Raw genomic sequence first — 72,089 nt, 5'->3', positions numbered from 1 at the left:
TTGAATCACCAGTTCCATCTGGTGGTTATTCACGTGTGAGAAGAACTCAGCAGTGGCAGATGTTTTCTCAGTTATAAAAGTCTCTATACAAATTTTTTCGCTGGCATGAAGTGAGTGTGCTGTACAAAGGCCAGCATCTGCAAACACTCAGAGAAACAAGATAAACTGGTCACCTGAAAACCTAGGAAATAATCCTCAATAATTTGGAAGAGATTCAGAGTTATCTGCCAAACTTTGTGACTGAATATGGCAATCTGTTCAAAGAATCAAGAGGGCTGTTGGAAGTTGCAAAATCATCTGACTTCTTGTTCTGAGCTGAGATTATAAGAAAGATTTTAAAAGTTTTGCTCTTCTAAAAAAAACTATCTTCAAAAGGAAATAATGCACCTTGCTAAAGGAGTTGAATTGATTGCTATGGCCTCTGAAGAACATCAACAAAAGACAGGCTTTTGAAGGTTTTTTCTCAGAGATTTTGTCCAGGCACCCTGTTTTGAAAGATGCATGTAATGTAGCATCAACATTAAATTGTGCCACCAAAAGAGCCAAGGTATTTTCCCAAAAGTTTCAAGATTCTAGGTTTCAACTTTCAAGAGTCACAGAGCACTTAGCGGGAATCCAAAGTGCAAATGAGCATAAGCAGTCCCAGATTTATCATGAACAGATTGATGAAACCAGTGGTGAATTGCAAAGGAGATTTTCTGAGAATAACTCCAAGTTATATAAAAGCTTGTCAGCAATCTATTCTACCAACTCTTCAGACTTCTTGAAAATGGAATCACTGCAGATTTTGACAAATGCTGCCAAGGAATTAAAGGAGGCTTTTTCCCATATATTTTTCCCATATAGTGGTCTTATTATTCAGAGCATCAACTACAGGTGGTAAGAATTCCTTTTCTTGTTTGAAAAGAATATTATCACACTTAAGGATGAGCATGATCCATACAAAAAGAGAGAGAGAGAGATGGGGGGAAACCTCTATCTCCTGTCAGATGAAAGTGATTTGACCTTAAAACAGAAACTGGATGTCTTTGAGGAAAAATTCAGACACTATTATCAGACTTCAGCTTTAGTTGCATGAACAGTCTATACTTTACACAGCACTTTCATGTGAAGAGCTATACTTTTATATATGTGAATCTTTGAATGTTTTGAATGCTTGAATATTTGTTATACTGAACAATCACATACATAGGAATGTTATTTTTTCTTATTTCACAAGAACAAAGTTTTTAAAAAGGCTTCTGACTGAGACTGCATGTTTCACTCAGTCTATGAACTTCTGAAGACAACTGCCCCTCTCATCACGCAGGCTGCTCCCCGTGTTGATATCCCGGCTATGGAACTGGATTTAGCTCTATGCATTCAGGCAGGCCACAATACCATATTGAACAGAGACACTGACTCACACATAATAGTCTTAAAAATAATATACATTTTTCCCAGTTTATCATAGCATGTACATAATGCTGGCTCAAGCTTTACTGGGGGCTTCGCGTCATGAAAAATATGACCTCCTAATTCACAGTATCCTAAATATAAACAGAACTGTATAAAGGAGGGTTCAAAACAGTTCCAGTCGAATCAGGCCTTGGCCTATCAGGGGCCCTTAAAGGATAAGGGCTTTGGGAGGGGGGTGATTGATTGGTTGGGGAGGTATACTTCTCATTTTTTTTCTTCTGTCACAAGACCCTAGCCTTCTCTGTTTAGTGCATCCTGAATGGTGTGTTCAGGGTTCTGTTTAGTGCTGTGTAGATTTCATTGGCATCCACACCAAAACAGGGAAGGGTATTATGGAGGTTGTTTTAGAGAAGTGAAAAAAGATGGTTTATATATGGTTGATTGCAGAGGACAATGCTATGAGAACAGAACTAACATGGCTGCAGCATACAGTGATGTTCAAAATTGAATTCAGCAGGTAAATCAGTATGCACCCTTCATCCCAGATGCTATCTACTCACTGAATCTTGTTGGAGAAGCTGCTGCAATGGCTGTTCTACTTTTTAAAATTGTTTTAACACTGTATACCCTGTTGTTTTCTGTTTCTACTAGTGTTTGGGATGTGTTGAAAAAACATATTAGCATGACATTAAAATGCTGAAGTACAACAAGATGGTCAGCAAAGGTAGAGGCAATTCATCCACTACAAAATCAGATTGAGGGCATTCTTGAGGCTTTAGATGAGATCAAGGTTTCACATTATTTTATGCCAGAAATTAAGTCGAAAGTCAGTAGCCTACAAACAAACATTTCAGTTTTCATTTCTTGTTTTGGCCAAGGTGTGGTATATTTTCTTATAAAAAATTAACACAGTGAACAAAAAATTGCAGAGTTCAGATCCTGACATTCAAATGGCTCATGGTTTAATTGGTGGCCTTCAAGACACTTTGTCAGAATTAGTGTGCAAGGTTCATTGCACATAAGAGGGCTGCTTCTTCACAGGCTGAAATGTTAGGAATATCCACACCATTCAAAGAGAAATGAGTTTGAAGGAGGGAAGTCATGCCAGGCAAACTAATGAAAGGTCATCAGTCCTGAAGAGTTCTTGAATGTGAGTTTTTCAACCTCATCTTAGGCTCAGTATTAACACAATTGGATAATAGGATGCATAAGTTCAACGGAGTCAGAGAAAGGATTGCTTTTTCAATGGGCAAGAAACAGAAGTCTCATCAGTGAAGGCACGCTCGAAACCTAGGACGCAGCTACCTTCAGGATTTAAACTCAGAGTTTTGAGAGTAAGACCAAGCTCTTCGCAAGTTTTTACGAGAAAATCTTTAAAGGCGACTTGAACTCAAAGGTGCCTATTGACCTCCTTAACTACATTTACAAAATGTCATTGGATGTGAATTTCCCTAACACAGAAACAGCACTGTGTATATTTTGCTATCTTGCTGTAATCATGGCTGTTAATGAGAGACAGCAAACTAAAAGTACCTACGAGTGTCTACAGTGAGCTCAGAATCAAGGCAGATAGACTGTGATGAGCTAATTAATGAGATTTCTTCAGAGAAGGCTCAAAGTTTCCTTTGCAAAAGTACTTAGTGGTGATTGTCAGGTTTTTTGCAGCAGACAAGCAGGGAGGGGGGCAGATTTCAGTCATCAAACTAGGACCAGAACATCCTTGGCAAGGGGCTGAATATAAAAAAATAAAATGCGTATTCAAGCAAGCCATGCTGGTTGTGAAAGTCCAGAATTATTTAAACTACAGTGAATTGACTGCATCATTTTCACTGCTGGAGAAAGAGATCTGTACTTCACACTCCCCACTTACAGAAGCCTATGATCAAATGAAAACACCCCTCCATCTTCAAGACCCTGGGTCATCATAACTCCTACCCCTCTTGCCTAAAGGGCTAGTTAGCACTTAACAGCATTCAGCAGAGCTATTGTTCAATAACACAAGGCAGTCCCTCCCTCTCTTGAGGGATATAACATTAATTTTCAATTTAAAACCTAGTTTCTGTTGCTCCTTTCAAGAAGGGATTTTCTTCCCAGTACTTAACAATTCTGATGTCACTAGAAGGAGCTTGGTTTCCATGCCAGCTTCCAAAGCACTTAAAATAAAAAAGAGAGCATGTTGATTAGTTTGATTTGCATAGTAATATTATTAATGAGATAGTGAGACACCTCATGGCATATGACAGCAGCAAAGAGAATATAGAATGTCCTTTTCTTCCAACAATGAACTTTATTGGAATTAAGATTATAGCATTATCTCTAAAGCTAAGCAGCGTGCCCCTGCTCCCTTTAAGAGCTTCTGCTTAGAACCTTTGCCAGCCCCTCCAACCTAGCTACCTACTAGAAAATTTTTTAAAAGTATATATATCTTCATATATGAAAAGGTGCTTCTATCCAAAATAACACCTGCACAATAAGGATAGACCAGGGATCGGCAACCTTTGGCCCGCGGCCCACCAGGGTAAGCCCTCAGCAGACCAGGCAGGTTTGTTTACCTGCTGTGTCCCCAGGTTTGGCTGATCACGGCTCCCACTGGCCACAGTTCGCCGCTCCAGGCCAATGGGGGCGGCGGGAAGCAGCAGCCAGCACATCCCTCAGCCTGCGCTGCTTCCCGCAGTTTCCATTGGCCTGGGACGGTGAACCATGTCCAGTGGGAGCTGCAATCGGCCGAACCTGCAGACGCAGCAGGTAAACAAACCAGTCCGGCCCACTGGAGGGCTTAGTCTGGCGGGCAGCGTGCCAAAGGCTGCTGATCCTGGGATAGACTCACTGCCTTTTAAATAATATTTAGATGAAAAATTATAATTTATCCAAGAGTTTGTTCTAGAGGCCTCTGGCATCTAGAGGCTCCAAGGATCAGGGACCCATGGAGCCAGGCACTGTGCACACACAATCTAAAAATAATTCAATATGTTTCATGTAATATCATAATTGCACACTGTATAATGTAAAGATCCTTAATTCTACAGCATGTACAAAATTGTAGTGTGTGAAGAACATGAGAGATATCTGTAATATCTGTATGATTATTATGTGACGTTCTGTTTGTTTGCAGATTATGGTGTTGCTGGCTAAAGGATATAAAGCAGGAAACAGTAGACAAAAAATTTGGAAACTGTTAAAAGACAGCCCTGATGAAGAGGGGGGAAAGGCAAGGGTCTGCAAGAAGCTGACAGAAGCCTGGGTCTCCAGGAGATAGGGTACCTGGGATAAGTTGGGCCTGTCTAAGTCCTGAGGAAAATGCTAAGCTGTAGGTAAGACAATACACGTGTAGGCCTCTTGCTGTTTTAACTCATTTCCCTCTGATTGCTATGTTCCCATGGAAAAATAAACTAGTTCTGGTGTCACTGCATTTTCCTGCTGATCATAGCTTCTACAAGCAAGTGTCTGGCAGGCATCAAACCCAGCTGGGCCTGATAAGCAAACACAGGTGGTGAACAGGGGTGCTGTAGCCTGGAGCCCCAGTCTAAAGGTAGGATGAATCACAGGATTGCAGTCTGAAAGAAGTGCAGGTGCTGGGCATGTCAAAAAGGGATGCCCATGGAAAGACTGAGGGAGGGGCCAAAAATACAGCAAACCCTGAACCAGAACACAGTGTCAAATGAAGACCCTTCTTACACAGTAGAATAAAATGACATATTTGTCAAAATCTGCTTGAGAGCTGATGTAAGTGGTAGAGGAAGTTGGGGGCACGATCGAATTGACCCGCACACACATTTTCCTGTGTTGTTGAAGCATTACTCAGAGTGGAGAAAAGGGGAGGATGGATTTTTGGGACCCCAAAGACTTGAGGAACATGAGCAGACTGACCATTTAGACCCTTCCACAATGGAAGCTCCCATTATAGTTTTCCACGAGACAGATAAGAACCAAGAAAATATGTTCTAGTCTGCAGACACATTGCCTAGCCCTATGAAGCCCTAAATGCTACTGTAATACAAATAATTAATAATAAATAATAATTGTAACAAAGTGCTGTTTTTCAGACACCTGATACAGTTCAGAGACTGAAAATATAAGACCAAACCACTCTTAATCCCTACCTATGTGTCTGAGTGAATTAAAAATACTTTCTCATAGTACCTATTGCCAGCATGTAACTTTAACACCCAGTTTGACTGAAATTTAATTCACCTAATGCTGATTATTTTTTTAATAAAGAAGGCTTAAGTTTTAATAGTGATAACTAAAAATCTGCCTTCAATCTAAAGATTTCTCAGTGTCACAGCTCTGGAGCCAACAGCCAAATAGTCATGTAAAAATAGTACTAAAAAACTAGAAGCAAGCTTTTTCCCCCCCTCCCCAGTTTATTGTTGCAGATTGGGATTGTTGCAGTATTTTTTCATCTAAGACATTTCTTCTTCCTGTGATACAGCACAGATCCTATGTAATTGGTTCATTTAATAAAGTTAGTTGCAGGGCTGGCTTACCGAAAACTTACTTTTCTTACCTGCTGTCTTAAAATCTTTGACGTTAAACAGTGCTTTTCTTCTATTAAACCAATATAAAAGCAGGATAGATCTAACGCTGGCTCCCACCCAGTACTTATTACAAATGATATACATTTTGGTAAAATGGCTGCAGCCATGAAAAGACTCTGAACTATCAATTTCAATATTAGGATTATAGTGTCACTTAAACTCAGAGAATGCCTTGCAGCATTAATGAGAGTTGTGTGCATACGTCAAGGAAAGAATATACAGATAACATTTTATTTTCAAATCAATTGCACAGTTGGTACCAGCCAATAAATGTTTTTTATCACATGAACTTTTAGACTGCTGCGCTGAAGAAAATAGCCATAGCATTTTTTTAAAGGGCTAATGTGATGTATTTAATTTTTTGATATACATTAAGGAACAGAGCAGCAGTTGTAGGGAAGTCACCTCCACTCCATTCCAATAAATATTTGAAAAATGTAAACTCATTCTTCTTTATTTTTTTCATTCCTTACAGATAGATAAAATTATAGGATAAGAATGTGAACCCCTTAGATTGTAACTAGGGCAGGATGGCACAGTTTAAGCATAGCATGTTGTATCTTGAAACTGTTATGCTTTTGTTTTGTGTGCTACTCACAAACCTTTACCTTTTTTAAGAAGTCTACCAGAGATAGCACCCATTGTTGTTCTTACAACTGCTCTACCACCTTTTTATAGAGGAGATGTGCACAAAGCTCTCTTAAAGGCTTTATTTCTGCTGATTTACTTGAACCTGATATAAGTCTCTCATATAGGAAGGGTGAGTTTTGTTCTTTATGAGAGAAATATAAGCTGGCCTTTTTTTCAAACTTAGATGAGGGGAAGTAATGATGGATTCCTTTTTGCCTCCCAGAGTAATGTTAGTGGTTGGCTATCGAGTGCTTGGCAATTTCTGTAAGCATGGGATTTAATTCACAAGCTTTTAAGGGATCCTAAGGGATCTCTGGAATCTGTTAGTATGACAATAAAAAAGACTGAAGCAAGCACTGAATGTTGAGTTTCCAGTGTAGACATTTGAGCTTTGAACCATGCAGAGGTTATCTCAGCACTGATAAGGGATAATAAGCAGTTGACCAATATACACTTAAGGATAAATGAACCCACTAGGGTCTGAGTCAAGAGATGTGCCTATGTTTCTTGGGCAATGGTGCCAGATTGATTTGGTTTACAATATCTGGGATAATCCCCCTGGCCAACAATACTTGCAAAAACTACCACAAAAAGAAAGTTCTAAAACTGTAGCAACAGCACAGGTTGAACTTGAAATTTGTGGCTATCTACAATTGTATAGCAAAGTATAGAGGTGTCTGGAGAAGATGAGGATATTAACATTCCACAATGACAAGATCAGCAATAACTCCTATTGGAACACACACCCCACTTTTTAAATACAGCGCAGTGATTTCTACAACAGTAAAAAAAAGCTATTTTAAGACATAAGAATGAAGGCCATTGTGCTATACACAACCAAGCTATTTCCAGACTAGAGATGATGGCCTTTTGTTTAAGTCCTCAGAAGAATGGATTAAATTTTGCATTGTTAAAGCAGAAATTAGAAGCCAATATTAATTTCAGTTCTCCAGCTGGATCATTTTAAGAGGTATCTTTTGTTGTAAATTTCCTTCTCCTGCACCCAGAATTGTATAGCTTTCTCCATTTTATTATATTCTTTTTATTGAGGGAATATTTGTGCTATTAAAATAGTCTCCTCAGTCAGAAACATAATGGAGAAGACTTGTTAATGAAAGATTTTATGGGGCTGATTTCATTTACTGTTAGGGAGAATTTTGAGGAATCAGAATAGTTCGTGTTAATGAGTATATAGTATAGCTGCTTTTCTTCCAGCATATATCTTAGAAAAAAATATTTTCTGATATTAAATAATCACTTTTTTACACCTGATTGTAGGACATTGTCCCATTTGCCATTTTAAAGTGTAAAAATAACAGAATGCTGCCATCTAGTGAGCAATGCAAACATGAGCTGCACTGAGGAGTCTACATAGTTTTGACCAAAACCATTTAATCTATTCACACATGTCCAAAACACAGACACATTTAGATAAAGACTAATTCAGCTGTATAATACTCTATGTAGAAAAATGGTCATATCAGAAAAGGCTTAGCCATTCCAATGGGATTTTAATTTGTATCTTTGACTCAGATGTTTTTACATCTGAGTTGACAAATTACAGCCTCTCATGAGGTACAATAATTGCTTGCCAATGCCAGGATACTAGCATTAACATTTGCAGAGAATGTTGTTAGACAGTTGTTATTGTTGCCTCTTGGCCCAAATAGTTATAAATTAGTCAATATTTAGGGCCTTGCTGGGTTGCTTCCATGAGGAAGAGAAATTGTTTATATGAGACAGGTGTTTCGTTGGTGCAATCCTTTTTATTTAGAAAGAATGTACACAAAGTTCTTTTTCCATTAACACAGGGGAAACAAACAACAGGAGACAGTGTCCTTGCTCACAGTTCCAAGCCTGCCTTTCCAGACAGAAATGTGCCAAAAAGAAGCTCTCTCTCTCTCCTGGCATCCTTCCAGGGCAATGTTCACACTTTTCCATGGCTTTCTGGTTCCTTTTACACACACTCAGACAGACAGCTGTAACCAAATTCATATCCCAGAACCACCCATTTGTAACTAGTTTCCTCCTCCCTGCAAAACAAAAAAAAAAAAAAAAGCGAACAATCCAGGCCACACGTCTCAGCTTCTACTCAGAACTTGCCATGTGGGTCTGTTCTTTGGGTGGTAGCTTCTTTTCAGTTATCATGAAAGAAAGAGGCATTTAATTGCTTCCTCATCTGAATGAAAGGTGGCTAGCACATCCATCAGCTTCAAGTCAGAGTTATGATTGTTCACAGATCAAAAATAAACTTGGTGACAGCCATTAACACCCTCCAGTACAACACTGTTCTAGCCTGAGAGATTACGCGTGTGGGTTTCTATAGGACTCCATTTATATTCTGTGTCTATGAGATATTTCATCTGGGATGTCATTGGCATCTGGATGAAATGCAGCTCTTGTTTTTGATTGAAGCCAGTTGACATAGTATCTCTATTTTCCAAGTCCCTCAGATAGGGACTTGGATAAGTTGGTTGAAGTTCAAGCCAGATAAGGCAGAAGTGATGTTGGGCGGTTGAGGGAAGTGTCAAAGGTAGGCTTGGGTACCACTCATGATACTGACAATGATCTTGAAAGCTCTACATGTCTCCTGTTCTGACTATGTGAGAAATCATCTATTTCCCCATAGGCTGCCTCAGTAGTTGAGGTTATTGAAAGTGCTTGTGCTAACAAGTCTCTAGATTTGAGCAGCTCAGAGCTAGACTCAGTGTGTTGTCGGAGGAGAGACCAAGTGGCTAGCATTCTATTTCCCCTGCCCACTAATCCAAAGGAGCCATGGTCTGTTGACCTTCAGGGCGTGATGTAATATAATCCATTGCTTCACTCAGGCTTTTGTTGCAGCGGAGTGTTTATGGGAGTATTTTCAGAGTCTATCAGGCCTTCTCGGCCTTCTGTTGAATGCGTCAGTACTCTGACACACCCAGCTGAAGGAAAACCCTTTCAGACAAGCTACCAATAAGACGGCCTTGGCTTAAAGTGCTGCAACCAAGCAGTTGCCTTTAATGTTTGTTCATTAGTTTAAAGGTGCAGACAGCCAAATTCTGGGTGTGATAAAGACTGATCCCGAGCTTACAATATTGGCTGCCTTGCTCCAGACCTATAAACTAAGGCTGGGAATACCTGCAATGCTACATTTGACCAGAAGGGCATGACAAGGAGAGTGAGTTTTTTTCTGTGTCAGTATGATTAAGGGTTCTCAAAAATTGTTCATATGCCCAGAGAAACCTGAGTTCTTTAATGTAGTTTTTGTTTGCCGTTTGTTTTTGTTTTAATGCCATGTAACTTAGGATACAAAATAAATACACTTTTACCCCTCAGCTAAAATTCAAGTGATAGTTGACACTAGACCAACTGAATTCATTGGGGCAAGCAGATGACATTTATATATCTTGCAGGTCTCCCTTATGCAATCAGAGAGCTCTCAGAAGTGGAATGTCAAATGTAGAGGGAAGATTTCACTGTCATATGAGTGTTGGAAAGCACTTTATGAGTTAACCTAGGACTCTCAAGAGCTAGAAGTATTGATTACTCTTCTGTGTATGCCAAGTCTACGTTAATAAAACACTTATCTCTGTAACAATCACATGGGCCTCTCTGTGCTTCCGATGAACTACAACACATGAAGTCAGAGCTGGCTAAGTCCCACTTGCATACGGAAGAAAGAACAGGAGGAAAAGAAAGAAAGATTAAATGGAACTTCTCTTAAAAAAGAAGAGGTCTGTTTTATTTACTTCCAAGCACTGGAGCAGCTCCCACAACAGGGGGCATTTTAAACTAGGGAATAAGAACAAACATTCTTGTTACACTTCTATACTACTTAAGATGACAGATTTAAGAACAATCCTGTTATAGTTAATCAGCCAGTTTACACTGTTTTAGCTTATTGTCAGCATTAGCAGTGGTAAAGACTCAGGGTGAATTTACTGTCAAAACAAAGATCCTGCCTAGTAATAAGAACAGGCATATTTGTGGCACCTTAGAGACTAACAAATTTATATGAGCATAAGCTTTCGTGGGCTACAGCCCACTTCTTCGGATGCATAGAATGGAACATACAGTAAGGAGTTAAATATACACATACAGGGAACATGAAAAGATAGGAGTTGCCCTACCAACTCTAAGAGGCTAATTAATTAAGATGAGCACTTATCAGCAGGAGAAAAAAAACTTTTGTAATGACAATCAAGATGGCCCATTTCAGACAGTTTGACAAGAAGGTGTGAGGATACACTAACATGAGGAAATAGATTCAATGTATGTAATGGCTCAGCCATTCCCAGTCTCTGTTCAAGCCTAAATTGATGGTATTTAGTTTGCATATTAATTCTAGTTCAGCAGTTTCTCATTGGAGTCTGTTTTTGAAGCTTTTCTGTTGCAAGATTGCCATCTTTAAGTCTGTTATTGAGTGTCCAGGGAGACTGAAGTGTTCTCCTACTGGTTTATGAATGTTATGATTCCTGATGTCAGATTTGTGTCCATTTATTCTTTAGCGTGGAGACTGTCCGATTTGGCCAATGTACATGACAGAGGGGCATTGCTGGCACATGATGCCATATATCACATCCAGTAGGAGAACACTTAACCTCTCTGGTCACTCAGTAACAGACTTAAAGGTGGCAATCTTGCAGCCGAAAAGCTTCAAAAACAAACTACAAGGAAAAACTGCTGAACTTGAATACCATCAATTTAGACTCATAGACTTTAAGGTTAGAAGGGGTCATTATGATCATCTAGTCTGACCTCTGGCACAATGCAGGCCACAGAATCTCACCCATTCACTTCTATAACAAACCCCTTACCTATGTCTGAGTTATGAAAGTCCTCAAATTGTGGTTTGAAGAGCTCAAGCTGCAAAGAATCTTCCAGCAAGTGACCCGTGCCCCATGCTGCAGAGGAAGGCGAAAAACCTCCAGGGCCTCTGCCAATCTGCCCTGGAGGAAAATTCCTTCCCGACCCCAAATATGGCGATCAGTTAAACCCTGAGCAAATGGGCAAGACTCACTAGCCAGCACCCAGGAAAGAATTCTCTGTAGTAACTCAGATCTCACCCCATCTAACATCTCATCACAGACCACTGGGCATACTTACCTGCTGATAATCAAAGATCAGTTGCCAAATTAATTGCCAAAATTAGCCTATCCCATCATACCATCCCCTCCATAAACTTATCAAGCTTAGTCTTAAAGCCAGATATGTCTTTTGCCCCCACTACTCCCCTTGGAAGGCTGTTCCAGAACTTCACTCCTCTAATGGTTAGAAACCTTCTTCTAATTTCGAGTCTAAACTTCCTAGTGTCCAGTTTATACCCATTTGTTCTTGTGTCCACATTGGTACTAAACTTAAATAATTCCTTTCCCTCCCTAATATTAATCCCTCTGATATATTTATAAAGAGCAATCATATCCCCCCTCAACCTTCTTTTGGTTAGGCTTGAACAGAGACTGGGAATGGCTGAGCCATTACACACATTGAATCTATTTCCCCATGCTAGTGTATCCTCACACCTTCTTGTCAAATTGTCTGAAATGGGCCATCTTGATTATCACTATAAAAGTTTTTTTTCTCCTGCTGATAATTGCTCATCTTAATTAATTAGCCTCTTAGAGTTGGTATGGCAACTCCTACCTTTTCGTGTTCCCTGCATGTGTATATATATCTCCTCACTATATGTTCCATTCTATGCAGCCGATGAAGTGGGCTGTAGCCCACAAAAGCTTATGCTCAGATAAATTTGTTAGTCTCTAAGGTGCCACAAGTACTCCTGTTCTTTTTGCGGATACAGACTAACACGGCTGCTGCTCTGAAACCTGCCTAGTAATACTTACCTTTACATATTTTTTCCTGCCTCTATCTGCCCCCCTTCAGAAGCACTTTGCAGTCAGCACACACACGACTGTTGCCATCAGTCTAGCCTTATTAAGAGCCAAAAAGGATATCACTCTTCTAATTGGTAATTTTAATGATAGTCATTCTATTCAGTCCAATAACACTTATGAAACAGCTGTTTTCTATCATCCTCTCTCCAGCAAAGGTTTTCTATCATCCTCTCTCCAGCAAAGGTTTTCTCTCATGCATGACAAGCAATGTCAGATATTTCTTAAAATGCCCTTGTAGACTTATTTACAAGGACAAAACCAGCTGCCAATTGCAACGAAGTATTATTGAATACCAGGGATCTGTTCCAAGAAATGGTGACAAGCACCTTACTACAATACACTATGCTAATTTTGTTCACAATATTTTCACATTACGTAAATTAAAATTAGAAAAGGTACTTTACTAGTACATGAAAGAGACCATAAATTCTATAACCATATTCAAACCACTATAATATCCTACATTTCTGTCTGTTTCAAGGACACCAACGTGGAACTGAGAAAGCAAGGGAAAGTCAAACTTGAATGGCTGAGATATGGTGTTACAAAAGCAAATACTTTCTTAGAACAGATAAGTATATTCGGACAAATATTGCTCTCCTTCCATTACATTCAGCCAACCCTGCTAACATCAGTACAAGAGTAACCAAGGTGAATTTAGTCCATTGTTTCTACCACTACATTTTCCCACCGTAAGTTAATTAGAACAATTTAAAATTCAGTCTGTAATTCAAGGACTTCATCCCCTAGGGACAGATGGTGTATATGCCCTTTTGTTCATTGGGGAATGAGGGGGAAACCACACATCAAGATCTTGGATTTTATTTACAAAATGGTTAACATCTATTTATCACTTTTAGAAAGAAAATTTTAATAGCTCTACAGTAGCCTAACCAGCTAGTAGTTTTGTCTCAATACCCTTTCCCACATCTCTCTCTCTCTCTCTCTCTCTCTCTCTCTCTCTCTCTCTCTCTCTATATATATATATATATATATATATATACACATACACACACACCCTACATTACACAGAAGCACATGAACCTTAAAGGAATGCTGTGTAATTTACCCAAAATTCTGTAGGCATGAACAGCTTTCGCCCATTGACCTTCAGCTCTCTTGCTACCTACAAGAGGCCTGATTCTCCTCTTTCTACACCAGTTTTACAGCAATTTAACACCACTGATCTAAATGAAAGGAGAAAAGCTCAATGGACTCCATATCACCAATGTGTTTATGTTCCAAAATTCATCTTTTAGTAACTGATGTCAATATTGTGCAAAGTACATACATCATAATCCCATCCATTTTTTCTACTTAGAATAGCACAAGTCTATGGCCCTTCAAAACATCAGGAGAAGGGGAGGGAAGCCGCAATGATTTATATACCAGTGATCTTGCTAAATGCTACTTCACGAGGGTGAAGAACAGAAAGAGAGAGCACAGCTCTGATGTTTCCTGCAAACAGAGAGAGATTTCTACACTAGCACTTTTGTCGATAAAACTTTGGTTGGTCAGGAGTGTGAAAAACTCACCCCACACCAATAAAAGTACCAGTGTGGACAGCGCTATGTCGGGGGGAGAGCATCTTCTGCTGACATAGCTACTGCCACTCGTTGGGGGTGGTTTAATTATGCTGGTAGGAGAACTCCCATCAGCATAGAGAGGCTAAACAGGAAACCTTACAGCGACACATCTGCAGCAACATGCTGTGTAGCTGTAAGGTCCATAATGTAGACATAGATTGGGGAGAGAGGAAGGTCCTAGTGGTCAATTTCACTATAGGGCTCAGTCTTGCAAAGTACTGAACACTCTGGGTTCCATTCTAGCAAAGTACTTTAGCACATGCTTAACTTTAAAGAGCTCAGTAGTTGTCATAACCTATTCCCAGATTTGGACCTTAGCATCCAAAATATGGAGGTTAGCATGAAAACCTCCAAGCTTAGTTACCAGCTTGGACCTGGTAAAGCTGCCACCACCCAAAAAATTAGAGTGTTTTGGGGCACTCTGGTCCCCCAAAAACCTTCCCTGGGGACCCCAAGACCCAAATTCCTTGAGTCTCACAACTAAGGGGAATAAACCATTTCCCTTCCCTTCTCCCTTCCAGGTGTTCCCTCCCTGGGTTCCTGGAGAGATACACAGAAGCAAGCTCCGTGAATCTAAACAGAGGGACTCCACCCTCTCTATTTCCAGTCCTGGAAACACAAGGAGAGAGAGCCATTCTCTCCCCCACCCCCCTCCTTCACCCAGAGGGAAAGCAAAGTCAGGCTAGTAAATCTAACACACACAGATTTCCCCCTGACTTCTTCCTCCCACCAATTCCCTGGTGAGCACAGACTCAATTCCCTGGAGTTCCCTACTAAAGAAAAACTCCAACAGGTCTTAAAAAGAAAGCTTTATGTAAAAAGAAAGAAAAAATACATAAAAATGTTCTCTCTGTATTAAGGTGACAAATATAGGGTCAATTGCTTAAAAGAAATATTGAATAAACAGCCTTATTCAAAAAGAATATAATTCAAAGCACCCCAGCTACTACACACATGTAAATACAAAAAAACAAACCTATCTTTTTGTACTTACAACTGGCAAACGGGAGATTAGAAAGGCAGGAAACAGAAATCCTCTCATAGCTGAGAGAGAGACAGATACAAGACCAGAACAAAGGACTCAGACACAAACTTCCCTCCACCCAGATTTGAAAAAGTCTTGTTTCCTGATTGGTCCTCTGGTCAGGTGTTTCAGGTTACTTCTTTCCAGGTGTAAGAGACATTAACCCTTAGCTATCTGTTTATGACAGTAGTCCATTTGATGTCAATGAGACTCTGCACACCAGAGTGCTTGACACCTTGCAGGATCAAGCCCATCATGGCTAGCTGCAACTTAAACCACCTGTCCTTGAGAAATGAGGGCACTCAAGCTTAAGTAGCAAGACTAAGAAGATCAGCTTCTCCCTACTTGCTAACAAAGGGCGTTTTAAAAGGGATTTATTCAGAGATTTGGCCATTGTCAGGCCACTGTGCAAACCGCTGATATTGGCATACATGGTCTGTTTGGGATACATTATTATTATGATTATGACGTTAGTGTGACTGGCGCTATACAGGCAAAAAAGACTTGTCCCTGTCCTGAAGAGCTTACGTGGAACGTAAAACAAAAATGGCAAGAGGAGGGAATAAATCTTTGTGTTGTGAGAAGTGTACGGGAATGCAAAGTAGGGGACAACAACAACATCATATAGTAGATTAGATGAGTAATATGCTTGTCCTGAGGGGCTTGTGATTCCTTCCTCCCCCTCCCCGTGTAATTTTTTAAAACCCCGTCTTTTTTAAAAAGTCTGAAGCAGAAGGGGTAAGAAAGTAGTAGGAATCTGACCAAGTCATGGTGCATAATGATGGGTGCATTTGTATGCTACCCTTCTTCCTCTACCACCCTGTGCAATTTCTTTTGGGTCTATTTAGTTTTTACAGATACTTTTGTTCTTTATAATTTAGTACAAGAGGTAAATTATATTAATAGTACAGGTAGAACATATTTCCTTCATTTAAACCATGAATAATTCATTTCATGTTTTCAGACAGACACTGTGAGCATCTGTGACCTTGTGATGGAAAAGGCAACCCATATGGCTGTCTAAGTACTTCTTTATGAGCTAAATTCATTTGCCCAGTCAATCTTTATTTTTCTTTAGTTTCTTATCTAAATACACTCTTCTAGCTTAGATATATAAAGGCTTTCTTCTTTTTTTATGGATTTTTAGCAAAGGAAAGTGTTAATGAGCCACTCCATCTTGAATGGTCCCTTGAAATATGTGTTAACTTCTTATGCTAACCAATCTGTTCCACCTTGTATTTAGCAGTGTTGTTGAGGCTACATCTATATATACTACAGCACTTGCAGCAGCACAGCTGCACAGATGCAGTTTCACCGCTGTAGGGTTTGTGGCGGAGATGCTCTAAGCCAGTGGTCCCCAGCGCGGTGCCTCTGGGCACCATGGCGCCCTCCAGGGCATTTATGTGCGCCCGCCTAGTGCCCAGCAAGGGAGAGAAGCCATGGCCCCACGCCTGCCGGGGACCAAGAACTCCGGGGCTGCAGGCTGCGGATGCCGGCGTTCTCGGTCCCTGGCAGGGGCAGGGCTTCGAAGCTGGAGTGAAGCCACGGCCCCGCCCCTGCTGGGGACAGAGAACTTGGGGGCTGCAGGCTTCATTCTATGTTAAAGTAAGAATAATAAATATATTTGGACTAGCAGTTCAACGATGTTTTACTTTTTTAAAATAAATAAGATGAAAACTGTTCATGATATTTATTTTGTAAAAACTCTTTAATTTTTCTTCCAGGTAGATGAAAAAGAGTAAATTCACATGGTAAGGTGAAAGAGTAATTGCCAAATAATTTAATTAATACCTTTTACATGTAAAATTACCCTTTTTATCTTAAGGAGTCATATATTATATAATATTAAATATGACGTTTTTCGTATTATTTAATGTACAAATACAAAATAAGCCTTGAAAAATGGTTGGCACCCGCCACACTCTTCTGAAAACATGAATGTACTACTGGCCACAAAAAGATTGGGGACCACTGCTCTAAGCCAACAGAAAAGCTCTCCCATCAGTTTAATTACTCCACCTCCCATGTTTGGCAGTAGCTACTGTATATCAGCAGGAGAAGCTTTCCCGCCAACATAGTTCTGTCCACACTGGGGCTTAGATCAGTATAACTTATGTCACTCAGGGGGTGTGAATTATTCACATCCCCTGAGCCACATAAGTAAGTTGTACTGTAGACAAGGTCTGAGTTAGTTTCCCTGACCTGAAGAAGAGCTCTGTATAAGCTCAAAAGCTTGTCTCTCCCCAACAGAATTTGGTCCAATAAAAGATATTATCCACCTTGTCTATCTAATAACAGCAGCTATAGCCAAGCATTATGTAATAAGGCTCTATATGTTAGTGATCCTTATGTAATCAGCTGCCTCAAAATCTTTCCAGTAAATTGTGATCTACAACATCCTTGCTTCTGCCTTTACTGGGTAGTCTGACAGCCATGATGAATTATGCCAAATGATATAGTTTTCTCATGATGGGAACCAAAGTCTGGCCGGCATCAGACAAAAATCATTTTCATGTGTGACTTAAGCCAAACTTGAACCAGGGTATCCAGAATAAAAAGGTAATGTACCCGTTAGCCTCAATTCCGTTTAACCTCATTTTTCTTTTTCTACTGTCTGCATTGGGTGGAACTCCCCTGTGGGCTGTCGTATGCACAGCCAAGAGTTTGGATCCCCTAAACACATATCAAATCCTGTTGTTTAATATTTGCAATATGTTAGCATTGAGGGGCCTCAATACAGGTCCCATTGTGGTAGCCACTGTACAAGCGCATAGTAAGAGACAGCTCCAGACCTAAAGAATTTACAATCTCAAACAAAAGGCAGATAAAGGGCCTGCCATTTTTTTTCTCTACATTTATACCCTTTTGCACTGGTTATTTTTGGAATAAAAGTACATCATTTGACATTGCATATGAAGACTAAGACAGACAGTGCATGAGGCTAGAAATCCATTAGTTAGGGCTATGGCTCACTGCCTTCTGAATTTAAGGGAGCTAATCCATTGTGTTACAGCTATCAGTGGTGCAAGACGGGTATGGCTACACTCGAAACTTCAAAGCGCTGCCGCGGGAGCGCTTTGAAGTGTGAGTGTGGTCGCAGCGCCAGCTCTCCCAGCGCTGCACGTACTCCACATCCTCATGCAGTTTAGCTTGCAGCGCTGGAAGCTGCGCTCCCAGCGCTGCGGCACTGTTTACACTGAGGCTTTACAGCTCTGTATTTTGCAGTGCTCAGGGGTGTGTTTTTTTCACACCCCTGAGCGAGAAAGTTGCAGCGCTGTAAAGCGCCAGTGTAGCCATGGTCGAGTCTTAGATGAGAAGGGCAGCTACTCGGTAAATGAACACTAGAGCTGCCAGCACACGGCTGGAAGTGGAGAGAGTGGCAGTTAGGACAGGGGTACAATATCAAAAACTGGAATGCAATTGAAGAGGGTTTGATAAAGAGAGAAGGAGCAAATATGCTAATAGTAGGACTGTCAAGTGAGTAAAAAAATTAATCATGATTAATCACACTGTTAAACAATAATAGAATACCATTTATTTAAATATTTTTGGATATTTTCTATATTTTCAAATATATTGATTTCAGTTACAACACAGAATACAAAGTGTACAGTGCTCAGTTTCTATTTATTTTTAACACAAATATTTGCACTGTAAGAAAAAAGAAACAGTATTTTTCAATTCACCTAATACAAATACTGTATTGCAATCTTTTTATCATGAAAGTTGAATTTAAGAATGTCAAATTATGTACAAAAAATAACTGCATTCAAAAATAAAACAATGTAAAACTTTAGATCCTACAAGTCCACTGAGTCCTACTTAAGCCAAAAGAACAAGGAGTACTTGTGGCACCTTAAAGACTAAAACTCTGAAACCTACTTCAGCCAGTTGCTCAGACAAACAAGTTTGGTTATATTTGCAGGAGATAATGGTGCCTGCTTCTTGTTTACGATGTCACCTGAAAGTGGGAACAGGCGTTTGCATAGCACTGTTGTAACCGGTAAAGATATTTACATGCCAGATGTGCTAAAGAGTCATATTCCCTTCACGCTTCAACCACCATTCCAGAGGATATGCAACCATGCTGATGATGGGTTCTGCTCGACAACGATCCAAAGCAGAGCAGACCAATGCATGTTCATTTTCATCATCTGAGCCAGATGCCACCAGCAGAAGGTTGATTTTTTTTTGTTTGGTGGTTCGGGTTCTGTAATTTCCGCATCGGAGTCTTGCTCTTTTAAGACTTCTGAAAGCATGCTCCACACCTCGTCCCTCTCAGATTTTGGATGGCACTTCAGATTCTTAAACCTTGGGTCGAGTGCTGTAGCTATTTTTAGAAATCTCATATCGATACCTTCTTTGCGTTTTGTCAAATCTGCAGTGACCGTGTTCATAAATCAAACAAGATGTGCTGGGTCATCATCCGAGACTGCTATAACATGAAATATATGGCAGAATGTGTGTAAAACAGAGCAGGGAACATACAATTCTCCTCCAAGGAGTTCAGTCACAACTTTAATTAACAGACTATTTTTTTAACAAACATCATTAGTATGGAAGTATGTCCTCCAGAATGGTGGCTGAAGCATGAAGGGGCACACAAATGTTTAGCATATCTGGAATGTAAGTACCTTCCAACGCCATCTACAAAAGTGCCATGGGAATGTCCGTTCTCACTTTCAGATGACATTGTAAATAAGAAGTAGGCAGCAATACCTCCCATAAACATAAACAAACTTGTTTGTCTTAGCGATTGGCTGAACAAGAAGGACTGAGTGGACTTGTAGGCTCTAAAGTTTTACACTATTTTGTTTTTGAGTGCAGTTATGTAACAAAAAAAAATCTACATTTGTAAATTACACTTTCATGATAGAGATTGCACTACAGTATTTGTATGAGTGAATTGAAAAATACGATTTATTGTATCATTTTTACAGTGCAAATATTTGTAATAAAAAATAATATAAAGTGAGCACTGTACACTTTGTATTCTGTGTTGTAATAGAAATCAATATATTCGAAAATGTAGAAAAACATCCAAAAAAATTAATAAATTTCAATCGGTATTCTATTGTTTAACAATGTAATTAATCACGATTAATTTTTTTAATCACAGTTAAATATTTTTAGTTAATCATGTGAGTTAACTGTGATTAAATCAACAGCCCTAGCTAATGGGAAGTAAAGAAATAAAGGGGGAAAGATAACGGCAGAAAAGAACAAATGGAAGTAATTATTTAAAAGGCCAGACTTTGGAAACTAGGATCCAGAGGTAACTGTGAAATATTAATAACTGTTTGCACTTATATGAGTCTTCCATCTGAGGGTCTTAAGTGCTTCAAATGTTAATCCTCACCTCACTCCATGTGACTGGTAGGTAGGCGGGAGTGAGGGAAAGGGGAGAGAGAAAACTATGCAAGATTCCTCTGTACTGAAGAGTTTTATGGGTTGTTGTTTTTTTCTTATTTACAGTAGAAAATTGTACCGCTTTGACTATGTCAGTTTTAGTTACATTGCTGAAGTCTCCTTGTGTGACACTCTTATTTTGGTTTCAGAATACCTTGCCTGAGTTTACCTTAACGGATTTAACTAAATGAGTTTCTAAACTCATTTAATTACAGCACTACAATTTTCACCCGTAGATAAGGCCTCAGTCAGGAGAAAAGCTTTGTCCCTTTGTATTGTACTGTGGGTGTGGGTGTGAGTGAAATTGGATCAGCCACTAGAGCAGGGGTCTCAAACACATGGCCAGGAGCCTGCCCTGGCCCCTATGCACGCTGCTGCCACCCCGGAGCTGCTCTAGGTAAGCGGCGCTGGGCCGGAGCTCACACCCCGCACCCCTCCTGCACCCCAACTCCCTGCCCTGAGCCCCCTGCCACACCTCACACTCCTCCTGCACTCCCCACCCTGAGCCACCTGCTGCAACCTCCACCCCAACCCCTTGCCGCACCCCTCATCCCTCTTGCATCCCACACACCAACTCCCTGCCCTGAACCCTCTGCCGCACCCTGCACACCTCCTGTACCTCAACTCACGGCTTTGAGCTCCTGCCACACTCTGCACCCCTCCTGCACCCTCTGGTGACAGGGAAGGGGCAGCATTGGGGTGGAGACTTTGGGGAAGGAGGTGAAAAGGGGCAGGGAAGGGGTGGGAAGAAGCGGAGCAGGGGCAGAGTGGGGCAGGGACAGTGAGGGTGGGGGTGTTAGTGATGCGGCCCCCGGGCCAATGCACTAGACCTCCTCAGGAGCCTTGATGGGCGGGAACAGGGGGAGCAGTCGCTCCCCCACTGAGCACATTACCCAAAAGTGGCACCTTTTTAATGTTTACACTCGCGCAGGGACGACGTTGCAGGGTGAGACCTTAGAAGCACCTCTTTGCTTGCTGCTGTCAGCTCACGGCGCAATGGAAGCGCCTGTCCCTTTAAAACGGGTGGGAGAGGGCGTTCCCATGGTGCCTAGCAGCGGACGGCTTGGATTTTAAATCCTCGCAAACAATGGGGAGCGTGCTGGGGGCTCGTAACGCTCTGGCTCGAGGTTTGAATGTCAGAGCGGCTGGCGGCGAGAGCGGGGCCTGGAGCCAGCAGGGAGCAGTGCAGGGTAAGGTCAGCGCAGGGCCGGGCAGGAGCCGTGCGGGGGGCAGGGCAGGGTTTGGGAGCCACAGGCAGGGGCAGGATCATGAGCGCGGTGGCTGGGAAGGGGGTGCAGCCGCTGGGCACGGCGGAGCCCGGGAAGGCGGCCAGGGTCAGAGCCGGGGCTGGGGCGGCAGCCAAGGAGACCCCAAAAGTGTTGGTGGATCTGCACACCCACCAGAGCTACATGTGCGGGCAGGGCCGGTGCAACCACTTAGGCAAACTAGGCGGCCGCATAGGGCGCCTAGTGGTTGAGGGCGCCTAAAAGTCCCCTCAGGTGAGGAGGTGGGGTGGAGGAGAGCTGGGGCAGGCTCCCTGGGTGGGGTTAGCTGCCATGGAGGGGAGGCTTGCACAGGGGGGTAGCTGCTGCGAGGGGGGGGCTCCCAGGGTGGGGGTGGGTGGGTTAACTGTCGCGGCAGGTGGGGTCTTCACGTGGGAGGGGCAGGTGGCCATCGTTAGCTGCCATGGGGGGCAGTGAGGGGGGTTAGCTGGGGGCAGGGTGGCACAAGGTGGAATTTTTGCCTAGGGCACCAAACTTCCTTGCACCGGCCCTGTGTGTAGGCGGGTGGGAGGCTGAGCCCCGACTCTGTGAGCGCTTCACTGGGTCTGTCCTGCTCCTGTTCCTGGGGGGAGGGAGAAGGTGGCTTTGTGGGCCACTGCAGGCTCAAACCTGCCCAGGGCGCTGCTGAGTCCCTGTCCTGTGAAGGTTGGTGAATAGCCTTAGGAAACTTTGGGTTGTTTTTGTTCAGAAACAGTTGGATGTTTCTTGTGAGGAGTTGTCTATTTTCTTTATTGAAAAAGAGTAATTGGAATCTGACCAGATTTATGATCTCTGTGGAGGCAAAGTCATGTATGGCCCGGTTTGACCATAAGCCTCTGTTATTCATGGAGGGGCTAGAGGTGCTTGGGGAGCTCTGAGCTATGACTTGCAGACTTGATCCGTGTCCTGCCAGGCTGGTAAGATCAAGTAGGGAAGTACTGAATCTGGTTTTTTAGGAGATTGTCAATCCCTTCCTTTGGTTGGCCCTGGCTGAAGAAATCTTGATTCTCAGAATTCAACCCATTATCTTCTGTCTCTAATCTCCCTTTTCTTGGGAATATAATTGGAAAGGTTATGTGGAAAGGACAACTCCAGACAAATCCAGAGTCCAAAGATTTCCTTGGTCACTGTCAATCTGTTTTAAAGCTTGGATGTGACACACAGGCTACATTGGTGTGAATGTTTGATGTCCTTCTAAGAATGGCTTAAAATAATGGGCCAAATACTCAGCTGGTATAAATCAGTGTAGCTGCACTGAAGTCAACAGAGCTACACCAATTCACATCATCTGAGGATCTGGCCTCAGATGCCCATTCTAATACTTTTATCTATGTTACCAGCTTTAGACACCATTTGCTGACAGTTGAGGACCAGAGCAGGGACATAAGGAGTGTCTCTTGAGTAGCTCCATTCTAGCCTGTCAAAGAGACAGCTTTGGGGCAAACGTTCATCTACATTGAGGGAATTCTCATGCTGGGTACAAGGTGATTCTATTCTCTCACCCCTCTAGTTCAATGTATATGTCACCATTAGTGGGCTGTTGAGCCTTCTATATGCAGATGGTACACAGTTCTGCATCTCCATTTTATGTGACTTATACAGTACATGAGGTGAGCCTTCTCAGTCTCTAACAGAGATGGGTACTTAGATGTGATTTAGCTGTCTTATTCTTAATTTGAATAAGAAATAATAGTGGTAGTCTGGGGGAATCAGCCAGAAGAAGTGGCGAGATTTACAGCAGTTCTTTTACTTGAAGGACTATGCCTATCTTTTGTTACTCATGTTTACAACTTGGGGATCTTGATCTGGATATTTAGATAGCAGCAGTGGCCAAGAATAATGTTAATCTCTGTTTAGGAAGGAAGTTGTTAACTTTTTTGCCAGTTACATATCTTGACATGGTCCATGCCTGATGGGAGTCTTACAATGCACTGTGGTGGCTCAGTCACATGGAGAGACTGTGGTACATGATGGTAGATACAGTGTAGCAGGGCCGCCCGGGGGGGGGGGCAAGTGGAGCAATTTGCCTCAGGCCCCGGGCTCCGCAGAGGCCCCCAAGAGAACGGACGAGGCTCCCGCCTCCATCCCTCTCCTGGAGCCTCAGCACATCCAGGAGCTTCGCTTGACAGCAGCAGCATGGCTCCGGCAGGGCCCCTGAGCTCCACCCCACTCAGAGCCACATGGTCAGGGGGCGGGGCTGCGAGCTCCAGGCCGAGCAGAGGGAACTCAGGCCCTGCTGGAGCTCGCAGCCCCGCCCACTTACCACGCGGCTCTGAGCGAGGCGGAGCTCAGGAGACCCACCGGAGCCACGCTGCAGCTGTTCAGGGACATGCTGAGCTCTGGGTGAAGGGGGAGCCGGGGGTAAGAGGCTGGGGCGAGGGGGGCTGGCTAAGGGGCAGGGAGTCTTGGGGACAGTCAGGGCACAGGGAAGGGGTAGAGGTTGGGGAGGGGCGGTCAGGAGACAGGGAACCGGGTTTGGATTGTGGGCTTTCTGGGGGTCTGTCAGGACTCAGTGGGGGGGTGGATAGGGGTTGGGGCAGTCGGGGACAGGGAGCAGGGGTGGGGTCCTGGAGTGGTGCTTGGGTGGGGTCTCTGTGGGACAGTGAGGGGACAAGGAGCAGGATGGGGGGGATTATGAGGGGCAGCAGTCAGGGGACAGGAAGTGGGTGGGGGTCGGATAGGGGGCAGGGGCAGGCTGTTTGGGAGGCACAGCCTTCCCTACCCTAAAGCTCATTCAGCAGTTTGAGGTTTGCAGAAGAGCCAAGCTGTTAGCTTTTCCATTAGGGCTACCATCGCTTTCACTTCTCAATTGCCAAATTATAGTCTATATTTAATTTCAGTGCCATAGGGAGCTTCATGTCAGGGGAAGGTAGCTTCATTTAAAATTAGCCACTGGGGGAGGGATCACATGAGAAGAGCAATATCCTTCCCAACCCTACCATGGGAGACCCCCCGATGCATTCCCTGAGGCTTCAGAGATGTTAATTTAGTGGTTCTCAAACTTTTGTCCTGGTGACCCCTTTCACAAAGCAAACCTCTGAGTGCGACCCCTTCCCCCTTATATAAAAAAGTGTTTTCAATTTATATTTAACACTATTACAAATGCTGGAGGCAAAGCGGGGTCAGAGGTAGAGGCTGACAGCCCGCAACCTCCAGTAATAACCTCATGACCCCCTGAGGAGTCCTGACCTACAGTTTGAGACCCCCTATTAATTTAATTTTAGCACCCTGTGTCCATTCACATGCATGTGCTATTTTGAGCATTTCAGTTTTCACAACATAGGCTCATCCCAGATTCTGGAACAAGCTCAAATGCTCAGTTCATGAAGTATGTACATAAGCTATACTAAAGACAAAGCTACAGTAACCGTCTTCAGTTTGTGAGGGTCCTCATGGAGCCAGTCTCTAGGAAATGGATAAATGCATGGAGGTTAAGTCCATTAATGGCTATTAGCCAGGATGGGTAAGGAATGGTGTCCCTAGCCCCTGTTTGTCAGAGAGTGGTGATGGATGGCAGGAGAGAGATCACTTGATCATTACCTGTGAGGTTCACTCCCTCTGGGGCACTTGGCATTGGCCATTGTCGGTAGACAGATACTAGGCCGGATGGACCTTTGGTTTGACCCAATATGGCTGTTCTTATGTTCTAACCCAGGGGCAGACAACCTATGGCACGTGTGCCAAAGGTGGCACATGAGCTGATTTTCAGTGGCACTCACACTGCCTGGGTCCTGGCCACTGGTCTGAGGGGCTCTGCATTTTATTTTAATTTTAAATGAAACGTCTTAAATATTTAAAAAACCTTATTTACTTTACATACAACAATAGTTTAGTTATATATTATAGACTTATAGAAAAAGACCTTCTAAAAAGGTTAAAATGTATTATTGGCATGCGAAACCTTAAATTAGAGTGAATAAATGAAGACTTGGCACACCACTTCTGAAAGGCTGCTAACCCCTGTTCTAACCTAAATGAACCCAAAGTTATGGAGACAGATACGAGTCAAGGAAGCCAGCAGAGTATCAGAAACCTGGAATAATCTCTGACTGGATGGGCTCAGGCGTTTGGTCACAAGCTGAGGTAGTTCAAAAGTTTTGGATTTTTTTTCAGCAGAATTTTTGTTTGTTTGTTTCTTTAAACAATCAAACACAGCAAGCAGCAAATATTTGGCCACACACTTCTGAAACCTCAAACCATGTTCAGGTTTTGGCAGACTAATTTCAGCTTTTCAATAAAAAAAACACAACACATTTTGATGGAAAGCAGACATTGTCCATGATTTTTTTCTGCTTTTTAAAAACCCCTGGTTTTCGATCCAAAAAAAGTTTTGATGGAAAATATTTGTCCAACCCTGTAATGAGCTTTAGTGCCTTTTAACACTAGCTGATGCTGAGAACCAATGATACCTTGTAAAGAAGTTCTCTGAAAACTGGGTTTGTGCTGAGATGCGGAAGGTTTATTTTTCCCAGGGCTGCCCGTGGGGGGGAGCAAGTGGGGCAATTTGCCCTGGTCCCCATAGGGGCCCCCATGAGAATATAGTATTGCAATTTTTTTTAATGGAAGAGGCCCCCAAAGTTCCTTTGCCCCAAGCCCCCTGAATCCTCTGGGCAGCCCTGCAGTGTAGCTAGGGAGTAAGGCATGTAAAGGAGAAAGGCAGCGTGAGGGAACTGGAATTATAATTTCCTTGAGGCGTGATAGCTGCTCAGTTGGACACACAGATTAATGTTGACTGAAAATAAAACATTTCATTTTGACTACACAAACCAAAATTAAATGTTTCCGTTCAATGAAAAGAGGCCCAAGCAAAATATTGGGATGTTTCTGAACAGAGATTTTTTGGAGAATTTATTTTTCTGTGAAGAATTTCACCTGGAGCTGGTGAAAATTCAAAATTTCCAGAAATTCTGACATTTTGAATTTTGTTTTCAAAACGACCTGGCTGCCGTGTGGACAGTTTTTTTAATTAATCACATCTGTGGCATTTTTATCCTTCCAAAATGGGTGGCACCTTTTTTTATGCTCCCCCTGATGTTAGAACGTGGCTACGCCACTGCTGGCCCTTGTGGTCATTCGAATTTGAGACCCCTGCACCAGAGAAAGTAGCATAGATATGAGAAGGGACCTACTAATACTGCCAGTTAAGGGACACCTTTTAAAATCTTTCAATTCTATGTCCAAGTTTATAAATGGCTGGTGTATGCCGACTTTGGCTACACAGAGTTCTGGACTGTAGAAGCTACCCTATGGAGATCATGCAGGGGGGAAAACACACTTGGGTAATTCCTTCTTAAAATTTGGTTGCTGCTGCTTTCTCCTATCGTGTGGCATCACTTTCAGTGAAAGAGGGGTACCAGGAAACTTAACAAGGAGTCAGGTTTCAGAGTGGTAGCCGTTTTAGTCTGTATCAACAAAAACAACAAGGAGTTCTTGTGGCACCTTAGAGATTAACAAATTTATTTAGGCAGAAGCTTTCATGGGCTAGAACCCACTTGATCAGATGCTTCTGATTAGATGCTTCTGTTTTAGCCCACAAAAACTTATGCCCAAATAAATTTGTTAGTCCCTAAGGTGCCACAAGGACTCCTCGTTGTTTTAACAAGAAGTGTTTCTGCTAGTCCTCACCACTACTGTGCAGATTGCCTGAGAACTCTGATTTACACACATGCGTGCACACACACACACATTGATATCTGAACATCCATAGGCCCTGATCCTTTTAACTGTGATCATGTGCTAATATTGATGTAAAGTAAAAGATGGGTATTATATTAGTGAAGCTCTCACACTCTCTCTCTCTTTTGTTATATCCGTCCAATCTTGGCTTGCCAAATCAGGAGACAGAAAATTAAATTTTCTGAAAGCTAACAGTCTTCATAGTGGCGTTGTAGATTTTTTCCATCCTTCTGGCAAAATTCCATCATTTTAACTGGAATAAGTGTGTCTATCTTGGTTTTAAGTGGGTACCTTAATAAAACCTGGAGGAGAAGCTAGATGCTTCCTAGATAGGTGATCCTATAAAGAATTATTTTTCCAAGAATTTTTTATTTTTATTATTATTAGGAGGGTGGCAGGTCACGGAATGAAATTATTTGAGTGAATAAAATGTTGCTTTTCCTGTGGCCCGTGTAATTTATTATATATTATCTTTAATTATCAGACATTGAATTTGTGATATTTCTCTAACATAAATTACACTGCTCTACAGCCAAAATGCTTCTGAAATAAATGTAGTCCAACTTTACTAATTCTGGGTCACTGAGAACGAAAATGATGCTTAAAATTGTTGATTGGCTCTAGTTTTCAAGATATGCTATTGGGTCAGTATATACGACCCTTGACTTGGGAATGGCGGAGGATAAGTGAGTTATAAAGGGAAGGATCTCAATTTAAACCAGAAATGACTGAAATACATCTTTGACTGGATCTATGAATAAATCTATGACTGGGTTTGGACAGTATTTGCTTTTTAGGCAAAACAATGAATGCTGCAATCTGAAGCTGGTATTGCGTCATACATGAGATGAATTGCATCATGTTATTCCTGGAAGTCATGGATGATGCAATCCTAACGAAGCTTACATCACTCTGCTGAACAAATTGCCCTATATCAGCTCTAGAAATCATACAATGTCTTGCTCTCTTATTTGTCAGTGTTTGATTTTGCAAAGGGACACATTTCTGTTTAGCCAAAGTGAGCAGAGATGCCTCGTACTTGTGTGAACAGTGCAGATAACTTCTGCTATGTTTGTGGTGAAGTGACTTTTGCATCATAAAAGCGCAGTATAATCACTATGGTTAAGAAAGCCTATCACCTTTCTTTTGGCTGCAAAATTGGAGATCAGGACAAGAAGTGGGCCCCACACATGCTGCAACACTTGTGCAACAAATCTTCGCCAGTGGTTGAACAGGAAAAGGAAATCTATGCCTTTTGCAGTGCCAATGATTTGGAGAGAGCCAAGAGATCATCCCAGCAATTGTTACTTCTGCATGGTGCCTCCAGTTGGGAAAGGTGTGTCAAAGAAGAAAAAGTGGACTGTGCATTATCCAAACATTCCATCAGCTATACGCCCAGTACCCCACGGAGAAGGACTGCCGGTTCCTGATGCACCAGAATCATTCTCACTTGAGTCAGACGAGGAAGAGGAAGAGGATGAAACTTCTGGTCCTGAACCATCAGTGTCACAGGACCCACATTTTCTCCCATCCTCCTCCTCTAAACCACACCTCGTAACACAAAGTGAACTGAATGACCTTGTCAAGGATTTGGAACTACCCAAGAGTAAGGCAGAGCTGTTGGGCTCCAGACTACAGCAGTGGAATCGCCTGGCAGGCTATCAGGGCAAATGGAGCCCATCAATGCTTGCAGACTATTGCTGGACAGTGACAAGAGATGCTCCATTTAATGAATACAAGAGACAAGCCAAGAAGCGCCGAGTAGACACTGAATAGGACTAAACTATGTACATAATAGTTTTTTGCCTTTTGTTTCATAATAAATTTTATTTATAGAACCCTTTTGCTGATTTTTAAAGTGTTACATAAACAGGACAGGTGAAATATTATCATGTAAAGCAACCATAAACACATGAAAAGACTTAGGTTTACAATTTATGATTAAAACTCTACTATCTACACAATATACATACACATAAAATGTAAAAACTTAAATATCTTAGAAACAGTAGCCAATCAGTTGTTTTAATTGTCATATTTGAATTCAGCACATCAAAATACATAATAAATATCACATTTTATCTCTGAAGCAGACGACTTCTCAAATTGTAGACCAGTGTTATCTGACAATTCACATATGTTCCACCACCTTCAATTATGCTCCTTCTCAGTTAGTCTGTCAGAGTGTGAATACTAGCCAAAAACAAAACAAAAAACAAACAGAGGTTCAGCTGCTGAGAACTTGGAGAGTCAGACCCAGGGCATAACTTGATGGGAAATCATCTACCAATCAACATCTGATAGCTGACTGAGGGGTTGTGGAAGCAGAGAAAAGGGGCAGCTAGAGGCAGCGCGGGAGCTAGAGGCAGCGTTTAACTTGTAATGAAAGAGGTGCCAGGGTTTAGGCAATGATTTAATTTTAAATGTTAAACTTGTTATGACTTTGAATGTGCAGCAGTATTATTGTCATTACTTAAGATTCTGTTACGGGTATTTTTAGTAAAAGTCAGGAACAAGTCACAGGCAATAAACAAAAATTCAGGCAAGCCCACAACCTGTCCCTGACTTTTACTAAAAATGCTCTGGGGAGAGGGACAAACAAAGCTCTGCTGGGGCTTACAACTCTTCCAGGGGCTGCTGCTCCAGGGCTGGCCACTGGCTCCAGCAGCCCTGGGTCTGTCTGCCAGCCATCTGTTCCATGTTCGCTGATCAGCTGTTTTGGCAGCCACCGCTCCCTCAGCCCCAGGGCTGACCGTTACTCCCGCCGTGCCCCAGAAGAAATCCTGGAGGTCCCAGAAAGTCAAGGAACCAGTGACTACCATGACAGAATCGTATCCTTAGTAGTTACCAATTCCTATAATACCACTGCACATTCAGTCCTAACAAGTTTATTTTAAAAGAGTAGCCTATTGTACATACAGTTGTACGTACTTAATGTACATACCAGTGATATTTACAACCACGTATTCTATATCATTTATATTGTAGTAGTTTGTGTAGAAAAATAAATTTAGAGCTACTGCAGCAAAAAAATTAAAAATATATGTCTGAATATATTCTCTAGCTGCAGACCTATCCACCTTTGCTCTGGCTTTCTCCCACGTGTTATTACAGAATATTATTCTCACACCTCCCTCCTTCCCTGCCCTCCTGTAACATGCCTCCCCCAACACACACACACACATTCTCTACAACCATTCTTAGTTTCAGTCAAAATAACAATAACTGCAGTATTTTATTGTACTAATACTTAGCAACCAGGTATGGCACATTGCAATAACAACTTTTAAATAAAGCAATAAAAGTCATTATGTCTAGTTTGTCTTCTATATTATTAAGGAACACTGTTAATAGAAATCAACAAATTATATTTTAGTATGAAATGAACAAATGTAACGAAACTTTAAAGAAAAAGATGTTTCCTTACCCTAATCCTGCAGTGATTGGGAGACATTGTACTGGATATAGCTCTGTGGTTTACATGTCCAGAAAAGTCCATTAAATAGCCATATTTCACTGGCTATCCTCCTATTTTCTCTCCTTGCTTCTTGTGTCATCGACTCCTCTGCACCCTTTGTGTCATCCAGGCACCCAGCTCTGAAGGCAGTGCAGAAGGAATGGTGCCATGGTATGGCTCTGGGGCTGGAGCAACCATGGGGAAAAATTAGTGGGTGCTCTGAACCCACTCGCAGCCAAGCTCCCCCCACACCTGATCGTACCACATCCCCGCTCCTCCGCCTCCCTCCCAGCGCTTCCCCCCAGCTGGGGGGTGGGGAGGAGCAGGAACGTGATATGCTCAGGGGAGGAGGTGGGGAAAAAGCAGGGCCGGGATTTGGGGAAGGAGTTGGAAAAGGGGCAGGGAGGGGGTGGAAACTTTCGGGAAGTGGTTGGAATTCATCGCCTATGTTGCCACCCTTACTTCTATGCTGCTGCTGGCAGTGGCACTGCCTTCAGAACTGGGTGGCTGGAAAATGGCAGCTGCTGGATGGGTGCCAACAGCAGTGCAGAAGTAAGGGTGGTATGGTAACAGGACCTGCAGGACAACAGGGAGTTAGTTTTTACCCTATTGTATATGAACTCTGGTTACTAGAGATGGGACCTGAGCTGAAATCCCGCATCCAAAGACCGAACAGAACAGGATCCGCCCTTTGCAACAGGGGTTCTCAACTTTCTTCTTTCTGAAGCCCCCACAAATGTGGCCAGTAACCCGGCCACCCGTGGAGCCTAACCCCCAGCCCCTCCCCTTGGGCCTGAGGCCTCTCCCCTCCCCCCTTTCTGCCTCCCCCTCCTCCACAGGAGCCCAAAGCATTCCCACCACAGTGGGAGTGCCAGCTGGCCAGGGGCAGGTGGGTGAGGCCCCAGCAGTCCTGGTGCTCTGCAGCCTCACAGCCCCCAGCCTGGGGGTTCTGGGTGTCTGGGCAGCACGGTTGCACGACCTCCAGCCCTAGGGCTCTGAGCAGGCAGCATGGCCCAGCACTAGCCATCCCCGTGGCCCCAAGTCCCTGCAGGAGGCATGCTGGCCTGAGGGCATGGCCACAGTAGGCTGTTTGGGGAGACACAGCCTCCGCTTGCCTATGATAGCAGCTGCCCATGGGTCCCCCAACATGTTATAAAAACTCCACATCCCTCCTGTGTCATAGTAGAGGGTTTTCTGCATATAAAAGCTGGGGCCAGCATGAGGGAGTAGCAAGCAGGGCAGTTGCCTGGGGCATCATGCTACAGGAGCCCCCACAACGCTACATTGCTCAGGCTTCGGCTTCAGCCTTGGGTGGCAGGGCACAGAGCCCGAGCTTCAACCCTATGCGACAGGGCTTTGGCTTTCTGCCCTGTGCCACAGTGAGTCTAATGCTGGCCCTGCTTGGTGGCCCCCTTGAAACCTGCTCACAGCCCCCCAGCAGGCCTCAGATCCTTGGTTGAGAATCATCGCTTGACAATACACCACATAGATCCAAACCTTGCTGCACAGACCTATCTCTGTGCCTTTTTATGTGTGTGAGTGTTAGCATCCCTTATGTTACATGGAGAGTCCCGATCTGTGCACTGTACACTCACTGTAACTTTGTGAGGTGCCACCATATCAGGAATGCACACTGCTTACAAATGGATGTTGGAAGAAGAAACCCCAGCCAGCGCGTAGCCTGAGCATAGATGCACTGCAGCTCTGACAAACGCTTGAGGGTTCTGGCTTTAAAAACAAACAAACAAACAAACACTTTCACAACACTTGTATAGCTTGTCATGCCAACAAAGTCTCATTGAAATGAATCATTGACTGTTGATCTAGAAATAGCAGTTTTTCAGGATAGTTGGCCAGTACATTTGATGATTGAGCTTGGATAGGAAGAAAGGGAGAAGCTGGAGGCAACTGAAGAGAGGGGGCAGCATGTGCTTGTGTGTGTGGTGGGAGGGGAGAGGAGGGCAGCGCATGTGTGGTGGAGAAGAGAGGAGTGTGTAGCCGAGGAGTGGGAAGGGGCTCTCTGTGTGTGTGTGGCAGAAGAAGAGGGCAATGTGGGGAAAGGAGTGGACAAAGGCAGTGTGTGTATGGGAGGGGAGAGGACAGGAAGGCAAGGCAGAGGGAAGCAGTGGGAGGGGCTGTTGTGTGTCTGTTGGGGGGGAGGCTGATGGGGTTTGGAGGGCAGGGCAGTGGAGGCAGCAATGGGAAGGTGTACAGGGTGTGAGAGGAGGGGAGGACAATGTGAGGTAAGCAGTGGGAAGGGGCAGTGTGTGTATGGGATGGAAGGGGAAGGGCAGTGAGAGGGAAGCAGTGGGAAGGGGCTGTGTGTGTATGGGAGGGAAGGGGAAGGGCAGTGTGAGGGAAGCAGTGGGAAGGGGCTGTGTGTGTGAGGGAAGCAGTGGGAAGGGGCTGTGTGTGTATGGGAGGGAAGGGGAAGGGGCTGTGTGTGTGAGGGAAGCAGTGGGAAGGGGCTGTGTGTGTATGGGAGGGAAGGGGCAGGGCAGTGAGAGGGAAGCAGTGGGAAGGGGCTGTGTGTGTGTATGGGAGGGAAGGGGAAGGGCAGTGAGAGGGAAGCAGTGGGAAGGGGCAGTGTGTGTATGGGATGGAAGGGGAAGGGCAGTGAGAGGGAAACAGTGGGAAGGGGCAGTGTGTGTATGGGAGGGAAGGGGAAGGGCAGTGAGAGGGAAGCAGTGGGAAGGGGCTGTGTGTGTATGGGAGGGAAGGGGAAGGGCGGGCAGGGCAGTGTGAGGGAAGCAGTGGGAAGGGGCAGTGTGTGTATGGGATGGAAGGGGCAGGGCAGGGCAGTGAGAGGGAAGCAGTGGGAAGGGGCAGTGTGTGTATGGGATGGAAGGGGAAGGGCAGTGAGAGGGAAGCAGTGGGAAGGGGCTGTGTGTGTATGGGAGGGAAGGGGAAGGGCGGGCAGGGCAGTGTGAGGGAAGCAGTGGGAAGGGGCAGTGTGTGTATGGGATGGAAGGGGCAGGGCAGGGCAGTGAGAGGGAAGCAGTGGGAAGGGGCAGTGTGTGTATGGGATGGAAGGGGAAGGGCAGTGAGAGGGAAGCAGTGGGAAGGGGCTGTGTGTGTATGGGAGGGAAGGGGAAGGGCGGGCAGGGCAGTGTGAGGGAAGCAGCTGTGTGTGTATGGGATGGAAGGGGAAGGGCAGTGAGAGGGAAGCAGTGGGAAGGGGCAGTGTGTGTGTATGGGATGGAAGGGGAAGGGCAGTGAGAGGGAAGCAGTGGGAAGGGGCAGTGTGTGTGTATGGGATGGAAGGGGAAGGGCAGTGAGAGGGAAGCAGTGGGAAGGGGCTGTGTGTGTACGTGCTGGAAGGGGAAGGGCGGGCAGAGCAGTGTGAGGGAAGGGGGCCGTGTGTGTACGCGTAGCAGGGGAGGAGGTGTACGTGGAAGGGCGCAGGGCAGTGTGAGGGAAGCAGCTGTGTGTGTATGGGATGGAAGGGGAAGGGCAGTGAGAGGGAAGCAGTGGGAAGGGGCAGTGTGTGTATGGGATGGAAGGGGAAGGGCAGTGAGAGGGAAGCAGTGGGAAGGGGCAGTTTGTGTATGGGATGGAAGGGGAAGGGCAGTGAGAGGGAAGCAGTGGGAAGGGGCTGTGTGTATATGGGATGGAAGGGGAAGGGCAGTGAGAGGGAAGCAGTGGGAAGGGGCTGTGTGTATATGGGATGGAAGGGGAAGGGCAGTGAGAGGGAAGCAGTGGGAAGGGGCTGTGTGTATATGGGATGGAAGGGGAAGGGCAGTGAGAGGGAAGCAGTGGGAAGGGGCAGTGTGTGTATGGGATGGAAGGGGAAGGGCAGTGAGAGGGAAGTAGTGGGAAGGGGCTGTGTGTGTACGTGCTGGAAGGGGAAGGGCGGGCAGAGCAGTGTGAGGGAAGGGGGCCGTGTGTGTACGTGTAGCAGGGGAGGAGGTGTACGTGGAAGGGCGCAGGGCAGTGGGGAACAATGTGACGGGGGGGCGGGGTGTGTGTGGGCAAAGCCCCGCTCCTTGCTGTTCCCGGGCGCGGGCCGCGCAGTTGCTCGGGCGGCCATGGAGGCGGCGCGGCGGTGGCTGGCGCTGTGCTGGGCGCTGGCGCTGGCGGGGCCCGGGGCGGCCCAGGAGCAGGCGCGCGCGGAGGAGAAGTGCCATTACTACGCGGGGGGCCAGGTCTACCCCGGGGAGGCGGCGCGCGTGCCCGTGTCCGACCACTCCCTGCACCTTAGCCAGGCCAAGAGTAGGTAGCGGCGCGGGCGGGCGGGCGAGGGATGTTGCTGAACAACCCGTCCCCTCCCGCTGCAGGGCTGCAATCAGTGGTGCTCAGTGCCCGCCCCTCCTGCCCGGTCCCCCCTTACCCCGCCGTCCTCCCGGGTGCAGGGTGACTGCGGCTACAGGTTAACACCGCCCCCCAGTAAAAGGGTCCAGAGAGTGGGGTTCCCGTGTGGGGCCGGGTGTCTCTGCTGCTTCACCCCGGCCTCAGTTTCCCCCCACTTGTGCAGTGGAGGCGGCGATCCCTCCATCGCAGGGCAGGTAGCATCCAGCTGCATGAACCCTTGTAAAGGGGGTTGTCTGGCCGCCCCCCAGCACAGGCCTTTGCGCAGCATCTCAGCAAAGCGGCCTTCCGGGGGGCCGTTTTTGCGATGAGGATAAAAGTGGCGCAGGCAGCCTAACCCACAGCTATTGCTTATCGTGCACCTCGTTTGAGTTAGTGGCAGCCTGTGTGTGCAGAGGGGAAGGGGGGATTATTGCAGTCCTAAACTGTGGTCACTTCACTTTGCTCCCACTGTTTGCTGTTCTGAGCCAGATGCACAGTTCGCTGCTGCTGGGGGAGAAGGCCACGTCAGACAAATCCTATTGGTTTAAAGTGTGCAGAAAGCCCGAAGCAGCTCCCTCACTGCCAAGTTTAAATAATCTGAAAATCAGAATTTACCCTCCTTGAGGATTTTCACAGGGTTGGAGGAGGTATTTAGTACCATGGCCCAAGTTTCTGCCTTTTCCCCTACTTGTAAATATAACAGTCATAAGTTAACATTTCTTCCAAAATATAGTTGGAATTAAAAACCATGCCAATGGACAGCTACTAGCAATGAGGAATATGCCACTCATTAACCCCCCTGTATAGAACTAGATAGTGTACACCCAATTAAACTCTTTTTTTAAAATAAAGGCAGAGTCTCTAAATAGGAGTAAATTACAGTTTTAGTCCTAGATTCCAATATGTTGGAATCCTTTTGGATATTTTGATTGCTCATGATGCACATTCGACTACTGGAATTTGTGCCTACCCCAGGTTGTGCTATGGACTTTCTAAACCTCTGCTTCTGTAGCTTGCTGTGTGCAGCTACACTCCTATAGTAATATACAGCCTAAATGAACTCACTGGAGCTCCATAGCAGCCACCCTATCCAAAGCCTGTGGCATAACTGGAGTGCAACTCTAGATCACTTTTCAGTTTATCACTGAATAAATAGAAAAGTATATTTTCTCAGTTACTTATTTTGTTACAGACTCAGCTTTGTTCAGAGGAGGTACTTCAGTTATCAAGCAACAGGATGGATGAACATAGACAGATTTCTGCCTAATGGAGGGCCTCTGCAGAACAAATCTTAATAGGGTTTTAAACTGGGTCAGAGTTTTTCAAGATTTATTTTGAACTTTGTATAGTGTTTTATTAGATAATTGTGAATATTAAATGAAAATCTTCATCTGTTTTTGCATTTCTCCCCCTCCTTCCCCAATGAAGGTCTCTTCAGTTTGTGGTGACAATCATTTGTCATGGTTGTCATTTGTACTACCATGGAGAGCTTGGGAAGGGAATCAGTAGCAGAGTAACAGATGAACTCTTTAACAAAAAGGTGCTGTTTTCATTGAAGGGGTAGTAGTAAAGAATGAGGGAAGAGAAGTAATGTAAATAATATACAGAATACTTTGGGGTTCTAATTAAGATTTAAAATATTTTATGAACTAAAGGGTCACACTGACTAGTGAGCTACATGCACTACTCTGGCTTCTGTAAGTGTTCTGTGTACAAAAGAATGGTAGGATATGACCAAAAAGTTAGCTGCAGCAAAAGTCTCCTGAAATTAGGCTTAACAGTCTTGTTTGTGTGTCTGATTTTTTTTTCTCTTTTGTTAGCTATGTTCAGAGAGCTCTAATGTGAATTGATTACATTGGAGATTCAGGGGCAGATAATTTTAATTGTTACAGTTAAGGGGTTTTCTGACCCTGTTTAAAATGGTCACCTGTTCTTAGAAATTTTCAACAGTTTTGTAGTCAAGTGAGATTCCCAGTTACATTAATCTACAGTAAAACACTGGGCAAGAAAGGTTTTTCTGTTCCACAAACATTTGAGATTAACTTTTTATCCAGATTTAGCATGGAAAAAATGGCACTCTCAAATGTTCACAAATAAGGAATCAAAACTTTTAATTTGATCAATCAAAACCTTGTGTTTAGATTTCAACCTTTAAACTTTTGGAATAAGTTAACAAAAAATTCATAGTCATTTCAAACTGAAATTTCTTTTCAGAAGCATCAAAAATTTCTAAGTTTTCAGAAAAATTGAATCAGGAGATTAATTGAAACCAACCCTTTCCCACAGACAGTTTTGTTTTCCACAAATCAGCATTTTGACAAAAAATGTTTTGTCAGAAAATTCCCAACCAGCTCTAAATAGAAACAGAGCTTGCCCACACTTGGAAATAGATAGTGTCATCCCTCTATCTCCAGAGATTCAGTAGAAGAGTATTACTGAGAAGTCTCAAGGTTTCATAGTGAAGAATTTTACAAAATACTGACAGCAAAGTGCTACCATAAATAAAATAAACTAGACTTGTCAAATGAAACATCTTGTGATGGTTGGTGTGCATGGGTAATTTATAAAAAATTGTACAGTATAAGTTACTAGAGAAAGACTTTGGTATGTGTACCAAAATTTGTGTGCTGTGCTAATAAAAATAGAAAGACAATGCAAGTTTTTAATGCCATTATTCATGTACTAATGTAGGTATCTTATAACTAGGCTAGTAAGGATTTGATTTTTAATTTGTAAATGTCGGTAAAAGTCAATTTCACCATACACACAAACTGACAAAAATTAATATCAATAATAATCAAAATTTACAGATAGGCAGAGTAAGAAAAATGCTGCTTGGGAACTTAGAGTTTGATTTAAGGATATTAACTTAGTATATTTTGATGTGATGTTGACAAAAGCTTTAACTTTTTGAATTTCAACATCTGCTGTCAAATAGTTCGGTGACATCCTCACCCATAATTTCCTGTAACTGTGAAAGTTTAAAATCTAAAAAAATGCTTAAGCAGATATCAAAATTATAAAAAATAAAAATCAAACTCTGCCAAGCCTACTTATTAGCAAAACAAGGTGGATGAAGTAATATGTCTTTTATTGGACCAACTTCTTTTGGTGAGAGAGACAAGCTTTTGAGCTTGCACAGAGCTCTTCAAGTCTGGGAAACTAACTCCGTATCACTGAGGACAAGGTGAAACAAATTGTTAACTACTTATGCTAAACACACTTTTCAAGGGACCACTCAAGGTGAAGTGGCCCATTACCACCTCTCCAGTCAGAGGGAGGAAATGAGGATGGGGAGAAAGCAGCTTGGGAGGTTGTAAGTGCTTATAGATTATTGTAATGAGCTATAAATCCAGTGTCTGTATTCAGTCCATGTCTAGCAAAGTTATAAATTTAAGGTCCCAGGCTCATCTTTTGAGGTTTCCTTTGTGGATGAGGACTGATAGGTCAGCAGTCACTCTATCAGTCCTCATCCTCAAAGGAAAACCGCACAACAACATTTCAAAAGACAAGCCTGGGACCTTAAATTCCTAACTTTGCCAGATAATCCTGGTCTACACTGCAGAGTTAGTTCGAGGTAAGGCAACTTACATCAACCTAATTACAACAGTGTCTGTGCTACAGTCTTGTTCCCACCAATGTAAGTGCTCTACTACACTGACCTAACTCCACTTCCATGAGAGGTGTAGGGTTTATGTTGGTGTATTTAGGGTGATGCAGTGACCCTGTAGACATTGCGGGTTACTTACATTGGCAGCCATTCTTGTCAATTTCTTGACTCCATGCTCTCAGCCCCCCTTATTGCCCCTCTTAAGTTGGTGGAAGCACTCCTGGTGAGGACATGCACCACCAACAGAAGTAGTGGTTAATCTCCACACTACCCTCCAATAATTATTGCAGTGGTTGTAAGTCAACCTATATTAGGTCAACTTAAGTTTGTAGGGTAGACATGCCTAAAACTCATGGACTGAATATAGACACTGGATTTATGGCTCATTACAACATTCTCTCCCTCCCCCTTGTATTTAGCAGTGACACTCGGAGGCTTGGTCTACACTGCATACATACTTCAATATAACTACATCGCTTGAGGTGTGAAAAATCCACACCCCTGAGCAATTTTGTTATACTGACCTTAACCGTATGTAGCAGTGGTGGGTAACCTGCGGCCTGTCAGGGTAATCCACTGGCAGGCCACCAGACAGTTTGTGTACATTTGGGGCTGCCTGCAGCTCCCTTGTCTGCAATTCAACGTTCCCAGCCAATGGGAGCTGTGGAAAGCGGCGCATGCCGCAGGGACATGCTGACTGCCGCTTCCCGCAGCTCCCATTGGCCAGGAACAGTGAACTGCAGCCACTGGGAGCTGCGGGCAGCCATGCAAATGTAAACAAACTGGTGGCTCGCCAGTGGATTACCTTGATGGGCTGCAGGTTGCCCACCACTGCCATGTAGACAGCATTATGTTGGCAGAAGAGCTCTCTCCCATCCTCTTAGACCAGGGGTTTCAAACTCAAATGACCATGAGGGCCACATGAGGACTAGTACATTGGCCCAAGGGCCGCTTTACTGACACCTCCCCCCTCACGCCAGCCCTTCCATTAGGCCCCGCCTCTTCCCACCCCTTCCCCGAAACCCCCCCCAGCCCCAGGGGGCGCAGGAGGGGTGTTGCAGGGGCTCAGGGCCTGGAGTTGGGGTATGGGTGCAGGAGGGGTGTTGCAGGGGCTCAGGGCCGGGAATTGGGGTATGGGGTGCAGGAGGGGTGCAGCAGGGGGTCAGGTACAGGGTGCAGCAGACAGCTCAGGGAAGGGGTTTGGGGTGCAGGAGAGCTGCAGGGTGCGACAGGGTTCAGGGCAGGGGGTCAGGGTGCGACGGGTCGGGGTGCGGCAGGGGGCTCAGGGCAGTGGGTTGGGGTGCGGGAGGGGTGTGGCAAGGGTGCAGGGTATGGCAAGGGGCTCAGGTCAGAGGCAGGAGGAGTTGGGGGGGGCGGGTTCTGGCCCAGCACACATCAGGGGCAGGGTAGGCTGCCTGCCTGCCTGCCCTGCCCCTGCGCTGCTCTGGGAAGCAGCTGTAATGTGGGGGAGGAGAGGCACAGGGTGTGTGTGGCTGTTGCTTCAGGCACCGCCCCCAGCATCTCCCATTGGCCAGGAACGGGGAACTGCAGCCAATGGGAGCTGCTGGGGGCGGTGCCTGAAGCAACAGCCACATACACCCCTGTGCATCTCCTCCCCCACATTACAGCTGCTTCCCAGAGCAGCCGGGGGCAGGGTAGGCAGGCAGGTAGTCTACCCTGCCCCCGGTGCGCATCGGGCCGGAACCTCTCTAGATAACGTCTGGGGGAGTGGATGGGGGGGCATGCAGCCTGCGTGTTTGAGACCTCTGTCTTAGAGCATCTTTCCGATATGTGCAGCATTGGTGCAGCTGCACTAATGTAAATTTGTAGTGTAGACCTGCCCTGAGTTAGTTTCCCAGACCTGAAGAAGAGCTCTGTATAAGATCTAAAGCTTGTCTTCCAACAGAAGTTTGTCCAGTAAAAGATATTACCTCACCCACTTTGTCTCTCTAATATCCTGGGACCACAACACGGCTCCAACACTGCATATAAGCCTATTTATAACAGATACTGTGCTGTTGACAATAATTGTCTAATATTAATCAGCATGCTATCATTCTTTAAATCAATTCCAAACATTGCTTTGAGCAGCACAGTAATTTACCCAGCAATATATGCTTGACATTTCAGTCATGTTTAAATCCCTTCAGTTTGATACTGGACCACCAACACACTGCCCTCAGGCATGGAATGCTCAGCGTTATGTGCTTTGATATTGAGAAATGCTACCTCACTGTACTTACAATTTGAAAACCTCCAGCATTCCAGATTAGTCTGTGGTAGAGTAGTAAGTGTTATATCTGCTGTAAGCGTGTCCATGGTGCAATTCACTAATGTTGTTTTAGGCCCTGTCTAGACTATCAAGTTTACATCAGTGCAGCCGTGCTGCTGTAAGATCGCTTGTGTAGCTGCTCTAGGCTGATGGGAGAGAGCTCTCTCCCATCAGCATAACTAAATCATCTCAAATGAGCGGTGGTAGCTATGCCATCAGGAGAGTCTCTCCCCCAACATAGTGCTGTCCACACTGGCATTTCTGTTGGTGTAATTTGTATCACTCAGAGGGGTTTTTTTTCACATCCCTGAGCAACATAAGTTATACCGACAAAAGTGCTTCTGTAGACATATCCTTAATCTTTTTCTGCTGCGTAAACTGAATATTTTTGTGCAGTAACCACTGAGTTAGTTTATAAATGGGTTGCAGTAACAGACAACCTACTTATTTTAAGCATTTGTGCCCTGAACACATCTTCTGTCATGTGTTTCCTGCAGAATTAAATTTTAGAAAAATGTTTTTTTGCTAAGGAGTAAACGTAATGTGAAATTGAACCACTCTTTACTTATGACACTAAATTATTTATAGCAAAATATAAGTTACTGAAATCTATAACACAGTAGCCATACATCATTCAGTGCAAATCAGCATCTTAATTTATGAGCTGTCATCAGCCAGTAGTAATCTTATAACGTGTTAAGGGGGTCCAAGTAAGTGTGTGCAGCATTTTCTCTCATGCAGCCTTATCCTTACCATATCCTTACCTTACCATATTTCAAATGGTTCAGAAATTTGTGAACACAAATCTATTGAGTTATGTATGCATCTTGAAATGTACATTTTTTTTAAACATAGCATGACCCCAACGTGTGCTTTCCTCCTGTGAAAGGTTGAAATTAATAAAGTTTGATTGTGTAAGTCATGCATCCTACAAAGTGTTATTTACTGTAAGGAACCACAAACATCCATCCAGAGAGGAAAACTGCCCTTGGACATATGTTACCTGCTGAACAGCCTTGTTTATGTACACATGCTTCACTTTATTCTTATACTTCAATTTGGATCTATATTTTATGTTTCTAGTTTCCAAGCCGGCACCTTATTGGGAAGGAACAGCAGTAATTAATGGAGAGTTTAAAGAGCTGAAATTAACAGATTATCAAGGAAAATATCTTGTCTTCTTCTTCTACCCTCTTGACTTGTAAGTAAAACTGATGCAGACATACCAAAATATATACTCCCCTCCTCCCCCCCTCCACCTTCCGAATTTGAATTTTGGAAGCGTGGTTAGAGTCAAGGAATGTTAAGATGTTGATTGCAACTGCACTTGACATTTTGTAATTCTGTAGCATCTTACTGGGGAATGTTTACATTCCTTGCTACCATACAACTCATTGCTGCAAATGGAAAATGCATACAGGAAAGAGTATCTCTTATCTCTTCACTTCATATGCTCTGGAAGACATTTTTAGGGAGACTGATTTCCTCTTACAGCATTTCAAGGATGTTATGGGATACATTTAACTGAAATTATTGGATGGACTTTCCTTTCACTACACTATTGTAACTCCACAGCAGTCAATGAAGTTACTCCTGATATATACCAGTGTAATGAGAGGAGAATCAAGCCCTGTGTTATCTTGAAATGAACAAAACATACAGTAAACTAGTAATATTAGTAATACCCATGTAGCACTTATCAGTAGAACTCAAAGCACTTTACAAAGAACGGGTAAGTAGTAAAGACAGTTAGCTGCTCTGATAGTGAAAATAGCTGGAATCATGGCTTATTTTCCTCCTAGCCTCAAAGCTTGAACAATTGTGATCTAAAGTTTAATTTTGTGCCTAGAAGAAGCAGGAAGAGGTCAAATGCAAAATAGCTACAACTTGCATCACTATTTTCCAGGAAATCATGACATCTGTTTCTCTGCAATTTGGTGTATCATACTTTAATCCAGTAATTCCTGTACAGTTTTAAAATCAGTGAATAATTGTACATGTAGCTAAACTGTAAGTTATAATATTACTAAGTCAACACAGATTGCATTTTCAGTCTTTTTATTCACAAACCACTTGCACAGGGTTTGACGATAGGTAATCCATCTGTGAATGTATTTATTAATGCTGTTAGGAATGCAGTTACTTGTAAAATGTAAATTATTTTAAGTTGTCTATATTGGATTCCATCTAAATAAAAATAAATAGTTGTGCTAAGTAATTCACAATTTATCTATTTTATATACTGCAAACAATATCTAGCTTCTCTGTAGAAACTAATTTAGCTATGTATTGAGCTGACTGAGAAATCACTCCTGGATATTCTGAATTTATTTTGTTTTCAATTTTTTAGCACATTTGTGTGTCCAACTGAAATTATCGCCTTCAGTGACAGAATTGAAGAATTCAGAGCAATAAACACTGAAGTGGTAGCATGTTCTGTTGACTCACAGTTCACTCACTTAGCATGGTATGTAGCCTACCCATGTGTCTTTTACAGGAAATTATTGGATACATATGAGATTATGGGTTGCTTCTCCAAATTCACATACTCCCTCTGATGCACTACTATAGTCAAGTAAATATTGAATGATAAGGTCTGAGGTGTGTTGCTATGTTGCATAAAAATTGGTAAGTAATAAAACTAACAGTAATATTCAAAAATTAAGTTTATTGTTGAAGGTGTCAGAGTAAAAGTGATGACTTGTGTTACCATTAGAATAAATTATTCATTACAAATTATTCATCAAACTTTCTATGGTGGATTAAAACCCCAGTGAAGATTTTTTTGGTATTGTTGTTTTTAAATTGTGGAGTTTGAAAGAAAGACAGTAGTTTGCAGGTGGATAAAAATCAATGATTAAAAAAATTTAAAATCAGATTTTTTTGACAAAATCCTTTGAGGAAAAAAATACTTATCTAAAAGATAGTTTCAGTTAAGATACATTATAGCTCAAAGATATCTCATCATGAAATATGGATCATAACTTCTAATTCTATAGCATGAGACAGTATATTCATATAATGTTTAAGAAAAGTTTTGTAAATAAGTTCCAATAGTTCATGGATTAGAGACCCAATTTTATGGGGTTCAACAGGCTTCTGTATAGATTTAGATTAATCTTTCTATCTACCCAATGGGACGTAGTGCTCAGTCTAGAAGATACCATCAGAGATGCTTAGCTTTGCAGTTCTCAAACTGGATTTGTGTCTCCAGAGGCAATGTGCTTGTTAACAGCAAAAATGTTTTAAAAATAAAATAAATAAATATATAGAGGTGAGAAATAACAGACCTCAATTCTATTGTCCCTCTGCAAATTTGTGTACACAGAGTCAATCCCTTACCTCTCTCTAAAAGTGCAAAGTTTCAAAAAGTTCAATGAATAGAAGATTGTTGGGGGTGAAATAGATCTGGACAAGGAGAAGTCTAGAGATAAATGTGAGAGGGGAGGGACATATGCTTGTTTTGTTAAAATACTGTATGTTTGCTCTTGAAGAAAAAAATCCAGAATACTTAACGTTGTTGTTTTAGTTAAAGAAAACAATTTAAATGTCTGTCTGGTGATGTTCTCCTTCTAATACAGCATGTCAAGAAAATCCTCCAATTATTAATGATTAACCTGTTGAATTGGAGATAGTTCACCTCCCAATGACTTCATAAATATCTGCTTTAATTACCTTTGGTAAATGAAATAACCAAACAATCATTTGTTTTCTGATATAACTGTAAAAACTAATCTGAAAAGTTTTCAAAGTGTCACTGTTTAAAAATGTGTAGTGTGTACCTTCTAAAACTGAAACTTACATCTATCTCTGCATTGTAAAGAATATGTATTAAGGTTATAACAACCAACAAAAACGCACTTTTATGTAGAAAACCCATGATTAAATTGAGTCTTCCTGACTCATGATTTATTTAAATCAATTTGATTTAAATCAAATCCACCCTGGTAATTTGGCCACACAGAGAGAAGGGGGGTGTTTCAAGTGTAAATTAAGCATGGAAGGAGGCACAAAAAGGAGATTAAGGCAACTATAAATGGACACATTGAAGGAGTGTAGGAAGCGAATTGGAGCAAATGAATAGGAAAAAGAAAAACAGAAATATAAATATTCCTTCTGCAAAGAAGCTGCATGCAAAAGTTAACTTGTATGTGCAATAAAAATCTCTCGGAAGAATAAATTTGCATCTCTTTTGTTTGTCAAAGGATTAATACTCCACGAAAACAAGGAGGACTTGGACCAATGAAGATCCCACTTCTTTCAGATTTGACACACCAGATTTCAAAGGATTATGGAGTATATCTAGAAGACCAAGGGCACACACTTAGGTACTACAAACCATTATGGTGCATTTTATCTTGTTATAGCAGTGCATTCTACCAGTTCCATTTAAACGAACACTCAGTATTGGCACTTTTCTCTTATACCATTTAAGTTATATACTATGTTCATCTCAGCAGTTAATATCTGAACATATACTGGGTCTGTTTACGTGGATAAATACAGGCATTTTTTCCACTGACTGTGGATAACTTAGCTGAAATTGTATATTAAAGCTCTTAGTCCGCAAGGAAATATTTCTTAATTTAAAAAAATAATAATTCAGAAATTAACTCACAATGATCTATTGTATATGCAAAACTCAGAGGTTTAAAGGTGAACGGAAATGCTTTATCCTGCCAGAATCTGAATTCCCAGTTCTGGCCTTTTCCTTCATTACTTAACAGTGTTTTATTAGGAAAAACTGACCCATGATCTCAAGATCTGGCAAAGAACTGTCAGATGTTTCGTATTGATCATCTTGCTGCTGACCGCGGGTGTAAATCTTGTCTAGTGGTAGTTGTGGCACTGTTTGATAGAGTAGTGTTTCTTGCCCATTCATTTTCAGTGTTCTTTGTTAATACTACAGATACTCATGCTTGAAACAGATCTGTCTCCCTTTCACTGCAGTTACCTGATCCTGTAGTGAAAACATGTTTTGTGACATTAGATCTCCTGTCTGGACAATGTTGCAAATTCAGAATTGCATCTTTGCTGCAGGAAATAGGTAAAGAAGGTGGACTTGGAAGGAACAAGGTCCTACTTCAATATTTATATCTGATTAGCTAATGCATAGAACATGGACGTGCTGGCTGTCGCTTCCCACAGCTCCCATTGGCTGGGAATGGCAAACCATGCATACGGGGAGCTCCGGGGGGCCGTGCCTGCAGATGGACAAAGTACACAAAATGTCTCGTGGCCCGCCAATGGATTACCCTGACAGGTCACGTGCCGAAGATTGCCGACCCCTGGCGCAGAAGAAAGTGAAACTTAAGTGGACTTACGTTCACATTTTGAAAGTCTAACTTTGAAGTGCTCTTACTATAGCTGCAGAAACTAGGATTAAATAGCCAGTTTTCGTTATAGCAAACAAATTAGCTGTGTGGTTCTTTAAGGTTTTATATTTGGTCTACCATTTTTTAAATGCTCTGTAAAGATAGCAGAATTTTCAAGTGATAGTTATTTAGGTTTGTCAAAATCAGAGAAGGGTGTGAGGAGATTGAGAGTCCTAACCAAGCTAGGTGAATGGCCAACACAATGGCAAGTGAAATTCAGTGTCAATAAATGCTAAGTAACTATTCGTACACCTTACTAAGGCTCTAAATCAACTGTAACAACTCAGGAAAGAGCCCCGGGCATCATTGTGACCTCTGTTCACTTTACAACTGCATTCAAAAAAGTAACCAAGATACTAGGATTCATAAGGGATAGGAAGGAGAATAATATGCCATTATATAAATAAATGGTGCAGGCTCAGCTGGAGTACTGTGTGCAGAACTGATCACCCCCATCTCAAAGAGGAAATTGCTGAATTAGAGGGGCTTCAGCAAAGTGAGATAGGAGTGAGAAACAGCACAGGAAACATCTGCTTTGAAGAGAGATTGAAAAGATTGGCATTATTTGCTTCAGATAGGAGAAGAATAAGAGGGGATACATTCAAGGTATATAAAATAATTAATGGTAGAGAGAGGGTAGGTCAGGAACTTTCTCCTTGCCTCATAAAAAGACAGAGGGAACATTCAGTGAAATTAGAAGGTAGCAAATTCAAAAATGGACATAAGGCAATACTTTTTCACACCACACCTATCTGGAACTCATTGCCAGAGAAAGTCATTTGCAACATTTAAAAAGAGATTCGATACTTCTATGAATGTCAAGAATATCCAGCATTGTTGTAGTTAGTACTAAAAAATTTGGAGGGATACTCATAGACCAGAAGGGACCAATATGATCATCTAGTCTGACCTCCTGCACAAGGCAGGCCACAGAACCCTACCCATCCACTTTTATAACAACCCCTAACCCAGGACGGAGTTATTGAAATCCTCAAAATTGGTTTGAAGACCTCAAGCTGCAGAGAATCCACCAGCAAGCGACCTATGCCCCATGTACCTCATGCTTCAGGGTTTAAAATCAGTCTTTAAATATTATAGGAATTAATGTAGGGGGCAAATTATCCCACATCTGCCTACTATAAGACAAACCTCCTGCTGAAGCCTCTGCTTCTGACCATTGTCAGAGACAGGAAACTGGACTAGATGGACTGAGTCTGTACATTCCTATAATATCATGCTGTCAACCCTGAGCGGGCATTATCTCACCAGGTCTAGATATGTAAGTGTAACAAGTGCTTTTAGTTTATCATTGTAATTTTTTTTTTTTTACACTAAGGAATGTGTAAATCGCTTCTATCACATAGATTCTAAAGGCTCTTAGGTTCTCATTTACACAGTTCAGCGTTTTATAATATCAGTGATCTACTTATCAAGCAGTATAGTTAAGGGTAAATAGTGTTCAAGACTTCCATATGAAGTCTAAAATCTCAAAGTGCATATAAAAAATTCTTAATCATCGTCATATCATTAAAGAAAGATGCAACCTTATGTACTTGGACTTTCAGAAAGCCTTTGACAAGATCCCTCAAAGGCTCTTAAACAAAGTAAGCAGCTATGGGATAAGAGGGAAGGAGGTCATCTCATGATTAAAAAACAAAAAACAAAGGGTAGGAATAAATGGTCAGTTTTCAGAAAGGAGAGAGAGGTAAATAGTGGGGTCCCCCAGGAATATGTACTGGGACCAGTGCTGTTCAACATATTCATAAATGATCTGGAAAAAGAGGTAAACAGTGAGGTGGCAGAATTTGCAGACGATTCAAAATTACTCAAGATAGTTAAACCCAAAAAACAGATTGCAAAGAGTTTCAAAGGGATCTGAAAAAACAGGGCAACAAAATTGCAGACGAATTTCAGTGTTGGTAAAGTCAAGGTAATGCACATTGGAAAGCATAATCCCAACTATACATACAAAATGACGGGGTCTAAATTAGCTGTTACCACTCAAGAAAGAGATCTTGGAGTCATTGTGGATAATTCTCTGAAAACATCCACACAGTGTACAGCGGCAGTCAAAAATAGCCAACAGTGTTCGGAACCATTAGAAAAGGGATAGATAAGATGACAGAAAATATTATAATGCTACTACATAAATCCAAGGTACACCCACACCTTGAATACTACATACATACATACAGTTCTAGTCACCCCATCTCAAAAGAGATATCGGAATGGGAAAAGGTACAGAAAAGGGCAACCCAAATTATGAGGGGTATGGAACAGCTTCCAAATGAGGAGATATTAAAAAGTCTGGGACTTTTCAACTTGGAAAAGAGACTACTAAGAGGGGATAGGATGAAGGTCTAAAATCATGACTAGGGTGGAGAAGGTGAATAAGGAAGTGTTATTTACTCCTCATAATACAAGAACCAGGGGTAAACCAATTAAATTAATAGGCAGCTGCGTTTAAAACAAACAAAAGGAAGTACTTCTTCATACAACGCACAGTGAACTTGTGGAACTCCTTGCCAGTGGATGTTGTAAAGACCAAAACTATAACTGTGTTTAAAAAATAAACAAAACAAAAAAAACTAGAAAAGTTCATGGAGATTAGCCAAGATGCTCAGGGATGCAACCCAGTGCTCTGATTGCCACAAGCTAGGAGTGGACAACTGGATGGATCCCTCGATGAGTGCCTGTTCTGTTCATTCTTTCTGAAGCACTTGGCATTTGCTGCTGTCAGAAGACAGGCTACTGGGCTAGATGGACCCTTGGTCTGACCCAGTATGGCCATTCTTATGTTCTTACTGCTTTCTTAATTCTGACTTGACCTTGCCTAGATCACAGCAAGATCTGAGGGCACTTTCAGTGAGAAATGGAGTTCTTTGTGTCAATGAAAAGCACCTCCTCTAAATGAGGCTTGTATTGAAGGACTCCAGAGGTGGGGGAGGTTAGATCCTTCAATTCTAGGTGCATTATGAATGAGAAAGTAAATGTGAAGGGAGTTGCAAAGGAAATTAAAAGTTAACACAGAACCTGTACTTAACTTGATCGTGTAGTGCTTGGAGAGATCTAGCCACTGCTGATGTAATGTAGGTATGCTGCAATATCTGGACACCACAATGTGCATAATAGAGATCAGTATTATTAGGTTTATATCTAAAAGAAAAATTCCATGTTTTTGCAGAGGCCTTTTCATTATTGATGATAAGAGGGTCCTTCGACAGATAACAATGAATGACCTTCCCGTCGGCAGATCAGTGGATGAAACACTTCGTCTAGTACAAGCATTCCAGTACACTGACAAACATGGAGAAGGTGCCTGTTTCCATTATTTTGGCAATGGGAGTTTTATTGAGGTCTTATTTAGTTTGGAAGGTGTATTTTTAGCTATTAGGAAGCAAGGCATTTGATAGCTTCATGGTTGTTACTGAGCAAAGTTTTCTGTTCCCCTCATTCAAGATTCAGTGGACCTGATCCTCCCCTGCCTTGCACCTAGTGTAGTGTCCAAAGTGAATGCAAAGTGGTTAGAACACTACCAAATCAAAGCAGTAGCATTTACACACATTTTGCACTCAAGCATAAATGATTGCACAAGGTATGAGGCAGCGAAGAATCAGGCTCAGTATTTTAATAAATTTAGACAAGCTACAGCTGATCCAAGAGGCACTGCCAGTGTAATCTTACTGTTTGGAGTGGGGAGGGGAGGGGAAATAGAGCTGGTGTCCCAAAACAAAATAGATGCAATACTTTGAGTCGGTGAAAAGCATCTCCCAAAATGCTATTCAACTTTAATTATTAACACATCATATGTTCAGCTGGCTGAGCTTCCTGCTCTCAATTTAAAGTGTTGGTGTTTAACAACATTCCATAGGTTTGCGACACAGCTGCAATTCATTCTAAGGTTGTTTACACAGTGTGGTGATGCACACTATAGGGGTGTGCTTTCTGAAGCACACTAATGTGTGGCACATCAACTGGTTTGCATAGATCCTGACGGTGCGCACACCAGGTTCCCTAGCATGCTTTAATGTAGTGCAGTTTGAAACATGTTAACAGGTAATGTAACATTATCTGTATAAACAGCTCTATTTTGCAATTCAGAATTGAAAAGAACAAATTCTGATACTTAAAGGCAATAAGCATTTTGATTAAGGAGATAAAGTCCTCTTTGTTCAGCTTCAAATAAAGCTGTGTCTCAGCTTACGCAGTACTGGATTCTCCCTGTGAGGCATGTGGAATCCTGTTGGGTTTTGCTGAATGTCTGTGGCAATGCATATCTATTTCATTGGACTCCGTGCAAAGGCTAGGAAGAAGAATCCTCCAAAGTTTTTATTATGTTCACCACATTTCAGCTGGCAGCACTGTCTGCAGGGGATAAAATGCCTGTGCTCCAGTTGTGTAATCCCAGCTGTGCAGGCTGATCCTTGAGCCTTTGCAAAGCCTCATCGAAGCCAATGAAACTCCGCCTGGGCACAAGGTCTGCCTACCCATATACAGTTTCAGGATCAGCTCCCTGGTCTCACCTAGGTTGTACATGAACAACTGAGCAATTGCAAGAATGGTAAATATTTATTTTTATCATTCTAATCCTTTTACATCCTAAGCAGGATATCAAACAAAAACAGTCACAGTCTAGAGAGAGAGATTTAAATTTTTCTTCATTGCTACTGTAATACCTGCCTTCTGGCATTCGTTTTAAAGAAAGTTATACCTGTTTCCATTTCCACCTGATGGAATTGCTGGCACCATATCTTGGCACCATATGTCCTCTTGGAATGGGGATTCATCTTCAGAATGGGAGATACTATTACTTTGCCAGTAAGTTGACTAATAGAATGAAAACAGTGAAAATCAAACCCAACATATACTCAGTCAAGCAAAGATTTCCCGTTGTTGGTGAATGGAACAATCCAACCTGCCCTACAAATAGTATCAATATGAATGTTTTAGGGATACTGTCTGATGAATAAGCATGTTACATATTTGCAGATGTTTACATGTGGCACCTTCTTGCTATATTACTTAAAATTCAAAGATTTAGTTTTTTATGAGAATGGTTAGAAAACCAAATAAATTAGAAAAATAATTTCTTTTCTTCTAAGTCAACTTCCATTTTTTTTATTTTTTTTTCCAGTTTGCCCTGCTGGTTGGAAACCTGGCAGTGAGACAGTAAGTCTGTATTTATATTCAGCATACATTCATTATTTTGCATGATTAAATAAAATTAGGGACTCAATCCTATCTCCACTGAAGACAAAAGCAAAATTCTCATTAACTTGAATGGAAGCACAATATCAGGCCCTATGCATTGTGATATTTTTATAAGTTCTTAATCTGTTATAATTGGAATTTTATTGACTGATTTATTACAGTATATCATGTCTGCAGTATTTCATGCAGGAAAAAAGTTAATCTCTTCACATCAGGAGTTTCCTTCTCCCTCAACTTTACAATGTATGATCAAAACCTCAAGCACCAGAGAGTTAACTTGAGGGAGAATTTCCTTCCCATCCTGCAATGCAGGTCAAAAGAGAGTTGGAAGTTCTCTGAGGAAGAAGCTATCTTCTGTGTCTTATCTGTACAGTGCCTAGCATAATGGAGACTTGATCCTTGATTGGGGTTCCTAAGCAGTTCCTCAGTATAAATCATCTCACTGCTCAGGCCATTGTATAATTGCCCACAATCTGGCAAAGCACACTACCACTGTTAGAATTGTAAAATGGAATGCATGTTGCGGCACAGTATCTCTTCTTTTGTTTCTTCACACTAACATGATTATGAGCCAAAGAGCAAGGGCCCAGTTCAATGCCCACTGAAGCAACTGAATTCAGTGGGTGTTGAATCAGGCCCCAATGGAACAATGAAAATTTTTTTTCTAAGGCTATGTCTACACACACATCTTATGTTGGCATAACATACATCACTCGGGTGTGAATCAGCCACCCCCCTGAGCGACATAAGTGCTCGCCTGCACAGCACTTTGTCTGCAGGAGAGGTTATGCCGTTCATGGGGTGGTTTTATTATTCCAATGGGAGAGCTCTTTCCCGTCGTCTTAGAGCATCTTCACCAGACGTGCCGGTACAGCAGTGCCACTACAACGGTGTACATTGGCATTTATTCGAAGCTGCTCTTTTTTCTTCTGCTGCTTGTTTCAACTGTTGGCACAAACAGCATTATATAAAAAAATTAAAATGAAAATAAAGGTGCCTTGAAAGAAATTCTGTAAGGTTTCATTAGCAGCAAAAAATTGAAGTGGTCTCTGCACCTTTCCCTGAGTTGGTAATACATGACAGCATCAAAAACCACATTTTGGCAGGGCCATGAAATGTGTTCGTTCATATAGACAATGGGCTTATCTATAAAAAATAACATTTTCATAATATCAATAGGATGCTAATGATATAAACCGATACAGCATTATTAATAAACTGTATTCTAGTAGCTTCTGGAGTTTCCAGCCAAGATCAAGGTCCCATTGTGCTAGTCACTATACTGACACACATTAAAAGACAGTCCTAAATTGTATCTATATGCAAGATCTCAAACATGGCGTGCAGAGAGCCAGAATGTATAGCCTCTAGTAAACAACTAGTAAGCAACTGGCAACATTTAAGTGGCTAGCACAGACCTCTGCATTACAGTGTGAAACAAGCAGATGCTGGGAATTATATTCATGGGATAGTTAAGATTTGTCTTAGTGGAGAAAACTGGCTCTTTAGATTTTATGGTGAAAGTGGGTTATAGGAATGGCATATGTATGCATTGGAAATCATGCATTCCACTACCTTGCCTAAACTGAATAATCTGTCCATTAGCAGCTGACAAGTGAGTGATTTCCCATTCTTAGAAGGGTCAAGCCTATGAATACACTTAATAAAAGGGAGACCGGTTGATAGCAGGAATAGATTACTACTTTATAGCATCTGCTGTTTCTGTACACTTGTTGCTGACAACTGACTCATTGCTGAGAATATCAGGCCACAATAAATGTTTAGCACTGACGTAAATACAAGTAAGATGTTCTCTTTACTTTCTGTGCAAAAGTTGTAGTGCACTTAAACAGCAGAATAGTTCTGCAAACACTCTTCAGAATACATTAACATCTGTAGCCATGCCTTCTAAATGTATTTGATTTAATTAGATCAAACCTGAAGATGCCATGAGAGCGTGGTGGCCAAGACAAGAGCTGTAAGTAAACTCTGAGGCACTTGAGTACAGATGTTAATTTATGGAAATAATTCCAAGTTCACTTACGGGGAAAAAAATCAGACTGGAGTACATTCTTTAAACAAGGCAGATTCTGTTTCCTTCTTGAACTCCATGTCCTCCTCCATCACCCCTACTGCCCTCCACTGTTTAGTGTTCATTAGAGATAAGCAGTAACCTTAGATCTGAACAGGTGAAAGGTAATTTCTAAATGTAGTGTGTGACCATTAATGCCAGAATATGAGGTAGATAATTTGTTCCTTTTGTTTTTAGACCAACACTTTCACTTTCTTTCTCACACAGATAATCCCAGATCCAGCTGGAAAACTGAAGTATTTTGATAAACTTAACTGAAACTTGCTTCTACTGAGCTACACAAGTCACACGCAACTTCAAGTTGTCAATAAAATTCCAGTCATTTTGTTATTTATAATGGCTACCAACTGTAGTTGCTTTCTCAAAATACAGGTATTCACTGTGCAGAGACTACCACTAGCAGAAAGAGTTGACAGAATTGATCTTCTAGGGCCTCCTGAAAGGAGGCTAAGAATTTGAGCTTGAGTTTATTCCATTTCATCTAGTCAAGAGTTCATATGTTGAGTGCATAATGCTCTGCTATCATACTGTGTAGGCAGGGAAATTGCACTTTCATCTTTAGTTACTTGCATCCTCTTAAAAATACATATATCTATATAGATAATGTATATCATTTCCTTAGCTATATGGACTTAGCTTTAGGAATCTCATTTTGGATAGATCACTTAATTTCCACAAAAGCTTAATCCATAAAGTCCTTTATGTCTTTGCTTCTTTTTCAAAAAGATACCAGAATTTCCCTCCCAGTGGTTTTCTATAAAGCCCTAACTCTCTATTTTTGATGACGTTAGAAGCTGCAGCTGAAAAATTGCCACCTGCCAATTGTTCACTATGAGTCTGAGACCATATTCCACAAATTAATACAGTGATCTGTAATGGAGTCTGAAGCCAGGAATACAGTTTAAAGGAGTTAAACTAAAATTCCTCTTTGTCTGAAGTTGGAAAACATTTTAGTTTTTCTTCAGTCGAACATTAAGAACCAGATTCTCAGCAAGTGTAAGTCAGCATATTCTACTGGAATAAATGGAGCTACACCACTTTGTATTAACAAAGGATCTAGTTTTATCTGTTTATAGTTTTTAACACTTAAAACTTCTGGGATACATGCTAATATAAAAGGAAGATTCTAATGTATTTAAAATTCCCATAGTCTGGGGATGATCCTACTTCCACACTATGACCTGAAACTTTTTCCTATTCCCCTCCAACTGTTTTCATAGCTCTTAATTTAGAGCAGGGGAATTGTAGAGTCTTTGAGTTCATGTGCACACATTTCTTCCCGCAAGAGACAAAAACATCACCTCTAAAACATGCTTGAACACCACCAGAACTTGAAATGCCTCCTAAATGCACATCCTATGCATGGGTGCTCTTCCCCCTACTTTGAGCTCTTTAACATAAGGTCATGCATGAACCAAAAAAAACCCATACAGCATTGTGTGCAGTCAGCAAAAAGCATCTGATATTATGAATAGCGTCCGCCTCTCTTCCTAAAAATCGTAGTGTGATCCTTGAAAGAGTAAAAAGTGACTTTCTACATTGCCACTAAAACTTATTATTCTTATACAGTGTCATGTTAGAATTTGATTTTTTCATATATACAGAATGAGGAGGAGGCAGCATCCCAGGCCCTGGATATCCGGATGGAATTTTAATTTCACCAAACTATACAATAGATTGCTCTCACCAGTAAGAATTTCTTAGATTAGGTGAACTTTTCTGGGCAGTGAACAGGTATTCGTGCCGCACCTAGTACAATAGGGACTCCATCTTGTGCAAGGCCTCTGGGTGCTGTTGCAATATAAATAAATACACGGTGGCAGATAAAACAACCCCGCAGCAAATAAAACTTCTCCAATTCTCAACTCAGTTTCTCCCCAGATGTCTGGGAGAGAAGAGAAGCCTTGTGCCATGGCTAAAGGCTAACAGCGCCAAGATATGGCATGCAAGACGAGAGGGAATTCAAAAGCTGAGAATGTCTTGCTCATTTATAACAAGGGAGCTCCAGCACATTGCTGACATCAAATGCGGCTGAATTGCAGAGAGGGAGAAACTCGCACACACGATGTCTCAGATCTATTAGCCTTTGTCTATGGCACAAGACTCATCTCCCAGATGTCTAGGGAGAAATTGGGTTGAGGACTGGTAAGGTTGTTTGCAGAGGATTTGTTTTATCTTCCAGTATCTATTATCCAGCCATTGCAGATGCTGGAGCACCAGGTGATGTATTCCCAGTCTGAAGCCTCTCTTTATAAAGAGACCACAACGTTTTGTATGTTTCTAACTTCCATATGCTCTGTGTGGGCAGTCCCCTGTAGAGTGCATTATAACAAAACAAAGGCATGCCTGAAACTGATAAAGGTTACATCAGAGGGGAAAGGTCACACTTTTCATCAGCCCAAAATGAAAAAATGGGCAATTAACCATAGCAGCTCCTGGCATCCACCAGCAGCCCAGAATTCAAAATGGATCTAATTTGTGATCATATATTACAAAATAGTGGCTTCCCTCCTTCACTCAGAAGATACATTTATACCAGTGTAAGTTCTGCAGCTCTTCTGTTGGCTTCTCCCAACTCTCAACACTCTGTTACATCCAACTCAGACCACAGTCAGACCCCAAAGCTCTCCTGACACTGCGATACTTGTTCCACTGCCCCAGCCAAATGAAACATGACAGAGATGCAGAGTTGGTTGTCATCAACATACTGAAGGCATTTCAGCTTCCAGCCACTCACTAACCCAAGCAGCTTCAGACAAAGTCAAGTGACAAACCCCTGTCATACACCAGAAGGTCAGGGTGTAGCTGACACTGAAGAAATAATAAAATGATGGCAACATAAGAGGCCAGGCAGTAAAAGCATTTCATGTCAGGAACAAGAAGGGAGACCAAAACAGAAAATACTCAAAGCTTAATTTGTGCTAGGGCTGAGACCCAGCACCCCTAGGTTTGGCAATTCATAGCCCCTGGGCTAACTGCATATGTTCTCAATGTAAAACAAACTGGTTAAGCCCCAGCATCTCTTTCATTACAAATTAAGTACTTACTGGATAGAGGAGAAGTAGATACAGCAAGGAGAAGTCACTTGGAAAATGGCAGTTTTAGGCCTGGAGATGGTTGGCTCTGACAAATTTAAAGGGCCAGCCCCACAAAGGCATGTTTGAAAAATGGGACAGAAGTGCTTATAGAAAAACAATGCTACATGAAGAAATGATTCAGGGCTCAGACAGCTAGGCAGAGAGGGTAGCTAAAGATTGCTGCAAAGACTGGAAGAGGCTGAAACAAGCATTGGGTGCATCATTAGGGTTGAAAGAGTTTTGAAGCTATGGCGCTGCTCACAGATTAGAATTGAGGGGATGGAAAGTGATCTATGCACCAGGCCTTCCTCAGCTGTGCCAATTGTAGCTCGGATGAACCAGCAAAAATTAGAATGGCCTTAACCCAACCCACCTGATGCATCATTTACAGCCCACAGGCAATAGCTGGGCTCTATCAGTGAAACCACTCCTCTCATCACATAGCTGTTTTTACAGCACCTTAGGATGGTGTGCACTGGTGGCTAACTAATGGGGTGAGAGTTGGACTCGTAACACTTGGTACACTTTAATAGCCTTACAAGTGGGTGCAAGCAATAAAGAGCAGTTTCCCTGCCTTCTCCTGGGAAGGGTTGACTGAGGAATGGTGGAGACTAGGTTGAGCACACAAGAACAGAAACTGATAACTGATTGCAGAAACTAAGTGTGATACCCCAACCTGAGCTAATGCTTCAACCTCTGAAGTGTTGTCTTCCTGATACCCTTAATACCTCAGCATCCCAGTAAAATTACTGATTTGCAACTGAAATGTAGGGTGGCCAGGTATCTCTGAAAGAAATCTTAGATTTGGTGGCAGTCACAAGATGTTTGAGATCATTGTGTCCTTCACGTGACACTGCACAGTGCTGAGCAATTTTATGAGTTCTTGCAGCAGAATTAATTAGTGGAATATTACAGAATCCCATTATACAGAATCTAGCAGGAGTGTTTGTCTTGGGCAGGATCACACAGCAGACAGAAGCTGTTTGGAGAGTGTTTTGTGTTGGGCCGTGCCTATGGACTTTTGGTAAATACACAGTTGTAACCTCTTCCTTCTAGAACTGAGCAAATCATTGATTTTTTCTGGTTCACTGACCTTTTGAAAATTTTGAAAATAAAATGTGGTACCAGTTGAACTAAATTTTTAAATGATGAAACATTTTTGGCAAATCAAAAGAGTCAGTTTCAGGTTGAACAAAACATTTCATTTGACCTAAAACAGTTCGTTGCCAAGTATTTTTAAAGATTCACGAAGTGGGAGGAGCAGCCTCCTTTTGGACCTTTAGTGCAGTGCTTATGGGGTCACACAAGCCAATGGAAGACCCAGTTTCACTCTCTATCTTTCCTACTGTGGAGGAGAGATTTGAACTTGGATCCCTCACAAGAAAGTACTCTAACCACTAGCCTATTTGAATATAAGGCGCTTTTAGCCTCACCTGTTGATGCTGTTTCATTGTGTATCCATAGTAAAATAGCCTTTGGCACAGCGATTTGAATCTCAGTCTCCTACCTCCCACAGGACTACCCTAACCCATAGACTACAGGAGAGGCTTGGGTAGGACTGTCTCAGTCTCTCATTTTGAAGCTGTTCCACTTCGTATAACTGACTAACTAGTCAGCAAAGCAAACAGAGAAAATGATACTATAGGTGAGTTGTGAGGGTGTGATCCTACCCTATGAGAAGACATGGTTCTTCTTCGAGTGATTGCTCACATCCATTCCAGTTAGGTGTGCGTGCCGCGCGTGCACGTTCGTCGGAAACTTTTTTTACCCTAGCAACTCCGGTGGGCCGGCAGGTCGCCCCCTGGAGTGGCACCGCCATGGCGCCCAATATATATCCCTGCCGGCCCGCCCGCTCCTCAGTTCCTTCTTACCGCCGTGTCGGTCGTTGGAACTGTGGAGCGCGGCATAGCTGTCCTCCACGTCCCTAGCTCTCCTCGTTATCTATCGTTTATCTCTAGTACTATTGTAGTTGTTAATTAGATTGTTAAGTGTAGATAGTAGTAGTTAAGTATAAGTAAGTGTAAATAGTTCTTCGCCGGGGGCTTAGCCCTTCCCGGCACCCGGCACCGGGCTCATGCCTGGTTCGCCGGGCTTCAAGCAGTGTGCGGCCTGCAAGAAGCCCATGCCTACCAGCGATCCCCACGACGCGTGCCTGAAGTGCCTGGGGGAATCGCACAGATCAGACAAGTGCCGCATCTGCAAGGCTTTTAAGCCAAGGACAAAGAAGGAGAGGGATCAAAGACTCCGAACTCTCCTTATGGAGGCGGCGCTTGACCCGGCGGCTTCGCAGGCCGTGATCTCAGCGCCGGCACCGGATCGCACCGGCACCGAGAAGACTCCCCGGCACCGACCTTCTCCGGCACCGGGGACAGAGCCAAGGCCGTCGAAGTCTGCTACTCCGGCCAGGCAGACCCGACTGGAGCGCCCGGCCTCAACATCGGCCGCGGCGCCGCCGGCACCGTCGACTCCGGGCCCGGCGGGTCCGTCGAGTCCGGTGCCGCCAAGCTCCCCCATGAGATCTGGGGTTGAGATAGTGGTCCCATCCACACCGGAGACCTTCGCCTCGGCTCGGGACCTCATAGCCCTGACTGAGCCCACTCAGCTGCCACCCCCGGTACCTCCGGTACGGGTCGTGTCCAGAGGCAAGCCCATGATGTCGGCACCGTCTCGGGACTCACGTTCACGATCCAGGTCCCGACACCACGGTCGCTCCAGATCCCGCCGCCGCTCGCAGTCCCGGCACCGCTCCCCTCAGCGGTACCGGTCGCACTCGCGGCGCCGGTCGACATCAAGACGATCGCTGTCGGACTCCAGCCGCCGATACCGGCACCGCGATTCCAGGAGCCGGTCCCGACGTTACTCGCCGCACCGGTCGACCTCCCGGCACCGAGCTGGTGGCAGGTCCCGATCCCGGCACCGAAGCGGCGCCCGGTACCGGTCCCGATCCCGGCACCGTGACAGAACCCGGTCCCGATCCCGGCACCGATATGACTCCCGGCACCGGTCCCCGGCACCGAGACGATCGTCCGTGCTGACCCGCGCAGACCCTTACCAACCAGGGTCAGCCCCGCCATGGCCCTCTAGACAGCCGTCCGTATCTTCCCAAACGGACAGCGGGTATGCGCTGGGCACCGACCGGCAGGCGGCGTTGTTCAGCCTTCCGCCACAGCAAGACCAAGGCCCGCAGCAATGGGGATTCTGGACACCCTGGGCATACCATCAGGCCCAGGGCCCCCAACAGCTCCCTGCTAGGCCGGCGACTGCGGAGCGCAGGGTGCCTGAAGCCTCGTTGTCTCGCCCCCCTCCCTCCCCGGATGGGGAGGAAGGGTCCAAGCAACAAGACTCCGCTTTGGCTCCTGAGGCAGAGGCGAGGGCTGAAGGAGACCCGCCGTTAGACACTCTCTTGCCGGGGGTCTCCTCATCCTCCTCCCCGGATGAAGCGGTGGCTGGTACCTCCTCCAACAGCCCCCCCCCGCTGGATCTCAGGGCGCACCAAGACCTCCTCAGGCGAGTAGCTCAAAATCTGAGTCTGCAAGCCGAGGAGGTCTCGGAGATAGAGGATCCAATTGTCACCATCCTCTCAGCAGATGCTCCCACCAGGGTCGCCCTATCCTTCATACGAACCATCCAGGCCAACGCCAACACCATCTGGCAGTCTCCGGCCTCCATCCCACCTACTGCGAAGGGCGTCGAGAGGAAGTACATGGCTCCTTCTAAGGGCTACGAGTACCTCCATGTGCACCCGACTCCGTGTTCCCTGGTGGTTCAATCAGTGAACGATAAGGAGCGTCATGGCCAGGAGGCTCCAGCCCCCAAATCCAGAGAGGCCAGGCGGATGGATCTCCTCGGCCGTAAGGTGTACTCGGCTGGGGCGCTGCAGCTCAGGGTCTCCAACCAGCAAGCCCTGCTGAGCAGATACGCCTTCAACTCCTGGGTGGCAGCAGACAAATTCAAGGAGCTGCTGCCACAAGACGCTCGCCAAGAGTTTACGGCCATCTTGGATGAAGGCAAGAAGGTCGCACGCACGTCCTTGCAAGCCTCTTTGGATGCTGCAGACTCGGCTGCCCGTACCCTCGCGTCGGGAGTAACGATGCGTCGCATCTCCTGGCTGCAGGTTTCTGGCCTTCCGCCGGAGCTCCAGCATACCATACAGGACCTTCCTTTCGAAGGCCAGGGCTTGTTCTCTGAAAAGACAGACCCCAGACTCAAGAGTCTGAAAGATAACCGAGTCATTATGCGGTCCCTCGGGATGCACACACCCGTGACGCAACGCAGACCCTTCCGGCCACAGCAACAACAACAGCGCAGGCCGTATTCCCAGTTCCGCCAGCGGCAGGACCTTAACAGGCGCCGCGGCAGGAATGGAAGGCGCAGGCATTCGGGGAACCAAGGGGGCCAGAACCAAGGCTCCTCTAAGCCCCCACCTGGACCTAAGCCTTCATTTTGAAGGTGCGCCCAAGGGCGCAGTAACAGTTTCCCCAATGGATCCTTCCCCCCCATTTTCCAACCGCCTTTCGTTTTTCCTCCCGGCGTGGTCCCAAATAACATCGGACCGCTGGGTCTTAAGCACGGTGCAGACAGGATACCGCCTGCAGTTTGTTTCATTTCCTCCTTCCCGCCCCCCTTCCTCGTCCCTCTTCAGGGACCCCTCTCACGAGCAATTCCTTCGACAGGAGGTGCAGACGCTCCTCGGCAAAGGAGCTATAGAGGCGGTGCCGGAGAACGAGAAAGGCAAGGGGTTTTATTCCCGCTACTTTCTGATCCCCAAGGCCAAGGGGGGCCTCAGGCCTATCCTCGACCTGCGAGAGCTCAACAAGTACCTGGTGAAGTTGAAGTTCCGCATGGTATCCCTGGGGACCATTATCCCATCCCTGGATCCGGGAGACTGGTACGCCGCCCTCGACATGCAGGACGCGTATTTTCACATTGCCATTTGGCCACGCCACAGACGTTTCCTTCGCTTCGTGGTGGGCCCTCTTCATTATCAATTTGCAGTCCTCCCATTTGGCCTGTCCACGGCCCCGAGGGTGTTTACAAAATGCATGGCAGTTGTTGTGGCGCATCTTCGGCGCAATCGTATCCACGTGTTTCCTTATCTGGACGATTGGTTGATTCGGGGCACGTCGGAACAACAAGTCTGCAGCCATGTCCGCGTAATCACCGGCATGTTCGCCACTCTGGGCCTCTTGGTAAACACGGACAAGTCCACCCTGATTCCCACACAGAGGGTGGAATTCATCGGGGCCGTCCTGGACGCCACTGTGGGCAGGGCCTTGCTGCCATTGCAGCGGTTCCAGGCCTTGTCGGCGATCGTTCAACGACTGCGGACAGCCCCCTTGACGTCAGTGCGGACATGTCTAACCCTGTTAGGCCACATGGCGGCTTGCACCTTTGTGACCGGTTACGCTCGGCTCCGCATGAGGCCCCTCCAGTTGTGGCTCATCAATCATTACAGGCCGACAAGACAGCCGCTAGATATGTTAATCACAATCCCCCAGAGGGTATTAGATTCTCTCGGCTGGTGGCTAGACCAGTCCGTGTTATGTGCGGGTCTCCCTTTCCACCCACCTCAGCCCTCGGTGTCCCTAACAACGGATGCCTCAGATCTAGGCTGGGGGGCCCACCTAGGGACCCTGAGGACGCAGGGCCTGTGGTCCCAGGAGGAGGTGGGGCTACACATCAACATGCGGGAGTTGAGAGCGGTCCGCCTTGCTTGTCAAACGTTCTGTCATCAGCTTCAGGGTCGCTGTGTCGCGGTGTTCACCGACAACACGACGACCATGTATTATATCAACAAGCAGGGCGGCACCAGATCCTCCTCCCTGTGCCACGAGGCGATACGACTCTGGGACTTTTGTGTAGCCCACTCCATTCACCTCATGGCTTCCTTCCTCCCCGGAGTACGGAACACGCTGGCGGATCGATTGAGCAGATCCTTCCTGTCGCACGAGTGGTCCCTTCGCCCGGACGTCGCCCTCTCCATCTTCCGGAGGTGGGGTTATCCCCGGGTGGACCTATTCGCGTTCAAGGGGAACAGGAAGTGCCAAGCGTTCTGCTCCTTTCAGGGCAGGGAGCCCGGGTCGATAGCGGATGCCTTCCTCATTCAGTGGTCGACCCACCTGTACTATGCGTTTCCCCCATTCCCTCTGGTCCACAGGGTCCTTCTGAAGGTGCGCAGGGACAGGGCTCACGTGATCATGGTAGCCCCGGCATGGCCCAGACAGCACTGGTACCCCATGCTGCTGGACCTGACCATAGCCGACCCAGTTCCCCTGCCCCTTCATCCGGACCTGATTACCCAGGAGCACGGGACCCTCTGTCACCCGGACCTGCAGTCGCTGCACCTAGCGGCGTGGCTCCTGCATGGCTGACTGGCTCTGAGCTGCGCTGCTCCACGCCGGTGAGGGAGGTGCTCTTGGGCAGCAGGAAGCCGTCCACGAGAGCGACATATTCGGCCAAATGGAAGCGCTTCTCCTGTTGGTGCGTGGAGAGAAATCTCCGCCCTATGGAAGTTTCGGTAGCCGACATCTTAGACTACGTTTGGTCCCTCAAAGGGCAAGGTCTGGCCATATCGTCGTTGCGAGTCCACCTAGCAGCTATCTCCACCTTTCACCCGGGTGCGGATGGTCGCTCTGTTTTTTCTCACCCAACGGTGTCTAGATTCCTTAAGGGGCTGGAACGTTTATACCCTAACGTCCGTCCCCCTGCTCCAACCTGGGATCTTAACCTGGTGTTGTCCCGGCTCATGGGACCCCCCTTTGAGCCGTTAGCTACTTGCTCCCTGCTTTACCTCTCTTGGAAGACTGCCTTTCTAGTAGCTATCACCTCAGCTAGACGGGTGTCGGAACTCCGGGCTCTTGTGGTAGACCCCCCATATACGGTCTTCCACAAAGACAAGGTGCAGCGGAGACCACACCCTGCCTTTCTCCCCAAGGTGGTCTCAGCCTTCCACGTCAACCAAGAGATATTCCTCCCGGTTTTTTTCCCGAAACCTCACTCCTCAGGCAGGGAGCAGCAGCTCCACTCGCTTGATGTCCGTAGGACTCTCGCGTTCTACGTGGAGAGGACCAAGCCCTTCCGCAAATCCCCCCAGCTTTTCGTGGCAGTAGCGGACCGCATGAAAGGGCTTCCTATCTCCTCCCAGAGGTTATCCTCTTGGGTAACGTCCTGCATCAGGACCTGTTATGACTTGGCCCATGTCCCTACGGGCCGTGTGACTGCGCATTCTACCAGGGCGCAGGCGTCCTCGCTGGCTTTCCTCGCCCGTGTGCCCATCCAGGAAATCTGTCGGGCAGCGACCTGGTCATCGGTCCACACCTTTGCTTCCCACTACGCCCTGGTCCAGCAGTCAAGAGAGGATGCGGCCTTCGGAACTGCAGTGCTCCATGCCGCGACTTCTCACTCCGACCCCACCGCCTAGGTATGGCTTGGGATTCACCTAACTGGAATGGATGTGAGCAATCACTCGAAGAAGAAAAGACGGTTACTCACCTTTGTAACTGTTGTTCTTCGAGATGTGTTGCTCACATCCATTCCACACCCGCCCTCCTTCCCCACTGTCGGAGTAGCCGGCAAGAAGGAACTGAGGAGCGGGCGGGCCGGCAGGGATATATATTGGGCGCCATGGCGGCGCCACTCCAGGGGGCGACCTGCCGGCCCACCGGAGTTGCTAGGGTAAAAAAAGTTTCCGACGAACGTGCACGCGCGGCGCGCACACCTAACTGGAATGGATGTGAGCAACACATCTCGAAGAACAACAGTTACAAAGGTGAGTAACCGTCTTTTCAAAACTCTCTTCCCACGCAGTGGGGGAATTGAACCAGAGTGGCCCAAGTGTGTACTCTAAATGTTGCAAGGGCAGCCTCTCGCTTTTGTGAATAGTACCTCAGTCCCCAAAACTATTTTTTAGATGAAATTGCCCACTTCATTTCACATTTTCAAATAACGTCAATGCCCCAAAATGCATTTTTCAGCATATTTACTATTAACATATTCTCAGATTTCTGTAATGAAATATTAGCCAGAGGAAGCATCTCTTTCACTTCAAAAGCCCACAAGCAATGGGATTCTCTGCCTTCTGTTCCACACTGTGGTAAGGTGACTAGTCTTAATTTTATCTTCACTTTCTACCTCTTCACGTTCAAAGTTTATCAGATCTGGTATGCAAAAGCATGATCAAGGCTCATGTTCCCTCTCCATATGGTGTGACCCATCTTTTTGTTGCAGTACTTCTCTATTCCACCCAAACTGCATCCAGTGGGATAACCTATGCACTTCCCCATGTACTCAAACCGCTTTGTCCCGCTTCAAGAAAGGAATTGTAGGTACTGAGGTAGTCTGGAGGCCAAAGCTGAAAAATGCATTAGCATAAATTGGTGTCACTTAAAATACGGTTTCAAAAAGAGTGTGTGCATGTTACAAATCCTAAGAAAGCAGATAGTTAGTATTGCTAGTGGTCAGAGTATGGGACCTGAAGCAGGACAAGTAGATTCCTCACTATACCTCTGACTCTCATGATCTGGATCAAAGTACTTTTACCTCCTTTTACCTCAATTTTCCCCATCTGTAAAAGAAATTATACGTAACTTCATGAAGCAGCTACACCCTTAGATGAAAGTCAGGAGATGGACACAAACTAACTATGGGGTGGTGGAACACAACCAATGGGTCTTTTGAGTTTAAGTCTGATAAAGCTGAGTCCAGCACACCAGCAGAGGGTGCTACTCATGCATATTATCTGTTCTGGACTGATGGTCTCAGAAACAGTTCAGTCTTCAGCTCATTGCCAATCAGTTGTACTGGGACTTGAGCCCCACTTTCCTGAGATTTTAAAATTAATAGAACAAACTTAGTTTCTAGGCTGCTTGTTAGAACAAACCCACACTGGGTGGATTTAATATTTGAGATTACACACATGGGGCCAGCTTGTGCCCTGTCCTGCCTGCCAGTGCAGTGCTGGAAGGGACCCAGTGCCCCTTTAGTCCTCTTTCACCAATGTGTCATACCTCTGCTTCCAGAGCACCATGGGATGGCTGGCTCTGTAGCACAGTGGTTTTCCAACTTTTTTTCTAGCAACCCTGTTGAAGAAAATTGCTGATGCCCACAACCCAATGGCGCTGGGGATGAGGGATTTGGGGTGTGGGAAGGGCTCAGGGCTGGGGCAGAGGGTTGGGGGACAGGGATGAGGGGTTTGGGGTTCAGAAGGGGGCTCTGGGTTTGGGGGGGCTCAGGGCTTTAGCAGGAGGTTAGGAGGGTGCCCCCACCCACAGAGGGACACAGTAGCTCTACAGTAGTGGTTTTCAAACTGCGGGTTCACAACCCAGTGCTGGGTCACGGAATGGAAGGCACTGGGTCGCAGCGGCTCTGGTCAGCACTGCCGACTGGGCCGTTAAAAGTACTGTTGGCAGTGCTGCCCAGCTAAGGCAGGCTAGTGGCTACCTCTTCTGACACCGTGCTGTGCCCCAGAAGCGGCCAGCGCAGGTCCAGCTTCTATGTGGGGGCGTGCAAGCAGCTCTGCACAGCTCTTGTCCGCAGGCACCACCCCAGTTTCCATTGGCCACTGTTCCTGGCCTATGGGAGTGCAGAGCCGGTGCTGGGGTGGGGGTAGTGCATAGAGGACTGTGGCACAGGAGGGACTTTGGCTTGTGACTTGGAAGACCTGGCTTCATGTCCTCACCGCTGGCCCAGCCTTCATAGTTACTTTGAGGTAACATCTGATTGGAGTTCATCTCTAAGTCAAAAGCACCATAAACTTGACACACACCACTTCCACTATTATACATTCCGCCAATGTATACAAGTAGTTCAAATTGTTTCTCCCTAGAAGCATTACCTTGCCATTAGCGAATTTCATCTAAAATTGTGTTGCCCATTTCCCTGGTGCTGGGTAAATCTTAAGTTATTTGCTCGATTTTGAGCTAACTAAAGCAAACGTGTTATCCACAAATTTTGCAACTTCATCAAATCATTAAATAGTTCCTCCTGGTGCAGAGCCTTAAGACACCTCATTAGTAAACTTCTGTCATGAAAACTTAATATTTATTCTTAGTTTTGTTCTCTCAACTAATTTTTAATCCATGACAAATGCCACCTGTGATGTGTTACCCCGCTTTAAGGTGCTCCCTGATATACTTGGATGTCACTGAGCCCACCTGGACCTCTTTTATCCTATCTTGCTGAGCCAGGCTCTTCAGCCTCCTCTGGCACACACACAGGTAGGGCCACGCCCAGTTACCGAAAGACACAGACACTAAGATCAGCTGTAGGAAGACTCAGTTTAAGGGACTTGCGCCAGCAGTTAGGTGCCCAATTCCCTTGGAGGGCAGACCCAAAAGTATATTGTCTTGCACTGTACAAAAAAATCTGCACAGCGCAAGCTCATAAAAATTCACCCTCTCCCTCAATGTGAAGAGAGATATGGACAACTTCTTGCCCCACCCTATTAGAAATTGCATAAACTGGGTTTAATAATAAAAATTTATTAACTATAAAAGGCAGATTTTAAGTGAATATAAGGGATAGCAAACAGAACAAAGCAGATTACTGAGCAACTAAAACAAAACACACATACTAAGCTTAAGATCTTAAAGAGACTGGTTTCAAGAAGTAATTTCTCACACTAAATGTTATTTTAAGCAAGTTGCAGAATTTCTGTAGCTTAGAGTTTGAGTTATTTCTTCTCACAGACTGGACCCATCTCAGTCTGGACTCAGCCCTGCCTTTCCTCTCAAGTTAGTTCCTTTGTCTCTTCAGGTACTTTCAGCAGTCCTTCTCCATTGCCTACCCAAGAAGACTACTCAAGATTAACCCCCTCCCCAGCCTTAAAAAGGCTTTACCTAAGGCAGGAAACCTTTGTTTGATCCTCATCCCCTACAGAGGAAAAGTACCACTAGTGTCCAAGATGGTATTTTGTATCAGGTGATCTTATCACCTGACTTGGTAGTATCAGAACTAGGTCTCAAGATGCCTCTCAGGAAGGAGAGAGATTAGTATCTTCACAGTCTTATTGTTTCTTCCTAATGGCCTATCTGATGGCTGGTTATCTGGTGGGTGTCTTGCAAATACAGACCCAGTTTTAATTGTTACATAGTCAATATTCCTAACTTTAAATACAGAAATGATATATGCATACAAAGAGGATAATCACATTCAGTAAATCATAATCTTTCCAGTGATACATTGTATGCAAGATGGCCCATGTAAGGTATCTTAGTTATGCCATATGCATATCATAGCCATATTTCTATTACGAATATGGGGTGTAACGTCACACCACCTACCTCTCACCTGTGACTAGCTACCTTAATAACCATTACAAGAGGCTTTAGAAAGTCAGCTACCTTAAAGCAAAGCCATAAAAAAAATTTTTTTAAAGTTTGTTTGTAATGGTCCCTTGCTATCCAATGGGGGAGGGAAGCCCCTCCACTTCACTGTGTCAGGCAACAGTAGTTGAGCTCACACCCCACTGATTGGGGCCAAGTAATCAGCAGCCTGTGGCTCTCAGCCTGCTGTCGGGGAACACAACAGTTAACAATCTGGGCTCTTGACCACTGGGTAGGGCAGAGCAATAAGTAATCATTAATCCTGAGCCTCCTGACTAGGAATGACAGCAAACAACAGTCTATGGCTCAGGCCCTCTGGGTGGGGCAGAGCAATGAGCAGTCTTTAGCCCAAGCTTCCTGGCTAGGGCAGTGTAGCGAGGCGGTGTGGCTCCCCTCCCCCTCAGGGAGGGTCGAGCCCCGTCAGTCATCCACAGGGGCGGGGCCACTGGGCAGAAGTCCCGCCCCTCAAAGGGTCAGGCGGCGACCCGGAAGAATAAAAGCCGGGCCCCAGCCTTCAGTTGTGGCTTGGCCACCGGCAGGAGCAGATGTGCCTGCCGCTGCTCGTGACTGGGAGGCTGCCCGAGCCAGAGGCCGAGACCAGGAGCTGCCAGAGCTGCCTCGCCCCTGCTACGACGAGGAGCTGCCAGAGCTGCCTTGCCCCTACTACGGCCCCGAGGAGCCCCCATACCAGGCGTGGCCCGACTTCCCCGAAACCCTACTGGACCTGCCGCCCAGCCCGGATTGGGAGGAACCGATGGTCCTGGACGTCTCCGGAACAGAGACCCTGGACCAGGTAGGAATAGAGGGGGAATTAGGAAGTAGCCCCGGGGGCAGCTGACTCCAGTCAGGCTGCAGAGCTACCGTTGCCCATGTCAGTGTGTTGCAGTCAGGACCCCACTGACCACCGGTAGAGGTGACAACCGCTACCAGGGCCCCGGGCTGGAACGCAGAGGAGTGGGTGGGCCTGTGTTCCCCCTGCCACCCGCAACCGGGTGGCAGATTCCCCCTCCTCCCAGTCGGAGAAGCCTGTAACTGTTTAAACTGTGTTTGGTGCCCCGCCTGAACCAAGGACTGGGCCCCTGCTGACTTTGCCACTGCTCTGCCCTGCCGAAAGGCCAGAGCAGACTAATTGCAGGGAAGACCTCGAGGCCGGTGTGGCTCCCCTCCCCCTCAGGGGGGTCGAGCCCCGGCGGAACCCGTCTACAGGCAGGCAGCAATATAGAAGTCTATAGCAAGGCCGTCTGGCCTCAGGTGAGTAGGGCTGGCAGCAGGGGGACCCTGGCCCACACTACTCCACCAGGTCTCAGCCCAGGGCCCTATTAGTGGAATATGGTCACACCAAAGGGTCAGCAGGAAAATCACCAAAACACACTACCACGCTTCCCAACTGAAGTCTGGTTCCCCTGGGCTATTTCCTACCCCGCTTAGTTTGTGTCACTCCATCAAGCAGAGGCTATGTCTTGCCACCTTGCAGTCAGGAAGTGGCCGCTTCAGTCATTCCTTGGTGTCCTCTGCCTCTGTTCACAGGGTGCTGGTTAGTTCAGCTGTCAGTCTGGGATCCTGTAGGGATTGCAGCTCCCAGAAAGATATCTGCTCCCTCTAGTGGTCCAGCACCAACTGAGCTCCAGAGCACCCCTCATATTTCCTGTCCCATCCTAGTACTTCCAGCCAGGGGATGGGGCACATTTGGCTCTGCCCATCAGAGGGAGGGGAGTGGGGTCTCACTATCCAGTCCAGAGGGAGGCCACTGTCTTACTACACTGTACTATACAGTAGGTCTTATTGAACATAGTTTCTACCAAAGGCAATGAAATACAGACAAAAATGAAGATTGTAATGCTGCAATAAAGGGAAGAATGATAGCAGAGAGTACCCAGTAGCGTTTAAAAAACAAAAGTTCCTGTAAATATCAATTCATTCTAGTGAACAATACACTAATGATTGCATTAAGTTGTTTCCCAAGAACTATTAGCAGTATATTTGCTATTACTATCATTAGGCCTGTCTGGTAGTGGTAGTCATTTTAAAAGTAAGGATGAGGGCTATATTTTGGTCATTTAATTGGGATAAATATTTCATTATACAAAATAATGTAACATTTTTAACTAATGCAAAATTCCATTCCTGCAACACCAAATATATATTTTACATTATACACCGGATTTAACTCCATATAATCTAATCTCATGTGTGCTTGTATATAAACATGTACGTTAACATGACATGCAAATTGTAACAAATTTCTTCTAAGCAGGTAAGCTTCAGCTGGCCTAGAGTCAGAGACAGAAATACATCTCACAGATGAACTCCGAGTACACACTACCACACTAATATGTTGAACATGAGCAAGCCTGCAGACACCTACACTTCCTAACTGACAAAACTGAAATAACCAGACACACAAATAAGGTATTTCCATTGGTTTGTTTATTAATTACAGTATACATATGGTTATTCATACATGTCTTACTCTGATTGGGGTACATCTCTAAGTCCAAGTCACCAGGAATTTTACAAACACACAGGGCTTCCATACATATGTATTCCATTTTATTCTGCATTTGCTGGGTTGGCTTTCTGGACCTTGGCCACAGCTATTGAGGGCAGTGTTCCATTTTTTGTTTTAAAAAATTATGCTAAAGGTGACGTTGAAAAATAGTGCTTTATGTATTGAGTTGCTGCTTTAAAAAAATGGGGACAGGATTGGGTATCCACTCTAACTCATAACTGTTATGCAAACAACAAATAGGATTACTTTGCCAAATGTTGAAGTGTAAGAAGTAGGGGGCTACTGATAGAGCTGTCTGTATCTGACCTGAGTTTTCAGCTGTACTACTTATTTTTGGACAGCCATCCATGCTGCCTCGTAGGAGAGAGGGAAAAACTGAGAGAATTTCAGATAGACTTCTGGATAGATCAAACATACTTAACTTCAAAAGGGTCCATGTATATCTTATTGCTCTCCTGTCTGGAGTGCAAACAGGAAGACAATAGGAAATATGTACAGTATCACAACTGAGAAAAGTATTAAATATCACCATATTGTCAAAGTTTCAACAAAGTTTGGTTGAAAGGTTAGAAGTTCTATATATGCAACAGGTAGCTAACTCTACCCCCAATTTATTCTAGATAGTGTCAGATGGCATCAGTCCCCCCATAACATTTCTGGAAAAATTGTCCAACCTTATCTTTACATGAAAAATAACAGCTTGGAAGGGAATGACAAAGAGGTAACGGTGACAGACTGTACCCCTTTGTTTACCACTTTTACGTAACATGATAAATTTTATACAAAGTATGCCTTGTGAGGTGGTATTTGAAAACTCATAATTTGCTGATTGTTATTGTCCTGGCAAAATGTGTGGCAACACTGTATTAAAGATATGATTTTCTACTGTAGAACACTGTAGTCTACTAAGACATATCCAATTCTGGGGAAGCAGTCCAAACCAGTTCCTCAGAGATAAAAGCATATGGATGCCTCAGCCAGGTGTCCACAAAATCAGATGAACAATCACTGGGTTAAGTGGCCATTCTTTGTCAGAAAGAGGTGTGAGAGCAAGAAATGTACATCTTAGCAAACAGACTCGCTGCCACCTGAACCCCAGCTGGAGATGATTCTCAAAGAAGAGAAATGCTATCAGGGAGAACAAAGGACACACATCCCCTCTCTCTCTCTGCTCATGGCATCAATGACACATGAAGGAACACTGAACTGGGGGAGCGGTCCTGATTGAAAGAGTTCAGCCATTAAAAGCATGTGGTGAGAAAAACCTTTGCTTTGAATTAATTTTGCTTATAAAGTTAGGGATAAGTTTGTGTCTTACCCATTTCTTTGTACCCAATTCTGACTTTTATGCCTCATTACTTGTAATCACTTGAGCTATCTTTCTGTAGTTAATAAACTTGTTTTGGTGTTTTATATAAACCAGGGCACTTGAGTTGAAGTATTTGGGAACTTCATTTGAGATAAGAGTTTGTGCAT

General features: G+C 44.3%; 1 protein-coding gene across 2 annotated transcripts; it reads left to right on the top strand.

Moving 5' to 3' along the window:
* The first annotated feature begins 34,846 nt into the window (after window positions 1-34,846).
* Window positions 34,847-54,036, top strand: PRDX4 (peroxiredoxin 4). 2 transcript variants are annotated; one of them, XM_050936722.1, is made up of 7 exons: window positions 34,847-35,068; window positions 42,112-42,229; window positions 43,379-43,495; window positions 45,234-45,356; window positions 49,588-49,718; window positions 51,538-51,572; window positions 53,546-53,893. In XM_050936722.1, exons 1-7 carry the CDS (start codon window positions 34,885-34,887, stop codon window positions 53,594-53,596), a joined length of 759 nt encoding a protein of 252 aa, XP_050792679.1. In that variant the 5' UTR covers window positions 34,847-34,884; the 3' UTR covers window positions 53,597-53,893. The 2 variants fall into 2 exon arrangements, with proteins under 2 accessions (XP_050792679.1, XP_050792678.1); XM_050936721.1 differs by lacking the exon at window positions 53,546-53,893 and adding an exon at window positions 53,914-54,036 and having other exon boundaries at window positions 34,849-35,068.
* The last annotated feature ends 18,053 nt before the right edge of the window (window positions 54,037-72,089 follow it).

This window comes from Gopherus flavomarginatus, chromosome 1, assembly GCF_025201925.1.
Source record: "Gopherus flavomarginatus isolate rGopFla2 chromosome 1, rGopFla2.mat.asm, whole genome shotgun sequence".
Lineage (NCBI taxonomy): Eukaryota > Metazoa > Chordata > Testudines > Testudinidae > Gopherus > Gopherus flavomarginatus.
Note: the sequence above shows the minus strand (reverse complement) of the source record. Positions and strands in the feature narration are given on the sequence as shown.

Bases quoted from the DNA above. Each gene is read 5' to 3' on its own strand.
- PRDX4 (XM_050936721.1), top strand. From the start codon at position 34,885: ATGGAGGCGGCGCGGCGGTGGCTGGCGCTGTGCTGGGCGCTGGCGCTG. The intron at 42,230-43,378 runs GTAAGTAAAACT...TCAATTTTTTAG, and splicing joins TTCTTCTACCCTCTTGACTT to CACATTTGTGTGTCCAACTG. The intron at 51,573-53,913 runs GTAAGTCTGTAT...TTTCTCACACAG, and splicing joins GGAAACCTGGCAGTGAGACA to ATAATCCCAGATCCAGCTGG.